This window comes from Nuphar pumila, chromosome 1 (assembly GCF_984573655.1).
Source record: "Nuphar pumila chromosome 1, dmNupPumi1.hap1.1, whole genome shotgun sequence".
NCBI lineage: Eukaryota > Viridiplantae > Streptophyta > Magnoliopsida > Nymphaeales > Nymphaeaceae > Nuphar > Nuphar pumila.
In genome coordinates this window covers 24441559-24513647 of record NC_143249.1, presented here as the reverse complement: position 1 = coordinate 24513647, position 72089 = coordinate 24441559, and the positions used below count along the sequence as shown (strand labels likewise).

Sequence of the window (72089 nt, the reverse complement as noted above, 5' to 3'; positions counted from 1 at the left end):
GTTATTTTATGAAAGAATTGCACGATTTTCAAGTTATCTTTGCATATTCAATAGTCTATTACACTTTTTCGTTGATTAAATCATTTGTGTGTGAGTGTTCATTTGTCTGACTAGTTTCTTAACGATTTGTATGTCTTTATCCTCCGGTTTGGTTGTTTGGTTATTTATATATTGTATATATTGTATTATAAGCATGATTAGGAAGCATTGTTTATTTGTTTGTTTTTCCTTAATGATTCAAGTTTTTGCATTGTAAATAGGCTATTTTGTTCATTTTTTTAATGTTTTTTCAATAGCCTATGTCATGTCTTTGTTGTTTGCTTGTTTACCTATATTCTTCATTTTGTTATTATAGAAAATTTTGAATTTGTTTGTTACAATATGGCAATTAAGAAGACTATCTTGGATGGGTCCACACCTATATCATATGCTAGTGTTGAAACATAGCAAAAAATGCTAATGAAGAAAAATGACAACCTGAATGATGCATCCTACTATGAAGTATGGAGTAGGGTTGACATGTGGGCAGAGGGATTATGCTATGTGGTCAAAAGCCTGGGTGTCCGACATTTACCATAGAAAATACACTGTCACTATTTGGAACCCAGAAATCTGCGCTCAAACAAGAAGCAACAACTAACACATTCAATGTTTGGCAAACAACATCTAACAATTTTATCATGGCCCAAATCTAAGACAAAATTTGTAAAAAATATTGATGAGTTTGTAATTGTATTCATGTCTCTCATCTCGAAAGCATTTGAGGAGGAGGACTCGATGATAAAAAAGTTTGACTCATTGACTCACTGTGAAGTTGTTGCTAATCTTAATGCCTAGAATTGTAATTGCAGGATATGCAACAAGACAATTTAGATGATCTATCAAGCCACATTCACCGGTTCTATTGGTTTCAAGCACACGAGTGGTTCTTAAAACCAATGTTGTTAGTATCGATGCATATCGACCAATATGTATTGTATTTATAAAAAATTGATGCGCTTCACCCCTAAATCGGTTATTTTTTAATAAATATAAAAAATACTTTAAAATTTTTTAATATTATTTTAATGGCTTTAACATGTGTCAAACATTCTAATTAACGTAATATTTTTTAATTATTTTTTGACTGATTCAGAACGATTCACGTGAGTATTGGTATCGGTCGATTCACCTAAATTATTGGTCAAACAATACAGAGCTCATATTGATACTAACATTGCCTAAAACTATTTGAGGAAGCAAAGGATATGCTGAATCAAATGCATTTTCAAAAATTCTTGAAGATCACACCATAGAACATCGATCACAATCTCCTAGAGGTCGTTGTGCAATTCTAGAATCCGGCAACCAACACATTCTAATTTGGAGATATTTAGATGATCATCATGTTGGAGAACGTGACACAAATCACTGAATTTAAGTATCATGGGGAGATAGTGCACATTGATGGAGAAATTTTAAACACTCTTTAGGTGTTTATCTACAAACGGGTAATGATATGTTAAAAGGTAAAATGTTCAAGTTATCATGGTTGAAGAAGCACTATGATCTCAACATAGCGAGAAGAATAAAGGGTAAGTTACTATGTATTAGAATCAAGGGTGTTCATAAGGTAGAGAAGGAGGTCACAACATTCTTGTTGTACTTCTTTAGCGCATGCTTGTTCATTGACACTGGTGGGAAGTTGATCCTTGGATCGTACATTGAACTATTGCAAGACATAGATCGTGTCGATAAATACCCGTGGGGTTTTCTCATATAAGGATGCATCATCCATGTCATAATTTTTCGACTTTGGCATTTTTTATTGTATTCCAACAGTAGCAGATGATGTAGGTGTAGACCCATCTGAGACAGTCTTCTCAATCGTCATATTATAACAAACAAATTCAGAATTTTCTATAATAACAAAAAAAAATATTGGTAAACAAATGGGCAATAGAGACGAGACATAAGTTATAAAAAAATGCATTACAAAAAATAAATAAAACAGTCTATTTATAATGCAGAAACTCGAATCATTAAGAAAATAACTAAAAAAATAAATAATGTTTCTTAATCATGTTTATAATACAAGATACACAATATATAAACAACCAAATTGCAAGATAGAGACATGAATCATTAAGGAACTAGTTAGACAAACGAACACTCACACGCAAATTATTTAATCAACAAAAAAAATGTGATAAGCTATTAAACATGTAAAGATAACTTGAAAATCATGCAATTCTTTTACAAAATAACTAACTCATGTTAATGTTTCAAAAAAATAACTGATTCAATTTGTTATTTTAAAAAACTAACTGCTTCAATCGTTACAGTTGTGCTTCCAAAAAAACTTGTTGCCTCTATTGTTGATTCTGAAAGGCTCATCAATGACTCATCAAAATTAGTGGCCAGAAATTATTACCAGCAAGAAGCACGTTGGAGAAAAAAAAATCTTAGTTTATGCAAAAATAGCCCTAAGTTGCGGATAATCAATTTTTAAACAATTGAAGGGTCGTATTTAGTAATCGTACAAAAATCCACAAACAAGCAAAAAATTCATATTTTTTTAAACATTGGCATGGCCTTATTTGTGATGTTTGAAAAAATCCTCATGTAAAGAACATATTCACAATACTTTATTTGTGAAGTTAGTACCTTATTTGTGAGTCGTTTCAGAGTGAAAACTTTGCAAAAATTTGCAACATATATGCATAGATTGAGGATCAATTACTAAAGGAGGTTTGCACAGTATTTCGCAAATGTCATACTATATATGTGAATTTAGTATGATATTTGTGAAGTAATACAGGTTTCAGTGAGGCTCACAAATTTGTTTTTGAGAAGTTCACAACATATTATATGTGCAGTCACCATATATTTGCATATCATCTTGAGGATCAGTTACTAAAGCAGGTTTGCATGGTATTTTGCGAATATCATACTATATATATGCGAATTTAGTAAAGTTTCAGTTACATGAGATTCAAAAATTTGGTGAGGTTCACAAAAAAAATGTGTGAATCTACTTTTAGTGAGAATTTATGATATTAAGAGAGTACTCATATATCGTCCGAACCTTAGGAAGTTTGCTCGTGTGAAGGGTAAAAAGGTCTTAATGAATTTAGACATTTGTGAATTTAAACATGGGGCAAATTTCAAAAATTATGAAGCATTCCAGAAAATGTCATTTTCTTTTATTTATTATACTATAGGATCAGCAACACCGTAAGTTGCGAGTTCTTGTCTTTCCTAAATAGTGAAACACCATTGGCTATTTCATGAAAATAAGTATGGTATATGGTTCTATTCCAACCAAGAGTGAACCACTACGGAATCATCACCACAAGAAAGTTCATACATGTTTGGTTCATATTTGATACTGGTTGAACTATGTAGGCTTTACTTAGATCCTTCTCAACTTAAGTTGGTTCCATCAGCACCGGTTCAACCGGTCCATTTAGAAATTTCTCAACTTAAATTGGGACTCTTCATTCTTGGGCAACATTTATCTTTGTTGTTCGTTCGAGTCCAAGAGATACTTGTGTGTTGTCATAGTTGTTAGGTACTTCATGAAAGACAACTCGCCCTCTTGTGAGTGAAGACCTAAAAAGTTTAGGACGCTTGTCCTTGATCATATAGTCGTTTCCAGTGCATCTGTGCATGAGTCCAATAGAACAGTGTTGTCACAATTGTCTTGTCCATTCATGAAAGACCAATCCTCTCTCTCTCTCTCTCTCTCTCTCTCTCTCTCTCTCTCTCTCTCTCTCATGCAAACTGGTCAGATTTGTTTTGATGTAACGTTTAATGTGCATTGGAGAGCCTCGGGACTCAATATCTTAAAATCTCACCACCATAGAGATTTGAAATTCAAGGATCTCATGTATCTGGATCTATGGTTGGACCTGGACCTCTCATTGAACTAGAGATTCATGTTAGATGTATAAATTTTTTAGTTGTTGGTCAATGTCAAGTATTAAAATTGATATGTAATCGAGTGTCTGAGTATTTTGAAAAAGGTATCATGTGCATATATTTGAAGGGCAATGTTGGTATGTACAAAATATTGCCTGGGCGAGAAAAGAAGGTTAAAAATGTAGTGGCTATGCAAATATAATGGGTCAAATAGTAGTATATGTCGAGTCAATATAATGGTTATGAGAATTATTAGCATCTCTCGAGTCTCTTTTTTTCTGATGACCAAGGAAAATCCTCACCGAGAACAAGGTCATTTAGGTGGGGCCTTGGCTGCTAGACGGGCAGTCAAGGTTCGATTCCCATGGGTATTGCCCCTCTGCGCAAGCCAACATATACCATAGGACCCGGGGGCAGGAGTCTTAGCCTCAGAGTTTTATGCTGCCAGTACGAAGGCCCTAGGTATGACAGCTGAGCAAGCGCGACCAGGTCTTTGTGCCAAGTGTGGTTTCTTTGGATTGTAAATCCAAAAAGCAGCAGTCAGATGCTGACAGCGGGATTTGATCCTGGGCCTTCAGCTTGACACATGACCCTGATGATCACATTGGTAACCAGTGCGGTGGTATTGCTAGTCATGTATAGAACTGATCGTCTCGTCTCTGTATGGTTATGGAGTGTCATGCATATCTTTAATGGGTTATTAATCTTTGGTTAATGAAAACAAAAAACATGTTTAGAAAGAAGGTAAAAAATCAACATAAGTGATCTATGTGTCTGCAGATCTTTAGGTGAGATTCGTTTCATTCGAAAACGCGTTTTACTGAATCTGACCTAATTCAATATGACATAATCAGATTCATATTGGGATATGGATTTGAATGGAAGCAGCCATTAACAATTCTTGATCTAATCAGCTTAAACAATTAATCACATATGCTTTCTACGTGAAGTCAGACTAGGATGTAAAACTTAATCAGATGTTATTTACTTCATCAAAATCGACTAAAAAAAGTTGGATCCAATCAGGTATTCAGCCCAAATCCGAACCTACTAGTCATGGATGACCCATTCTATTCTTACAAGAGAAAATGACCATTCTAGGAGCAGGATTTGCAGAGAGAGAGAGAGAGAGAGATGTAATAGTTGTAAGACCACACCATAAAACCAAAGCTTGGCTCTTCTTGACCAATAATTTAATGCCACGTGGTGTATTCCAAAAGTTGGTTGGGCAGTCTTATCTGTGCCTCCACAACTAAGCTGGCATGTGTGGGGGCCACAGCGTCCATCCCTAAGCGGGGCCCTCCTTCCATCGACCATACAAGTCTTTTTTTTTTGTTTTGATAGGCCTTCTTTTACAAGACATAATGACCACCCAAGTCACTTTTGGTCCCCTTAAAAAGTCCCTTTCAATTAACAAAACCAGCCCTGTTTTACACCCTAGTTGGGCTTGCATTCCTTGTAGCGTGCATTGGCAAGCTATGTCCACATAGTGCCTGCCACTGTAATCTATGGATATGGTTTTTGGTTTGTGGATCCAACTAGTTTCCTCTTTACACGTCCAACCTCGCCCCCTCTTTTGCTCTCTCCTTTTTTGTGCCTTCTACCTTTGAATCTACCCCTGCTGCAATGCCTTGTGAGGTCATCCCTCTCTTGCCTGACCTTCTCTCACCTTTCACGGCCTCCCTCCACCTCCGGTTGTCCCTTCACCCTTGACTCTTCCTTTCTCCCTTAACTTTTCATTGGGTCACCACTGATTGTATCCTTGGCATTGACTTCATGAATCCTCTTGGCATGTCGGCCTTCATCTTTCAGCTCCTCTCATCTCATCTCATCTCATCAATCAATTGTGAGCTTGCTTTTCGCTTCTCTTTGACTATCTCTTCTTTAAGAAACTTAAGAGAAGTTAATCAGCTTGCACATGTTGGATCTTGGTATTGGATCTAGTGTGACCATACTATTCATGCCGCCAACGTGAATATACTTAGATCTACAGGTAATGGATCTCTCAAGAGAATCTAATGACTAACTTAGTGGGCTCTTGAAATGTGAGTCACATAAAGAGTGGTGAGCCTACAACTCATTTGAGAATCCAAAGTGACAGTTTGGTGTACCAAGGCTTTTAAGTGCTCAACAATTGTGTGGAGGAAATTAAGGGAGAATCCCAAGTGTGGGTATCTCCTTGACACAGACTCCATTCTTCTCTCCTGTCTCTTTGGTTCTTCAGTTTTCCCCTCAAACTGTGTCGCCTTCCACTAAGGAATAATCATATACTGTAAAAGGTGATGAAAAGTTTTCTCATATAAAGGCCATTTTCTTCCTCTCTCACCTTAGACCAAGGGAAAAAAAAAATTTGAGATAAAATAAAAAATGGCTACAATTATTAATAAAATCTATTTCATATGGACAAATCAAACTATTTGCTGCAGTCAGGGCTGGGCTAGGACTGGGCTTTTAAAAAAAAATTAACTGTTTCGGGAGGCAGGACTGGGCTACAGCCCAGTGCTGCCCCCCCCCCCTAGCTACGCCTTTGGGTATGGTATAGGTTTCGGACGCGGGTTTAATCAGGTCTACTATAAGAGAAACCATACCCAGACCCGATGAGAAACTATATAAACTAGACCTGGATCATACCTATTAAAATAATATTTTTTATCATTTTTACATTGAAAATTTGTAGGTCTTAATCAGAACTCAGGTCAGACCCGGGTCTGGTTTAACTTTTGGGTCTGAACCTGCAGGGTATTAATCAGGTCTTCTTATTTGTCACCATACCTGGACCCTATAGGGTTTGGTCTGGGTAAACCTGACCCATTGACAATCTTGATGGACATGAGCTAGTGTATTTGAAATCTGACCTGCATCACATATATCACCGATATTTTGAAAATATCATGATTTTTTCTCAATGTTTTCAAAAGCTGATATATACTAATGAAAAAATGCAATCTTTTGAATATTGCCTATTTTTAATTATCACATTCATTTTTATCCCGATACCAATGCGATAAAAACAGTTTTTGTAATACTTTTATTTTATTTTATGTTGTTATATTACATGTGTTAATATTTTTTCGAGGGTTGAGAGAAACTAGATTATCTAAATATTGTGAGATTTTTCCTTGCAAGAGCTTTTCTTGTGAAAAAAATTGATGGGATGTCAGTGTGCAAGCTGGTCAGATTCGGGCTGGATCTTGTTAGATTCAAATGGAATCTGAAATATAAATAGTAGATTCAAATCCACATCCGAATCAGATTGGATAAGGTAAAGTTGAATCCCAACCTAAAATAAATGTGCTAATAACGGATCAAAAAAATTTGAACAAAGACAAATAATTTACATGTAAAAAATGCAATTGGGTTGGATTTTGATTTGGATCAATTGAATATCTGACTTAAAATACTGATCAACTGAATTCGGCCCGAACCCAAAAATAATCCAATCCTATTAAACATATCCTAATCCCATCAAAATGCACATTTGGATTTTACTTAAAGAACCAGAGATAACATGTCAGGAGTAGATATACGATCATATTTGATCCGTTTGCATCCCTACTGACATGGACCGAATCTAGATCTTCCTTGGTCAAACTACACGAGCCGGATCCAATCTGTTCATGGATTTGTCATTATCGTACCAGTCCATGAGGGTTGTACATCACGGACTGGCTTGCACGGAATTTATTTGAGGTTTTCAAATGGATCTCAGCATGTCATGTCTGTTTGTAAAACAGGGGGAAAGTGTCCATATTGAGTGAACTTTTCTCTCTTTCACTACCTAATAATCCAAATAATGATACAGTTTTATGTCAGAAATACAAGTATTGACGCCCCCACAAGGGGCCTAGCCATCTGGTAGAGACGATTTGTGAATGTCACCAAGTTAATGAGACATCACGAGTTCGAAACCCATACTATCTAGATAAAATAATATGTGCAATGCTGGGGCCGCTCCGCGAGGTTGGTAGGAGCTGTCAGGGGAACGTCTCCTTGTGGTGGGACATTGCCGGTTCAAAACCCAGTGGTACTTTGAATAGTAACTGGTGGGGTCTGCCTAACCCCACCCTTGCCTTTCAAAAACTAATAATAATATGTGCAAGCCTTCTCTAGTCAATCTTTTAAATGCGTCAGCACAGTTTATTTGTTAAGGATTGTCATTTCAAGGTTAAACATGTTGTGAGTTTTGAAAATTTAGGGTATTGTGAAACTAGCTACTTACATGGCAGAATTAAGTGATCCAAAATATGTTTTTCTCTAAACAACCTACCAATGTAGATAATACATTTATAAGGTTATATTTATTAAAAAAAAAGTGAAAAAATGTGATATTTTTTTATTGGATTGTACATACTTATAATAAACATGGGGTTGTCCTACTACCCCTTTTTTCTTTAGGCCCCACAAGGACTCCCCAAAATTTATACTTTCAAGTATTTTTTGCTTGGTCTAAACTGATAGATATATTTATCATTGTTTACTCAATAGAGAACATGTATTTGATTAAGAATTTTTATGCTCAAATATGTATTTTAAAATGATTAAAAAAATCAATGGTGGGTATTACACTAAAATTGGATGATACAATATTTGCATTTATACATCAAATAGATTTCAAAAAAAAATTGTTTCTTAGTAAATAAATAAAAAGTAATACACATACATTTATGACAACAAAACCCTGTTGGGGTATGAACTTGCCACAGCCAAACGTCACATCTAAATCATACATGTATGAATTCACATTTTTTGTTTACTATGTTCGAAGATTTAATCATTGCTATGTTTAATAATATTCAATTTTCAATGGCTAACAATTTATAAAGGTATGGATAATTTTAGAGTTTAGAATAACCACTAAGTGTCAAGGAAGGGTTTCAACATTGCCAAAATAAGATAGATGTGTGGACGTAAAATATCTGAGCAGCACATGATTATGAATCCATACGAGATCCAATCTGATAAGTGATCAAATCCTGCAACAGTTCTTCAAACTTAAACTTGAAATAGACCCAAATACAATAGAGCCAACTCCAATAAGGACAGACCCAGCTCCCGTTGGGTGTTTTCCCCAGTTGAGTTCAAGAACCTGGATCCTATTAGGTTATACTGGATCTGGACCAAGTTCCAACCCAATCCAACCACTATCATATCCCCAAATTCAGAAAAGTCCACATGTGCCATGACATTATTGCAGATCCAGAATACCAAATTAATCTTCTTTTTTTGCCAAAATTCCCTCCCCTGCTGCCTCCAAATTAATGACAACATCGCAATAAATACTCAAAATAGTGGCTATCATTTGAGGTACCGTAGGGCTTCCTAGTGCCAACTGGTTGGATAATTGAACTGGACACGTTAGTGGAGTTGAAACCGGATTTGAGTTTTAAATGATAATACTAGATCCAACTAAAAAGAAATTGAAAAATGAGGGTTTTGCATTTGAAAAATGCAAACTAATTGATTTTATCAGGTCCGAGTGTAGACCCGACATAAGTTACCAATATGAATGTGAAAAATGTTTGACCATGTAAGCTTGAATCCAATCCAAAGGCATATTCAAATCTTATTTTAAGGTCCATATCCAAAGATAACGTGTTGGATTTGGATGAAAGGCCCTACTGAATGCAATCCATTGACAGCCCTTGATCCTATTACGTAGAGTTGTATATGACATCTGATTGTATATTATTAAGGCCAAGGGCATCTTAATCAATAGTATGTTTTTTTTTTGGATAATTCAAAAAAAAAAATCCATCACAGACCGCACCTTGGATGGCCTCCGGTTGGTAAAACCCTTAAGGTCTTCCTGCCCACCGGGGAGTACACCCAGCTTCGACCTTGTGGCAAGCAACGCTACCCACGGGTTTCGAACTTATGATGTATCAACTTGGTGACATTTACAAGTCGACGCTAACAGATGAGCCGAGCCCTTGTGGGCTTAATCAATAGGTATTTGAAAGCAAAACAGTAGTGTGGCTTGAACTTACTCGGTGAAAAGGGAAGAATTGTAAGGTCAAGTTCATAAGAGTTGTCCTTTGGACATCATAGGCATAAATCTGACTTTGCGAAACTGTTTTTTTTTTTCTTTTGGTAAATCTAAACGGTAGATGTGATCTACATACGTTTTTAGTAGGAATCGGTTTTTGGATCACTGGAATTCAACGTGTATAGATATTTCTGATGATGCAAAAATCAACCGCTGTGACTGCACCGGCCCGTTCTTTTTCAATTAAAACAAATATATATTTTCATTTAAAAACATGATCCAAATTACAATTCATATTAAATCAGCCATGCTAAACACATAAATGAGGTTAGATTGAGTCAAAATGACTTTCAGAGATCTCAATTAGATTATAGGCGTAATCAACTGTAGCAAATATAGAGTAATGGGTAGGTGCTAAATGGAATACGTTAAATGATACATGCTAAATGGGTTTTTATGTTCTTTTAGTATTTTTTCGCAGTTCCAGCCCTATAAATGTGTTGGGCATGGTCTATTATGAGAAATACACACCTGAATCATGTGTTTTCGATGAAAAAATGACATTTGAACCCTCAAAATTTTACAAAGATTTTTGGACTGCTGATTTTTTGAACCTTATGTGTGAAGGAGTAGTAACCAATGCCAACGGTTGGGTTACATCAAGGATCTGTAGGTTGTTTGTTGATGATATTATTTTAATTGATGAGTCTAGAGTTGAGGTTAATGCTAAGTTAGAATTATGAAAACAGACATTGGAAGCAAGGAGTTTTAAGTTGAGTAAAAGTAAGACAGAATATATGGAATGTCAATTTAGTAAGCAACGAAGTAGTGATGGGAGTGTAGTGAAGCTTGGTGAGCAAGAAATACCGGTGGATGACTGTTTCAAATATTTGGGATCTATCATTCAAAAGTACAAAGAAATTGATGAAATGTAAATCATAGGATAAAGGTTGGGTGGATATGAAATGGAAAAATACAACTTGAGTGTTGTGCGATCATAGAATGCCATTGCGGTTGAAGAACAAGTTTTATAGGATGACAATTAGGCCGGCTTTACTATATGGTACGAACTGTTGGCCTGTCAAGAGACATTATATTAAAAAAATGAGTGTAGCTGAGATGCATATGCTTAGATGGATGTGTGAAAATACAATAAAAGATAAGATTCGAAACGAGAAGGTAGGCGTTGCAACCATTGAAAATAAGATGAGAGAGAATCATTTACGATGGTTTGGACATATTCGGCGAAGGTCTTATGATGCTCCAGTTAGAAAGATGGAGAAATGAGAAAATATATTAGTTAAAAGAGGTCGGGGTAGGCCTAAGAAGACTTGGATGAAGATGATAGGAAAGGATATGAATGCTTTGAACCTCACCAAGGACATGGCATTGGATAGAAATGATTGGAGGAGAAAGATTCATGTGGAAGACCCATAATGATTTTCTTTTTTGGTTCATATCGCCGACCCCAATTGTTTTAGGATGAAGGCGTTGTTGTTGTTGTTGTTTGTTGTTGATTTTTTGAACCTTATAAAAACCCACCCATGTGTCAGAATCTAACACTTCAAGAGTTGATCCATATAAAATCAAGTACACAGATCGCATCTATACGATCAAAATTTAAAAATAAAACATAAAAACCTAATTAGCACGTATCACTTAGCACCTACCAATTACTCTATATTTTCCTCTTTAGGATATAAAACTTTTGTTAAACAAACATTTCCCTTAGCATTAATGTCTTGTGTTAATATATCACGACATCAGGCATGACATTAGACACATATATGATAATTCGTGGATAGTGTTAGCACCATGCCTTTTATTTTATTTATTTTTTATGGTTAATTATTTATGTTATATTCTTTTATGTGTTTTTGTTGCATGAGCGAAACAACACATATCTTGGTCCATATGGCTCATTGGATGATTTGAGATTCATATTATTTTAATTTGAATACTTTTTTATTTTGGGTTATTATAATAGATATTGAATCTCAATAATTGATCTATATCTCATTTTAGTAGTTTAGTATAATTAAGATTTGTTTCTTAATTGATGCTTATAAAAAATGATAGTTTAAGTCTATTAGGATTAAAATTCTCTCCTTGTAAGAAAATGAGAGATATAGGATATTAGGAAAAGACTTGAGTTGGATTCTAAAAATTATTATTTTTATTTTATTCTATTATTATTATTTTTCTACAAATTTTCTTTATTTCTTATTTTTACTAAATAGTTTGTAGTTGATTAGGTTTTCCTCATAAATTGAGCTTCCAATTTACATAAACCTTTTTTCTCTTTAAATGTATCATTGATTAATATAATTATTTTTGCTATATTTATTAATGATTTTGAATCATAATAAGTTAAAATTGTTGCTCAAATTAAGATTTGTACTAAGCATTCCCTTTTCAATTTGCTACAATCTTTTGTACGTAGCAAAACCATCTTTATTTTGTTTGGTAAATCTGACCATGTAGATATGATCTAATTGGTCAGTTTTGTGATCATCGACATTTAGAATGTCAGATTCTTACGTCTTTCTTGCAAATTAAATCGACAGCATAAATGCTTAAAAATTTTAAAATCGATAAAAAATATTTTATAACCGTAAAAACACAATTCAATGATTAATTCTTAAATAGTCAAGCATGTAAAACACAATTACAATGTCAGATTTAGGGATGGCAGTGGGGCGGGGCAGGGGACAAGGTCTCCACCCCCGCCCCGCCTCAAGATTTTATCCTCCACCCCCGTTTCATGTCCTCCATCCCCGGTTCAAACGGGGATGAGGCGGGGCGGGGTGGGGTGGGGATATTGCAGGGAAAAGTGGTTGGGGCGGGGACGGGACGGGGCGGGGAAAAGTGCACGTCCATCCCCGCCTTCATCCCCGGACGGCTATGGATTTTAACCTTCGTCCCCGCCTCCATCCCCGTTTCACACCCCAAACGGGGCAGGGCCCCGCTTTCTCCCGGTCCACTGCCATCCCTAGTCAGATTGAGTCAAAATGACTTGCCACTCATCTGTCTAGACGCCACTGGACGCGTGCATGATAGATAGTGTGTGAGCTAAACGTTCTTTTTGCGACGTGGTGCTATATATATATATATATATATATATATATATATATATATATATATATATATATATATATATAGGAAAAGGCTAGGTGTATGACACTTTGTGCCTACTGAACTTGGATAGGGGTTTTTAGGTTGCTTTTTTTAAAATCTGACCCTACAAATGTGATTTTCATGATCGATTTACTAAGAAATCATACTTGGATCATGTTTTTTTTAACATAAATATTTTTTTAAGCATTGATTATTTTTTTAAATTATAGACAGTTGATTTTTTAATCTTATAAAAACCCTAATTAACTTGGTGTTGGAATCGGTATATCCAAAAGTTGATTCTCACATAATCAAGCATCTAGATCACATGTATGGTCAGATATTAGAAAAATGAAAACAATCTTTCCGCGTAGGCAGGCAGTAGGGCACAAAAACAGCACCTACCCTTTTCTCTCTCTCTCTCCCTCTCTCTCTCTCTGTATATATATAAACTAATCATATTAGGCCCTTTTTTTCATTCTGACCCCTTAAGCCCCATAGTTTGAAGTGTTTTATGATATATCTGAACCGTTAGATGTGTTTATCATGTAGATTTAGTGAGAATAGACCCTTTATCATGTTTTTTAATAAAAAAATATATTTTTATGAGCCAAAAAAAATTGATGCTCTCATAGCCACTGATTTTGGATCACCTAAAAAACTTGTATAAGAGTCAGATTCTCATCTAAAAGCTAACTTTCACTAAACAAAACCTATAGAGCACATCTATGGTGTTAGATGTGAGAAAAATACCAAAAATTATGACTTTGAATGGTTCTAAAAGGATAGAACGAGCACATTACTCATATATAAGTGAATGAAACCCTCTCAAACCTCTCCAATATAATTTTTTTTAGGGTTTTTTTCAAAATCATAACAGTACAGATGTATTCATCATGATTTATTTACTATAATCGACGTTTGAATCATGATTTTTGGATAGAAAAAATGGTATTTAGAGCTTCAAAATTTTATGAAAATTGTACACCGTTGATTTTGAAACTTATAAAAACCTATCATTGCATTGGAATAAAATTCTCCAAGAATTCATTCCTATAAAAATGAACATATAGATCACATCTTTGTCATCTGAATTTTGAAAAAAAAAATCAAAAATCTAATAAAACATTCATTAAAGAGGTTTGAGAGGGTTTTTCATCGAAGAGGTTTTCATTTTTTCTCATATATATATATATATATATATATATATATATATATATATATAGAGAGAGAGAGAGAGAGAGAGAGAGAGGTTTACGTGTCTTGGTTTCACAAAACTCTTGTATCATATTAAATGTGTTCATATCGTGTTTGTCATGTTTGTATGGCATATTATAAAACCCATAATATCATGAAGATAATTCACATAAAATCCATTATTTTTCAACTCAACTATTCACTATCCTGTAAAGAATACATTTTAAGGTTACTTTCAAGTAGGGGTGGCAATGGGGTCGGGTTGGCGGGTCAGCATACCTCAACCCGAAGCCGACCCGTTTATTAAGCGGGTAAGTTGTGGTAAACACGAACCCGACCCGTTTATTAAACGAGTAACCCGACACGACCTGCCAACCCGTTTAATAAACGGGTTGGGTCGGGTAAACGGGTTGGCGGGTTAGCGGGCGGGTTGGTGGGTAGGTTGGCGGGTTGGGTTGGCGGACGGGTTGGCGGGTCGGGTTGGCATACTCCTAACATGAACCCAACCCATTTAATAAACGGGTTAGGCAGGTTAACCCGTTTATTAAACGGGTTAGTTTAAGCCCAACCCGAACCCGCCTGCCTAAGAGGCGGGTTGGCGGGTCGGGTCAGGTTTTGCCACCCCTACATTCAAGTACCCGTTATTTTTTTTTATCAAAATTAATACACCCTCAGAGTTTTTTCACTTTTCAAATTAGGCTCACACTTTTGTCACCTTTAAACACAAACCCCCCTTTTTCCCTACCACCTTTAGCTTAGTCAGAGAGTCAAGGTTGATTTTATGTTTAAAATTATCACGTTCTCCCGTGAAAACTTTTATACATTTTTTCTTTATGCTCAATATGTATTTAAACTTTTTTCTTACTTATGAAAATGCCCAATTTGCATCTAGTTTTTATGATTGATTTATGAATATATTTTATAGATTAAAATAAAACTCTTCTACCACTGCGGTGGTTACCCATTTGGTCCTGTGTCAAGTTCAAGGCCCAGGATCAAATCTTGTTGGTGCATGGGCCTCTTAAGTAGCCCGGTTCTCGATGAGGGTTTTCCTTTGTTATAAAAAAATAAAAATAAAAAATCTTCTAAACATTAATTAGTTTTAGGAAGGTACACTGATTATTTCACTTAAGGCTGTTAGCGGGTCAGACCTACACCAAACCCAGTGGATTTAGACCCATATCCAACCTTCAGCAGTTAGTAGCAGGTATGAGTGGACCTAGCTTACGTGCAACCAGAACTAGGTCCAAATAGCACATGCTATGCCCAATCACATTTTCTATAGTTTTTACACGGAAAAAAATATAACTTAATCGAAACTTGGATCGAGCTGGTTTTGGATATGCAAGTTTCTAAACCATATATTTGGACCATATAGTACTTGAATCTCTTGTGCCCGAACCGATCAGCTATTCAAACCTATAGCACAAAGTTTGGACCCGGATCTTATCAGATCCAATCAGGGTTAGAATCATAAACGTGTTTGTCATTTGCTTAACCAATATTGAAAGATTGGGGTGTTTTTTAAAAATAAGAAGTCTAGTAGTTATATTAATCAAGACCAAAAGTTTGTGGGTTATTTTTGTAAATTTAGCCTCCGTTTTTAAAGTTTGTGGGTTATTTTTGTAAATTTAATCCACGTTTTTAAAGTTTGTGGTCAGTCATAGATATGGCACTAGCGTAATTAAGAGATAGAATGGGGCATTTAACAATTTTTGGAAATGCAAATAATCGTCGCGAAGCTGACGCGTGGGGGCGTCGAAAGGGCGTCAAAGTCTCTTCTTCTCTGTGCGTCAATCGTTGACACGAAAATTTGTGATAAAAAACAAGAAAAAGGAAAAGCAGAGAGAGAGAGAGAGAAGGAAAGAGGGTTCGGAAGCCAGAAACGTAAATCTGGAAGCAGTGACCAGTGAAGCGTCTCTCTTCACTCCACCAGGGAGAGGAACTCGCTCTCTCTATCTCTTCTTACACTCCCTCCCTTTTGCCGTAGAAGGATCGGGATGCGCGAGTTCGCCGCTCGCTCTTCTTCAGGTCAGTGGAAATCTCCCCAATCCCGCGCTCGATTTTCCGGGTTTTCGCTCCCGATCTGTGTTTGCCCGTGGTTTACGCCGGTTAGCTTCGAGAATTGGAGGAAATCGCGGGATCTTGAGGTGACCGGGTGGATTTTTTTGAGTGGAAATCGTCTTTTATGAGTCAACACTTGAGCTTCTGGATTTCGGTTTTCCAAAAGCCGAGTTTTTCGTGACATTTGTCTTGGAAAATTGAGGAGATGAAACTTTTTTGCTGTATTTCTTTTTTTCTTTAGGTGATCGGAGGAGCGTTTGGAGTAGAAACCGAACTAGTTTGCGGGCTTTTTTGTCTGGACCCGAGTTTTTCGTGATATTTGCATCGGAAATTCGAGAAAATTAAGCGTGTTGTTGTATTCTGTCGTTCTTTAGGTGATCGGTGGAGCGTTTGGAGTAGAAACCGAACGAATACGGGCTTTCTTTGTCTGAACCCGGGTTTTTCGTGATATTTTCATCGGAATTTCGAGAAAATGAAGCGTTTCGCTGTATTCCGTCGTTCTTTAGGCGATCGGAGGTGCGTTTGGAGTAGGAGCCGAAGTAGTGTTAGTTTGCGGGCTTTCTTTGTCTGAACCCGAGTTTTTCGTGATATTTTCATCGGAAATTCGAGAAAATGAAGCGTTTTGCTGTATTCCGTCGTTCTTTAGGTGATCGGAGGTGCGTTTGGAGTGGAAATCGCACGAGTGTTAGGTTTCTGAGCTTCATTTCTCGATCCGGATTTTTGAGTGGAAATGAAGAAATTTGAGCTGCGCAGAAGAGGATATTTTCACTCTTTTTTTTCGCCTTTCGCTTTGAGTAATGATATGACTATCTTTACCGGAATTTCCTGTGAAAGATTTTAGAGAAGAGCTTGTTTTTCTATTTATATGACGGTTTTTTAAAATGCGAGTATTTTTCTAGAGTGATCGTTTCTTGGATTCTCTTTTTTTTTTAGTGTGGGGAATTTCTTTTTCAGACACTGGTTTTTCTTTGTTCTTTATGTAAAAATTCTGTCATTTCCTCGGAATCATCATTTTGTTTTACTTTCTTTGGGCTAAATACTGATGGTTGTTTAGTAAGATTTCCTTGAAAAAATTGTCGAATTCATTCTATTTCTTTTTAGTTTTCAGTTTCATTTGTTTTCTTTCCGTTTTTGGAAATTTCTTCGATTTCTTTCGATCGTTAAATCTCTTTCTTTTTAATAATTACCAATATCTTTTGAAAAAAAAAACTAGATCATTGTCGTGGAAAATGAGGAAAATAATATCTTTTCTTTTTATTCTCATAATTCCACAGGAGTCGTTAAGAATGTCGACATTTTTACGTCAGTTGCATTTTGCGAGTTTCAGTGCCGCACTGGTTATGTGATGTGTCGTTGTCTTCTTCCACTTTCTTTCATTGAAGTTAGTTTTTTTTTTTTCGGTTGTGATTGGAACAACGCCCTTTCAATGTGTTGAGGTTGTTACACTGCCCGTTCTAGAAAGAACTTCTTTAATTTTTCTCTTCTACAATATGATAATGCCTCGGAGTTCTTTTCGGTTGTTGCGTTCTATGCTGTGCTACTCTCCAGATGGGTTTTGGTTCCTTTGGAGAGCCTCGCTGTAATTTTGCACTTGCTATGATCCCTGAAATTTAATTTTTTTTTGGCTTTTTTTCCCGGGGTTCTATATTAAATGGACAGTATTTGTTGCCGATTGTTTACACACCCAGTCACCATTGGTTCTCCTTGTATAGTTCCAAATTGTAGCTTTGATCGGACTTTCTATACCTTTTTGCTTAGCCTTAGTACTATACCTTTTTTGCTTAGCCTTAGTACTTAGATGCTTTAATGAACTGATTGTGTTTTTCGAGAGATTTTTCCATATAATTGTTTCTTCTTGTGAGAAAAAAAAAACTTAAACAAGTTACGTGTTCCAGTCTTGCATGGATTTATAATGAATCTCGTCTTAGGTTCACCCGGGTTGGTGATTGGTATGGGATCACGCAGTTCTATTATTGGCGCAATCAACAAGGCTTTGTTCCTGGCTCTGAATATGGTCGTAGGTTTCAGTTTCTTAACCATGATCCAATCTGCACTACAAAACTCTTTAATTTTCTCTTTTTTTTCCTCGAAGAAATGTGGTTTTGAAGGGTTCAATGACTTCATGCTAATGGTAGAGTAATATTGCGACCTGTTTTTGGCAGTTTTCCTCTTGTCCTATTTAAGGGGTTGGTGGCTTGAAGCCTTGAACTTGAAATCAGTTGATTCAGAGTTTTCCTATTTAAAATGTCGTTTTTTCATTTTATTGTGCACGCTCATATTTGAATACCTGTTCTGACTTTTTTTTAAGGTCTTCTCGAGAAACTTTCCTTTGTCGAAAATATCCATGCAGACAATAACTTGAAATCAGTATATAATCTGCTAGTAGTTATGTGGCATCCGTTAAGATGAAAATATATAGTTTATATGCACGAGTTGTGTAAAGAAATTGTTATTATCTTTTCTACCTTCCTTTTTTCTTGTTACGATCATTATATACTCCAGGTTTTGTACCATGTGATGTCACACTTAAAGTTCTGGTCCTTAAATATTTCCAGGGTTTCTGAAGTTATTTTAGTGTTTTCTGATCACAGAAGTGTCACTACATTGATCTTTTCATATTATGTTTTTCAATTATGAATCGATTCATTACTTTTCCCTTTTGGTGGTTCTGTAATAAATATATGTGGCTATTGTTTCAGTAGGAGGTCAGCTTCCTAGATGAGGTGAAGAGAGAACTGCTAACGAGATAGGCTCCGGGCTTCACCAGCATTTGTGCTGCTGACTGGACACATTTATGGCATCTGCCAGCTTGGGACATGGGGGTGTAGGGAGCTCTAGGACAATTAGTAGTTCCAAGGGATCGTCTCATGCGGTTGATAGGCTTGGGAGAGAAATGCTTGAAATGAGAATTAGGGACCATAAGCTTGATCACGATGATGACAGGGTAAGCTGTTTTTCTGTTGACGGCTTTGTGACCTGGGAATGGTTCTATAATGCATCACAATTCTGGTATGATAGGATATGGAGCCAGATGTAATTGATGGCATGGGTGCTGAGGCAGGACACATAATAGCTACAACTATTGGTGGTAGAAATGGCCAGCCGAAGCAGGTCCTTGGAAAATCAATCTCATAATGTTTTTTTCTTTATGTTACAATGAAATGAAAAGGCAGTGTGCTTTTGTAAGTGTATTCCTGACTTGTTTATTGCCATCTTTTAACCTTTTTTCTTTTGTGAATCATCAGACAATCAGCTACATTGCAGAACATGTGGTTGGCACAGGTTCTTTTGGTGTTGTGTATCAGGTACAGTGGTGGTTAATCTTTTTTCATTCTTGATGGCATCGTTCAGGGTTCTCCTTTTTCTCTGTTGGTATTCTTGGATCAATTTTGTGCATCTTTTCTTTCAGACAAAATGCAGAGAAACTGGAGAAATTGTGGCCATAAAGAAGGTTCTCCAAGATAAACGTTACAAGAACAGGGAGTTACAGATTATGCACATGCTGGATCATCCAAATATTGTTGCCCTCAAGCACTGTTTTTTCTCTACAACAGACAAAGAGGAGCTATATCTAAATCTTGTTCTTGAGTTTGTACCTGAAACTGTTAACCGTATGGCAAAGCACTATAACAGAATTAACCAGAGAATGCCACTTATATATGTGAAGCTGTACACCTATCAGGTTTGTATAATCTCATCATTGTGACTATGTCACCTGGGTACGGGTGCAGGTATGGGTCCAGAGGGTATGACACGGCAATTCCAAAAAATGTGGGTACGGGAACACGGCTATATATATATATATATCACATAAATACAAAATAAATTTAAAATAAGCGTGTCCAAGTGTCGACATGGGTACAGAGGAAAAAATGGAGTGTCAAGGACATCATAATGTAATTGCGCTAGTTATCTTGTTTCTCAGTCACTGCCTCCCATTCTGTAGTTAGATGGTTCTGTGATTGAATGCATCAAATTGCAAATGTAGACCTTGTGCACGTGAATGCCAAACTATGTAACACGGACTCTTCTAACAGGGCACCGCACCTGTGTTGCACCTGCACTCATGTGGGTGTGACACTTGGACACGGCTTCCTTTGTCAGTTGAAGTCAACCACACTGAGGTCCATTTCTGTCTAAAAGTAGATTCAGTTAACCCTAACCAAGTCCGGTTTTATCCATATTATATAAATAAATACATAAATGCACACACATACACATAGTGTTAACTTAAAAATGTTAAAATATATATATACCCTTCCTGCACCCCCGCACCCAAGTTTTTTTAAAGTGCCACATCGCCACATTCGCACCCGTATCCGCACCCGCACCCACACCTATGTGACATAGATGCCAAATTACTTATCTTCTTATTGCAGGGTTGCATCAGACTTGCAGGTGGAGTATCATTAGATGTTTGCATGTCTAGTGGATTCTTTTGATGTAATTCAGCCATATTCTTCACTAGAACTTTCATAATCTTGTGTTAGATGTAAATTAAGTGAATATTATGGAAGGATATTTTTCACTTCAGTGTGGAGGTGGTTGAAATATAATTCCACTTTTCTTTTCCCCTTCTGTTATTGTCTGGGAAGCTGTCGAGCCTTGTTTTTTTTTTAAAAACCTACACTTTATCTTTTGAATAATGGAAAATCTTCCACTAACGTCCTTAAAATGAGAGGTTAATGGCATTTTGCATCTGGGGTATTCATAGGTAGTACTCCAGTTTTGTGAACAATTTCATTTCTTAAAATTCCGATTCATTTGCTTTTCAATGCAGATATGCAGGGCTTTGGCGTACATTCATAACTGTGTTGGCATATGCCATCGTGATATCAAGCCCCAGAACTTGCTGGTAAACAACTACATAAAATGATCTTTACCTGGGTGGGTTTATTATGTATTGGCTTTTGGATATTAAATTCTTACTTTTTTAAGGCTATCGTTCCCAAGGCCACATAAGCAAGGGCTATTTAAAGTATAAATTTCTGCAATTTTGGTTTTAGAGATAATCTGATGTATTATAGCATATAGGACTTTGTTTCCTTTTCTGTTTCTAGCTTTTCTGAATAATGTCAGTATATCTTTTAATGTTTGTGAGCATTACTTACACAATATGTAATTTTTTAGCATATCTTAACCAAGTTTTTATGCGGATATGCCCCCTCTTTGTGAATCCTGAAAAGTGCTAATAATTTCAATGTGAATCATCTTTGATGATGATCTATTGGGAATTTTTGCTGATGAAAGCTTATAACTTCTCCAAATTTTGCATCAGTTGTATAACCACTTTTCTGAATGATAATGATGCCAATGTCTGATGAACTATCATTGCATTTCCATTGTGTTTATCTAGTGGCCTTTTCCTTAAACATTGATGTAAATTCTGTTGAAAGATTTATCAGTTCTTTGTGTTCCTTGCACTTTTTAATGGGTTTGCATGTGTTATTGCAGGTGAACCCCCATACACACCAGCTGAAATTGTGTGATTTTGGTAGCGCAAAAGTTTTGGTGAGTTGTAATGCGCATGTTATGTTGTATCTAGTTTACATTTTGTTTATCACTGTTACTGATTCTTCCTCTTAATCCAGGTTAAAGGAGAGCCCAATATTTCTTACATTTGTTCAAGATACTATCGTGCTCCTGAGCTAATATTTGGTGCAACTGAATACACAACTGCAATTGATATGTGGTCCACTGGCTGTGTGATGGCTGAACTACTCCTTGGGCAGGTTACTCATTGCTTCAGAAACAACCATAATTCATGTTCTCTTGGACTTTTAAAACCTTTAGATGCATGTCTGATGCCTGCTGAATTTCTCTTTGAAATTTCCTGTGTTGTCTATGCAGCCCTTATTTCCAGGAGAAAGTGGAGTTGATCAATTGGTTGAGATCATTAAGGTTGCAGAGGAAGTCTTATATTATAAATTCAACCAGTTTAAATTTGGCTTTTTTGCCTTTAGAAAAGCCCAAGAGCTTGAACATTGTTTTATGGTGGAAAATTGTTGCAGGTTCTAGGAACACCCACAAGAGAGGAAATTAAATGCATGAATCCAAATTATACAGAGTTTAAATTCCCACAGATAAAAGCTCATCCATGGCACAAGGTAGGGTGAACTATTAATGTCATCTTCTATGTTGGTATTCATTTGTTCATTTCCTTCTGTTTCTTTCAGTTTAATTCAAAATTCTGCCTCTGTGATTATGATTGTTACCTTTTGGGTTTTTTCTTCTTTCCCATAATTTGTGCTTCACTACCATGCCCGAGTGCTCCCCAGAATTACATTACTAAAGATGTATGAAGTGTGATGTGCCTCCTTGTGCTGCGAGTGGCCTAACTTAGCATTTCAACTGGCAGTATTAAGGTCACTTCTGTGAAACTACCACTGGATTTGGACTTACATCATCATCATCTCTCTCTCTCTCTCTCTCTCTCATGCAAACACTGCCCACTCTCAGACACATAACGCCACTTATCCATTTATTGATCAGATTGCTTTCTATATGTCTACGAGGAAAATTAGATCTAGATCAGGTCACAGTCTGAAGCAGTCACTACTGGCAGCTCTGGTTTTGCTTCTAGTGAAAAGTTGGATAAAACCCATTCCATTGATGGGATATCCTAGGCCTGGTTTTGGGCTGGCATGGGCTCCAAATATCTGGTCCAGGCTCGGCCAAACCAGCTGGGTAGCTTGCGGCCCACGAGCTGCTCGACTAGTTGCCCACCACCCCTGCTTGTTTCCAATATTCATAAGTTGCATAACAAGCTTGATTAGTCACACTGGACATTGTGTTCACGTGCAATCCTCTCTAGTCTTTTGTTCCCTTGGAATCTTACGTTCTCTCAGACCTATACCAGCATGAAAAGTTTACATTCCCTCAGACCTATACCAGCATGAAAATTTTGTTCGTTGTGTAGGATTTTTTCTGGGAGATTTATCCTTTATTTTCCTTCCAGGTTTTACCTGCATCATTTCACTTGTTCTTCATGCTTATGTCATCAACTAATAATGTTCCTTTTTACCATCTAAATAACTTTAAGTCCTAAATTTTGCTGTCAAAAAGAAAAAGTTGTCAGATGGCAAACTGCCTCTGTTTCCACTCATATGTTCCTATCCTATCATTGTGTTTCTACATTGATTGCTTATTTCAAGCTGCAAGCATGGTTTTTTTTTCAACTTAGATTTGAAAAGGCTATACTGTCAGCTGATGCAAGCTGCTGCTTAGGACAGCTTAGAATGATGGGTTGGTTTAAGTCATGAGACCCTACCAACGAGATACTATAATCTCAGTTCATAGGTCAGTTTGGCCCCACTAAGTCATTTCACACCGCAGGTTCAGTTTAGTGTTTAAACTTTAAACCAAACACAGTTTAAAGAAAACAACCAAACCTGGTTTAGAGCAGTTTGCCTTTGCTTGTCAACATGGCGATGGAAAATCAGACTGTGGGGAGAGAGAATTCTAAAAATTAGTGAAATCTATTTAAATCAAAATAAACTGAGTAAAATTCTTGATGAATTTGTGTGCTGGCCCTCTTGACCTTTGTGCTGTTTTATGTACATAACTGATGTCAGTTTCACCGTGGAGCAGGTTTTCCAGAAAAGGCTTCCACCAGAAGCAGTTGACTTGGTCTCCAGATTTTTACAATACTCACCAAATCTTCGATGCGCAGCTGTAAGCATAATCATGCGGTTTGTTTTTCCATATTTTGCTGTTTCCTTAAATATCTTCCTGACTCTTGTGGCCTCCTACAGTTGGACGCTTGTATCCATCCTTTCTTTGATGAGTTGCGGGACCCAAACACTCGCCTTCCTAATGGTCGCCCTCTCCCGCCGCTCTTCAATTTCAAACCTCAAGGTGAAGATAGCCATTGTCTTTTTTCTTGTTTTCAGGATTTTTTTTTCATAGCTGAGCTTTAGTGTTGAACATAAAAATTTTAGATGGCTCTGTGGGCGACCTAAACAATTTCTTATAAGATGGAGTTCTCATTCCAGTCTAGAATATGAGAATTGTATTGTCATGTGGGTTCCACACCTTTTACATTTTTCCAGGACTTGTACCATCGAAAGAGGTATTCCTTCTGATAAGTTTTTTCTTACATTTCTTCTTCTATGGACAGAACTAACCGGCATTCCTTCAGACATCCTCGAGCGGCTTATCCCGGAGCATGCAAGAAAACAAAATTTGTTTATGGCCTTGCACACCTAGCAGCTATGTCACATGGATATGACCGAGGATACAGGGTTACAGCCATTTTTATGAAGTTTCAATCATGTCTAATATATAAGGGGACGGAACAGGAGTCAAAATGGAGTGTCCGTTTGCCATAGCCTAGCAACAAGTACAACTTTGGTATGTGAGATCTGTAAAGTTTCTTTTTTCACTTTGTTTTTCCCGCTGCCATTAACGAGGTCCCAAAAAAACTGGTAATGGGTGCACTTGGAAGCAGAATTTGAGATCCTTGATGCTTGAGGTTTGTTGTATCTCCTTTGTGCTTTTGTTGTATTTGCCTTTGCTTGTCAACAGAGGAACCACTCTATTTTGAATGCTTGTGATGAGTACAGCTGAAAACCCTCTCTTTTACATTTATGATAAAACCATGCCCATTTAAGATCAACAGTCCAAGTGTTGCATGCTACAATCCTGATCAACTCAACACTGATGGGTGGTTTCATGTTTACATGAAGAGAATGGCCTTCGATGTTCAATGGTTGAATGCTATTTCTCAATTTTGCTTCTGTTAAAACTTCAATCTTGCATGTACGAGTGGTGAATGCATTGGACTAGCTAATCTCAGAATGCGCTGCTGGAAGGAGGCCGGGATGCTACCCTTGCTTCTGAAACCAACTGGATCGACGGGTTGAACAACTGGAACTGTTTATTGCTCTCCAATCGGAAGTTATGCTGCAGCATTCACTTCACTCAACCAGAGCCTATTCTTCTTCAATTCCTAACAAGGCATTCTTTCACACGTGGGCTAGGGCAAGAAGTGAGATAGGAATGTTGGTTGCCGTATAAAAGATATACAACGAGTGAAAGCATTTGAACACTGTTAGATATATGCAACACTTAAGTGAATTAAAGTTTGATGGGTCTTATGCTCCGCTTCAACTTAGCCTTGATAGATTATCATGAATTATTGCAGATATATGAAACAGTGCCATATTCTAAGTATTATGATGTTGCCATTTTGCTTCTACACTGACATGATACTTTGAAATACCCTGATATGATAAGGTGGTAATCTCGTGGATGCTTTGAAGTGTCAATTGTCATGCATTACATTTTACTACCTTGTTTCTTATAATTTTGGACAAAGGGACAAGGAATTTTCAAGATGGGAATTGCTATTCAAACTAAAGTAAATTCTACTAGTTATTTTGAAATTATATTCGAAATAATTTATGGAGAGGGAACAGGTATCCGTTTTCTGGTGAATTCCTTTTTGAAGAGTTTGCGTAATGCATGATGCGCATCAAGCATTCGAATCCTGTATGGGAGCCCTCTTGATCATCAAAACATGCTGCTTTGGACCAATCCAAGAGGTCATCCATGGTGCGTCGTTGGACGCAACCCTGTATCCTTCCTTCGAATATAGTTTCCCGTGCACCCATGTCATCCTCATACGGTCGAAGGACCAGATAGTCAAACTTCCAGAGTGTGGCGATCAAGTCAGAGGCTTTGAGCAGCCTTTTTTCTTCTGTTCAGTTTCAGTTTGCATTTTCAGTGGCGGTGAAGGCTTGATGGAGCTCTTGTTTTTTGTGGGTGTGGAGGAAACAAGCAACTACCTCAACTCTGTGAGCACTGCTATGCCTGAAACATAGAGATATTCATATGCACCTTGGAGGAACCAAAGAACAGCTTCATCTGGTAAAACTGTGACATCCACCACACCACAAAGCCTAGGATGTGATTCCTCCTGTGAATTGGGTTCACTGACTGTTTCAGCAACCAAACATGCTTACCCGCAATCATGGGATAGCTTTTCAATGGGTCATTTTAGCTCTGTTGGCCAGGAAACTGAAACAATGGTGCTGGTTGCTAGCAGTATGTGAGACTATAGGAAACTATTAGGCTCTGTTTGGGAACCATATTTGAGATGGAGATGGGTGTGGAGAAGGAGATTTGATGAATCCCCTACCTGTCTGCTGTTTGGTAGGCTGGATTTTTCTTTTATATTTACACGAAGAAACCACCCCGAGGATCAGAGACCTAACTGCACTGGCTTTGCCTGCCGGACTTATGGTCAGTGTCCTAGCAGCATAAAACTTTTTGGGCTTACCCTTTGCCCCTAGGGAGTAGTCACGCTTCGGCTTGCACAAGGGGTGTTGGGAATGGAGATGACAGAGGACATAACCTCCCATATCCCCATTTCAACTCCATCCTAAAAAGGCACAAAGGTTCCTAATTTTGTGATACCTTCCAAAATCCAAACCTAGTAAACCAAAGTTAGCTAAATATTTTAGCTAATCTCCACCCTGACTTCATTTCAAACAACAAAACCAGCAATGGCTAAAAGCCTTTTCTTGTTACAGTATGTTTGACCTTGCCCTGTTCTGGCTCCCTTGGTGTAAAATTCTGTGGGTACTCCCACCTGCCCATAGGAAAGGTTTTTCCTTGTGTTTCAGCTTGCGCACAAGATGCATCTTGGGGTTTCAACTTTCAAACTATTGGTGTTAGGGATCATTTGAAAACTGGGAAAGTTTTGTTTGGTGTTTGAAAATCACAATTATAAAACTTTTGATATTAAACTTTGCTGTATAGCAATAATGTAAGTCATCGTAGTTCAAGCCATGTACAGACTTGTTCCTTGGTTCCGCAACTTGGCTGTGTAATTCTTTCTTGCAGCCTTACCTTAGGTTACACACATTGCACAACACAACAGGGTGCTTGAGTAATCATCTGTCAAGTAGCTTTCATCTGCTGTTACAAAGATATACAGGTATGACCCCGATCAGCGACACGAGTTCAACATGCAAGTTTGATCTTTTTTTTTTAAAATAGGATACAAGAATATAGCTTTTTAAGTGTTTAATAAATAAAATATTAGTTTTAATGTTTTAATATTTTAATATATATAAATGTTTTATTATTAAAATGCATATAATTCTTACCTGTTTGGTGCTGAAGACAACTTCAGACTGAATACATGAGAGAGAGAGAGGCGTTTAAATTCCAGGTTCACGTAGTTTAAGTAATGTCAGTATGTCACCAAGGAGGAAAATTTGTCTGCCAGTGTCAGTATCTGTTAGGGTAATTTCCTGATATGAACCCACCTTTTACCTGATATTCCATGTCAGAAACCAACTTTTCTGAAATTCCTGATACAGACTTAAGTTTTCTTGACAATTGTCAAATAAGGACCTTCGGGTAACCCCGTCCCACAAAACGTTTTCAAAATGCAATAAAATTTCTATTTTATAAGTACTTGGTTGCAAAGGAATACAAAGGACTAATCGTCCACCCAACCTTACATGTTAAAGAACTTTACGAATGACCAAAATGGATTAGAGTTTGGACTCAAATTTATCTGACCCAGATTTTTGGTTTTGGATAATGTAGATCTGTTTTTGGTTCAGATCTAGGATAAACATATTAAGGATTATTAGGATCTAGGATGGAACCAAATAAGCATTGTGACTGATTTGGGACAAATTCAGGCTAACCTAACAGTTTTTAACTCGTTGTAGCGGGTCTCATGAGTATCATACAGGGTCTCATTTTTTCAACCAAATTCAAAACTTTATTATGAGACCTGAGTTGCACCCAGGTCTAAAACTATAACCGATCTTTAAAGAACTAATCAAAAACTGGACCTGTCCCATATTTTCATACTGGATAGCAAAGTAATGGGTTGGTGCTATACTAAATGGGTTTTTCAGGCTTTTTTCATCTTATTTTTAAATTCTGGCCGAACAGATGTGATCTATTTACTTGATTTTTTAGGGATCAGCTCTTGAAGCGTTTGATTCCAACACATGGGTGAGTTTTGATAAAGTTCGAAAAAATCAATGGTCCAAAATCTTTGTAAATTTTCGAAGCTCCAAACATCATTTTTTTCAATCTAAAACACATGATCCAAGTGTGGATTCTTAGTAAATTGACCATGCCCAACACATTTATAGGGCCGAAACGGGCGTAAAAAGCACCGGAGAAGCTGAAAAACCCATTCAGCATGTTGTTTAGCACCAAATGGGTTTAGCAGGGACCCATTTTCGCTGGATAGCATATATATGAATTTTGGGTTTGATCATTAACGAATATATTTGGGTTTGTTCCCATCCTATTACCAGTTGAAGTTGGGTTTCGACCAGAATTGGGTTTAGTGCGACCCATTTTTTTACTTGAAAATTTATTGGTTCAACTCATTTTCGGTGGATCAAATATTACTGAGGTCTCATTCCCTAAGGGAGCGTTTGATTCATGGAACAATCATGTGCGGCGGGACACTACGACCCCCGGATTGTTCTGTGTTTGAAACATGGGAAAAAGCAGTCCCCCTTCGTTCTCTAGAGTTGAATTTTAGGGCACGCGCATTCTAAACAAATGCCACCTGGCTTGTCCAGACATCATTTGTTCAGCGAGTCAAACACACCCTAAGAGGACTTCCAAACTTTATTGTGAGACCCGAATGTCTGATTTAAAAGTAGAATTAAAATTCAAAATCGAATCTAGAACCAGATCCGAAACATAATTTTATAATGGATAGCTTATGTAGAAATTTCAGCTAGGTACATAACAAATATATTTAGTTCATTCTGATCCAACTTGGAACCGAAAAACTATTGTACTAGAGTTTGGGTCAAATTCGGGCCTAACATGAACCCTTCTTTTCTTGAAAATCAAGAGGTTTTTTTATATATATTTACACTGAGTAACCGCCCTCAGGATCGGAAACCTAGCCGCACTTATAAACACTGTCCCGGCAGAGTAAAACTTAGTAGGCTTACCCTTGTCCTTGCACAAGGGGTGACACCCATGAGATTTGAACCTAGACTGCCTGCCTATCGGCCTAGGATCCATCCCACTGCGTCAAACCCCTTTGGGGCCATATCAAGAGGTTTACTTGAAAGTTGAAAGTAGGTGGGCACCATTCATCCAATGCCTAATGATGCCCTAATTGTAGAGCCCGTTAGAAGATGTCAACATTTTGAACTCAAACATCAGTTTGCAACAATAAGAAAAATCACGTAAACGCAAAACCGTACTATACAAATTAATTATACAGAATAAATCAAAACCAGAACACATACAAAAAAGAGAATGAACAAACAAATCAAGTTATCAAACACAACCTAGAGCAGATCACCACAAAAAAGGGGGGAAAAAGACAAGTGGCCACAAAAGGTTTGGATGTGAGCTTGTCCCAGACAGTCTAGAATGGGGATGGGGAAAGAAAAGGGGAGGGATATTTTTGGTATTTCAAAATATTTAAGTCTGGTTTATTAAGGTAGGTTACAACTAGGGATGACAGTGGACCGGGGCGGGGGAAAAGGTCTCCACCCCCGCCCCGTCTCCAAACCCAAACATCCATCCCCTAATGGGGATGGATTTTAACCTCTACCCCTGCCTCCATCCCCGTTTCATGTCATCCATCCCCGGTCCAAAAGGGGGCGAGGCCCCATTTTCCCTTAGTCTATAGTCATTCCTTGAAGGATTGGGGAGGGGGCAGGGCGGGGAAAAGCGTAAGTCCATCCCCGCATGGAGATAGATTTTAACCTTCATCCCCGCCTCCATCCCCGTTTCATGCCCTTCATCCCTGGTCCAAACTGGGCGGAGCCCCATTGTCTCTCGATCCACTGCCATCCCTAGTTACAACATGTTCATATTTGACAGGGGAAAACTTATGACTATATCAGGAATTTCAGAAAAGATGATACCTGACCTGAAACATAATCGGCCCTTTTAGAAATTGGTGTTGCCGAATCGGCCGATTCAGACCTATTTTAATAACATTGCCCAATACCTCCTTACCCTTGTATTATTTATATACAAAAACCTTCTTATTTTGTACAACTGGCAATATGTCATGAAGCGACTTGATATTTGGATTCTAACTGGGTGAAAAACTTAGAAGGAAAAGATAAGGATAGAGAAATGATCCTTTGGTTGGTCCTGGGTGAAATGGACCAGATGCAGTCAGGCCTTCGATCCAAATTCCGCGACCTTACTTTTGTATATGAACCTTAAAATAGAACCCAAATGTGCCCTTGTATTGGATCTCAATTTATATGGTCAGGCACCTTTCAGATTTCGACTCGGATTCAGATCTAAATCTTAAAATTTGGATTTAGATCAACCATGATACATTTGCAACCGGTACTTTTCAGGAATGATAACAGGTTGGGTCAGATTCATTGGACCCAATTCCACCTGATTTAGACTGCTCTAGATCTTGATCTGAATATTCTGATCTCGCTAGAATTGATCCAACTGGAATATTGTGCAAGCTGGATCTGGATTTTGATGGGCATAGATCTGATTCACACAAGGTCCTAATTTTTAAAATATTCCGACCACGTGTCTAAATGTGTTTTGCTAATGTGCCAAGCAAACTCAACTAATCCCAGGCTGGGTTCAATCTGGGCAATTGGATCAACGATCTGGTTTTAGGATATAAATGGGTCAGGCTCGAACCGAATGCAGGCATTACCCTATCTGAGAAAATCAGATATGGTCCAATCGGATCGGGCATTTGATACAAAGAAAGATAGGCAAAACCTTTCAAAACAGGATCCGATTAGCTATTTTCCCTAATAAGATGTACCTTTTATATGTGAAAATTTTCAGATTCTAGTTGGGTTTGAAGTCAGATCTAGATTCAGATGTATGAACCTGATATTGTATCTGATACATGTAAGGAATCGGATCCTATGATGCTTACTAGTTCCAATCAGACGGATTTAGGTCAGTCGGATATCCAGACAAAAAACACATATAGTATGGCATCCCTAGCATAGTGACAAAAGTTAAAAACGGCAAAATCTCTGCAGGAAAAAAACTCGGGAGATTTTGAATTTTTTTATAATTTTTTTTGGGATTAAAAAATAAATTAAAATTTTAAAAATATATATAAGAAAATATAAATAAAACACATTTAAAAATAAAATTCTTGGGGGTTTTCATGATAAATATCTTTTAAAAATATAAATATTGTGATATTAATTTGTCAGGGTTTGAAAATCTCGCGAGAAATTGACATTTTAAAATTTTAGGCAATTTCTCAAGATGTATCGGTGAGATTTTTATAAATTTCGTGATATTTGTCACATAGATCCCTAGCAGTGATGGACTTAGAATGACATGGACCAGGTGGAAGCTGACCCGATACCATGGTCTGATCCAGGTGAGGTCCTACTATTTATCTCAAGAAAGAAAAGTAACCATTTTCAGGTCCCAGAACTGATCTGGGATGGATGCCTGGGCCAAAATGGCAATATTGGTCATAGACTTGGTTAAATCGTATTGGGTTGGACATTATATATATCTGAACCATTTATGGTCTTATAAGTAGGAGTGGATCCATCGGGTCAGGTTTGGGTTGACTTGTGGAGCCTGAAGCTATATAAAATGGCATGCCCATCTAGGGTTTTTCGCAGAAACTATTTTCCACCATTTGTGTTGTCACTGTGGGCCTCGTGGAAAATGCACACCTGTCAATGTGTTTCCACGGAAACATATACAGTGCACTTTCCGTGACATGTAAACATGCACACCCTTTAACACTCGCTTCCCTGGTTTTGCTCATAGTGACAAATATCGCAAGATTTATGAAAATCTCACGATAATATCGCGACAAATTGCTTGAAAGTTTAAAACGGCAATTTCTAGTGAGATTTTCAAAATATCATGAGATTTATGAAAAAAACATAAATACCATGATTTAAACTCGATATTTTATATTTTAAACATCTATTTATCGCAAAAAAATCATGTATTTTTATTTTTAAATAATTTTTATTAATATTTTCTTATAAAAAATAAATTTTATATTTTTAAATTTAATTTTTTATTGCCAAGATTTAAATCAGGGCCTGTTGTGAAATTTTGTATTGTATGCCATTGATTTTTTAAATTACTTAAAAAAACTGTTTATTTTCACTAAAATGATTATGAAAATTAGATTGGCACCATAAAACATGCAATGCATGCATGAAAAATAAAGGGACAACATTTGGTAAAGGTGCCATTACATACAAAATCTTCTCGATCTCATATGCCCAGGTTGTTTTGATCCAATCAGACCTCATGGATATTCAAAATAATGGGAACTGGCTTTTGGATCATGTTTTTTTTTTTAAATAAAAAAATTGTGATTTTATAAGCTGAAAAGTATTGCACGTTGTAGCCCGTCCACTTTTGAAGCCTTATAAAAATCAGACTAGGCTTGACAATGTGTTTAACATTGAATTGCATCCATGGGGATGGAGGGCAGAAGTTTGAGATGGGGAGACCTTACCGTTCCCGCCCCGGTCCACTGACATCCTTACTCTCAGTATCATTGCAATAGTGTGTGGTCTGACCCAACCTTGTTACCAGATATTATGTTTCTTATTAGACAAACCATAGCAAATACATGAACATAGCTGTTTTGCAAAATAATAAGCCTACAACCATGACTATCTTTTTTTTTTTTTTATAACCCGAAGAAACCACACCTGGTCGTGCTAACTCAGACTGCCATACCTACGGCCGGCAGTGTAAAACTCCAAGGCTAAGACTAGGGGTGGCAATCGGGTCGGGTTGGCGGGTCAGCATACCTCAACCAGAACCCGACCCATTTATTAAACGGGTCGGCTGTGGCAAACACTAACCCGACCCATTTAATAAACGGGTAACCCGGCATGACCCGCCAACCCGTTTAATAAATGGGTTGGGTCGGGAAAACGGGTTGGCGGGTAGCGGGCGGGTCGGGTTGGTGAACGGGTTGGCGGGTCAGCGGGTTGATCCACCCGCCTAACCCGTTTATTAAACGGGTCGGGTTCGGGTTAGGGTTGGCAGGTTGGCATAACCCGAACCCGACCCGTTTAATAAACGGGTTAGGCAGGTCGACCCGTTTATTAAACGGGTTGGCTTAAGCCCAACCCCAACCCGCCTAAGAGGCGGGTTGGCGGGTCGGGTTGGCAGGTCGTGTCAGGTTTTGCCACCCCTAGCTAAGACTCTTGCCCTGAGGTGAGGCCTATGCTACGCATTCACCACAACCATGCATGATAGAAAACACTAGCACTCACAAATCACATTTTACTCCACAAGGAACCAGGGATGACTCAAGAGAAGTTGAGGCCCCTAAATGAAGTCTCCAAATGAGGCCCTAAGCTTCTTCTTTTCCAAATTTCACTAATATTTTGAATATTACACAAAAAAATATAATATAAACAATATTAAATGATATATTAAACATTTTTTCATGAGATATTAAAAAACTCGCTTAAACTAACATCTCATGTTTTTGTTTTGCAAAATCCTAAAAAATACAATAATCACCTGTTGTTGTCATAGTTTTGATGGTGCAAGTTTTTTTTTTTTTAACATAAATAGCATTCATTACCTAGCATGTATGTATTGAATGTTGCATAACTGTAAAGCAGCAAAAGCTGCAGGGCGGTTTAAAAAACTCAATGCCACATGACAGGTATCATTGATTCTGAAAAATGGCATGTTAGGTTGACGTATGAAAAAGGAGAGCTCACCTCCAGACGTGGAAGAACCTCTCCCACACCCTCTTAGATATGAAACTATTTCAGGTATTACAGAGATTTTTTTAAATTTGAAGGCCCCTCTAAAATAAGAGGCTCTAGGCGATGGCCTCAAAACTCAAAGAGGCCTTCGAGGAACCTCCTATTCTCTTTGATGATTTGAGAGGAGGCAGAGGACACAAGCAAGACTTAATTTCTAACCTCCTCTTGCTAAAATTATGGCTAGATGAGTTGGGCAACCTCCTTGGCTTGAAACACTTGTTTCCTTTGAAATCTTCTTCTTTTAGGTTATCCCAACATAGTTAACCTCTTTTAGCTTTAGATGACTTCCTTAATTCTCTAACCATATTCCTTTCCTTATCTCTCTTAATCTCAACAACTTTATCTAATGAACTGTTCTTGCCTTAGGAAGCTGGCATTCTTTCATTCATCCTAAAGGTCTCATAGGATGCACATGTGATGTGTGGTACTCTAACATCTACTAGATATAGATACATAGACTAAGTCATAAATCCAGATTAGGGTGGGCACAAATGTGTTTGTGTGGTTCACACGCATATATATTCCTGGCAGCCTGTCAGATGAAGGAAAGGACTTTGTGATTGGAAAAAAAAATGATGCACCATTGGCTTGGCTTGATTTTAATGGGGGAGCCTATGATATCAAGGCCGGCATAAATTATAGAATTGGAACCCGAATATAAAATCAACACATACTGGTAGATGCCATGGTCGATGTGACGTGTGGGTGATCGGCATTCTCTTCAACCTATCGATGCCCACGATGAGCCCAGGCCTTCAAGTCGATTGTGAGCATGATCCTGAACCCAAATGAGAATTACGAGGTCACAAGCTATAGGCTTCAGATGCACTCATCATGTAGCCAAGCCTCATATTTATAGTGGAGGATAAAGGGGTTACAGAATGTGAACCCCTTTACTTTCACGTAACCCCTACCCTACTAAAACCCACTAATTACCTCATTAGTGTTAAATCGGGTCACACTATGGGTTGGATCCAAACACAAATGTTCAACACTCTCTAACTTGACTCATTAACACTAAAACGGTATTAAATTTAGGTTTATATCGTTATCTCGACTTAATTCTTCATGTGGGTTCACATGCTATCCTGTATCACAAGAATGAATCATATGAGTCATGGAGATAATCACATCTTTATGAAATATCATATTTTCATGTACTACAATATAATTCATTTTTAGTGTTTTAACATGTTAAGATTACCTTTATGAATAAGTTGGTCTCTAACTCATTCTATTGGTCCTCTTAATATTGTTATTTTGTTATTCTCTCTAACCAAATGAGAGATCCTTTAGGCCGAATTGACACTGGGTTTAGGAAAAAAATAAAACAAGTTATTCTCAATTGGTGTCTCGTTAGATACCTATTTTGGAACGAGTCAACTCGATGACTCAATAAGTTTGCCAACCTTTGTAGTGGTGGTGGTGGTGACGACAATAGTGATGGTAATGACGATGGTGGTGGTGGTAATGATGGTGATAACAGTAGTGATGGATGATGATGGTGGTGGTTGTAATGTTGGTAATGGTAAAGACACGGGTAATGGGGGTGGAGTGAAAGAAAAGTAATTGTAAGTAAGAAACAAAAGTCTCACAATTTCAGCTAGTTTACACTATTTGGATTTGTTTTCACTACCGGAGGGTGTTGGAGGTTTTCAGGTAGTTTAATAATTTTTAATATTTTTTTGTATCTTTGGCTTAAGTTTTTATTTCAGCCATGTTGGATCCAAACGAGGCTGAGAGTAGGGGGTACCACTTTAAGTTTTTGGCTTAGGTTTTTATTTCAGCCAAACCGGCCTGATGGGTGATCAGGTACATCAGCATACTTAAAGTTTAAAATCATTGCATCAAATTAAAAAAGCAGTAGTTTTACGTGATGCCCAAAAGTCAAAGCTGCACCACAGTTTTTCAACAAAGTTTTGTCCTGTTTTATGTCGAGGCAGGGCGGGGCTCCCGTTTTCCCTCAGTCCACTGCCATCCCTAAAGAAGGATTGGGGATGGGAAGGGGCAGGGCAGGGTGGGGCAAGGCGGGGAGCAGGATAGGGACTGAGCGGGGTGGGGGAAAGCGTAAGTTCATCTCCGCCTCCATCCCTGCACGGGTTTTGATTTTAACCTCCATTCTCGATTCATGTTCTCAATCCCCGGTTCAAATGGGACAAGACAAGGTGGCCCCCGTTTCCTCCTGGTCCACTACCATCCCTATTCTTAACTTAATGGCATCAATCCTTGAAATGGATGGTAGAAATTCGTTGAACCAAGAAGCTTTTAGTATGTTTGGGTGCCACTCATATTTTTGATGAACCAAGGCTCTTAAGACAACAGTTTTCTGTCCAAAGCTCCTTGGACCTGATCTGCTCTCTCTAGCGCAATGGAGGTGGCAGATTTGGACCTCTCACCCCACCTTTTAGTTGTTTTTTCTTTCAATTGTATTTTAACTGCCTGAGCCGAGCCAAGCTAGCCTGGCTCCAATTCGAGTTGATATATATATATATATATAATTCATGTACTACAATATAATTCATTTTTAGTGTTTTAACATGTTAAGATTACCTTTATGAATAAGTTGGTCTCTAACTCATTCTATTGGTCCTCTTAATATTGTTATTTTGTTATTCTCTCTAACCAAATGAGAGATCCTTTATATAAAATCAACAATGCATTGAGAGATCCTTTATGCAAAATAAAAAATACACGAATACATATAGAATTAATTCATTTTCACAAATGAATTGTCATACATTAGAAGGAATCAAACAAACCCATCTCATTTATATGTTGAGAATACAATTTCGATGTTAGACCTTTAGTAAGAGGATCCACAATCATTTCTTTCATACCAATTGTATCAATACATACCAGATGATTCTCAGTATTTTTTTTAACAACAAAGTACTTTAACTCTATGTGTTGACACAAGATTGAACTCTTGTTGTTATTCAAGAAAGACATGACAGCTTCATTATCATATAAGATCTTTAGTGGCCTCTCAATAGAGTTTATTATACCAAGATCCATAATGAACATTCTAATCCATATAGCCTGAGATAAAATCTCGTATAAAATCAATAATTTCTGCCTCAATGAATTTTAAAAATTCCTTCAGTGTCCTGTAGTGAGAGATGACACCTCAAATATTCTGAGTCACTTGCGATTACAAAAGCAACATGCTAAAAATATTCGAACACTCACACTTCTTATAGACAACCTTTAGAACGGTTGTTTTATTCTTCATATAAGTGAGAGATTAATTGCTCTATACGAGATTTATATTAAAAAGGTAAAAGTGAGACCATTTATTATTCACTTTTTCTGCGATAAGCATAATTGAGTCATTATTGTTCTACTTTTCTTGAAACGATAATACTCATAGTTTCTTCGTCTCCTCAATTAACAAGGAATTGACTTCAGTTGGTAAAACTAGCAGATTATGTAGCCAAAGGCAATTCAGTATTGTACTTTTGGGTATAAAGATGCTTCATGGGTTGGAATACACATCTACTATTACATTGTGTGTGAATTTGAAACATAACAACCAACCTTTAGGTAGAATCATTGTTTCATAAAGTCACACACAATCATAATATTGAATCTTAACATGTTCAATGAATCATCAATCAACACAACTCTGATCACTTTGGTAACTGCATGAGTCAATCAATCAAGATCTTTTATCTAAATCATATTCTTATTATCGAGCATGTCCATGCGCACATGATAATGCATGTATATTCATGATGAAATATGCATTATATCGTTAAAATACAAGTTCATGTTGAAACTTATATGCATAAACTAATTTTGATGATAACACAATAAAAATATGATGAATTTAGTCATAATTCATACTTAAAAATATTATGCATAACTTTAAATAACATAAAACATATGTATTAAACATGCAAAAGTCATGCTTCCTTAACAATAAACACTTATAAAGCATGAAAAATAATAAAAACACACTCTTATAGGTAAAATCCAGGGTTTTCAAGCTGAAACTGGTTTTAAAGCACACTGAATCAGTTTGAAACAGCCTCGAATCAGTCATATAAGGGTTTGAACCGGTTTTAAAACTAATGAACCGATATAAAACATGAACAAAAGCTCATAAAACCTTATAACTGAATAAGAAAATCCCTATCCTTTCACATATTCATGAAAACAGGGTCTCTACATCTCAAAATTGGTGAAAACTGATAAGAACGAGTAAAAAATGGATATGAACCTAGCCTAAAAAGTATCGTATCAGTCACAAAACCGGTTTAGGTGTAAATAGTAAACAAACCTCTTATTTGGATCTGATCTGATCCAATCTAGATCCAGATTCAGTTTTAATGGATCTCAGGTTGGATGCCCCCCGTCCGGATCCAATATGGATCTAAACCCATAATGATCGGATCCCGAATTGAATGTAATGATCCAAACCCGATCTGAATCTAGTTATGATTGGATCAGCTTCTTGACCTGGTCTAACTGGATCAGACCAGGCCCGAATCCAGTTGAATCTGGATCACAACCCAAACTATCTGAATCAGACCAGACTCGAGACCCAAATGGGTCTGGATCCGATCAAGTCAGGTCAGATCTGATCATCGACCTGCTGTTCAGATCATACCCAGACCTGGAACCCAAATGGGTTCGGTTCGGATCCAGAGGTTCAGAACTAACCCAGACTCGGGATCCCAAATGGATTCGAGTCTGGTTCAAACCCTCATGTCAGGTCTGGTCCAGTCTCTTGAATCGGGTCCAAACGTCGGGTCTAGATCTAAGCCCGATCCGCCTAGACCAGAGGGCGATAAAAAATGCCTTTCGATTTCTGAGAAAACCGAATCCATTTTGGTTTCTCAGAAACTAAAATGGCACCCGACGGTGCCCTAATTCTTGTAAAGGAATGTTGTCGCTCTTCCATCATAGAGGATGACTCCGGTGAGGCTGCCTGTGGAATGCCACCACCGGCGAAGGCCCCCCGGCGTGAGGTAAGGGTTTACATTTTTTTTATAGTCATAGGTGTTGCTCACTCCATCGGCGGTCGATCAAAGTTGTCGGTCGCCGGCCTCGACGGTCGGTCGATGGCGACGGTGACTGCCGTCACCACCATCGACCTTCTGGTGAAATCCAAAAAGGGGAAGAAATCCATGTCGATGCGGCGACGAACCACCCTTTGGCCACTGGCTCAAGAGGCCGGCCGAAACACCGCTGGTGATAGCAGTGCTCCTGAGACCATCCACCTCTGCCAGCGCCTTTGGTTTTTTCGAAACCAAAAAGGGCAAAAGCCCTTTCGCCCTCTCTGAAGTCGAGCATGGAAGTACTGATCGATCACTACCCTCCCGTTACTGTTGATGGCACCAGCGAGGTTGCCGATGGTGCGATCGTCTGCCCCTCACCTCCCCGATGAATGCCAGTTATGTGAAGGGCATCTGACGGTGATCGGATGACCACGACGCCCCTCCCCCTTTTGCGTTTCAGCAAAGGACAAACTTTTTTTTTATGTACACTGCCACCGGGGCAGCTGTCACCACCGGCGACCTGCCGTCGCCTGCCCTGCCGAGGCGGATAGCAGACAGAGATTTCACATGCCTCCCCCCCCTCCCTACTACTCGCCATCACCGACACCGGCCACTGGCACGATATGCCACCGGTGACAGTGACTCCCTGTCGTCGGTCTCCCTCAATCAGTGTCACAGGACTCTTCTGCCGGCGAGTCCTGTCCGCTAGCCCAAGCCAGTTACCCGACTAGGCTACAGCATATAGACGTTATGATCAACATTTATTATAGAATTGAAACTGAAATGCAAAATCAACATATAGACGCTATGATCGATGCGATGTATGAGTATTCGGCATTTTTCTCAGCTTATCGATGCTCATGATGAACCCAGACCTTAAGTCGATGGTGAGCAATTACGAGGATACTAGCTATAAATTTCAATTGTCCTCATATTTATAGTGGAGAATAGGAGGATTAGTCCTTCAAATTCACGTGACTCTTACCTCCACTAAATCTCACTAATTGCCTTATTAGTGTCAAACCTATGGGTTGGATCCAAACCCAAATGTCCAACAATCAAAAAGCTTGTAAATGTCTATTTGTTGGCTTTGAATTTTACTCTAAGTTTGATGTGTTTCTAGACAGCACTAACCTTCTTATTATGTCAATTGTCAGGCTGCTATATGTATAAAAGAAATGACACACATGCAAAGAAGGAGATGATCTCCATTTAGACCATTTCTTGACAAACTGTAATCTATTTAACAAATATAATGAAAAAATCTTAGCACTGCAAAACATGAAACTTAGAACACATTAAGCAAAAAAAGTACGAAAACCCTTGAGCTTAGCTTATTACATAAGTGCTCTACACGTTTTTCCCTCAGTGAGGATCTACTTAGTTTGGAGTTCATTCACAACAACAAAAAACAAATAAAATGTTCTAAATAGCTTGTTTGGTTAATTGATAGAGTCTTTGAAATCAAATCATCTTGAAAACCAGAAACTCGGAAGACATTTGATAAAAGAAGAGGACCAAAATTTCTCAAAACTACAACAGTCCTACATAAATTATTGGGTGGTGTTTGCCATCACCCATGATTATATTACCACAACCGTAATAAGGCTTTACATTCAACTCACTTGAATCACCCATATCATATCATGATATGAAACTTCCAAAACCAACTACCACATGCTTTTAGGCACTGAAGGTTGCATTTATTTTTAGAGGAATCATGAAGAATTTTATCCAAGAAAGGTGACAAGTGGTCACTGTCAGATATAAGAGACAAGTAATTCAGACATTAGCAAACAAGGCACCATTAGGTCACTTTGACATTGTGCATGTACCAATATCCCTATAAATGTCAGTCTGAATTAGGCTAAGAGACCATTTCCAAATGGTTCTCCATTTTGTTTTTAATGGTTAGAATGTATGCCAAGTAGATGTTGGAAGGAACAAGGCACACATTAACTTACTGAAATATAGACAATGTTTCAAAATGTGTTTATCTTCTTTCATGATATTTATAGACTCAAAAAAATGAAATATCATATATATATATTATTTTTTCTTGATCAAGGATAAATTCGTTCTCTTCAACAAGAGACACCCTAAGACTGGTTCACGCTCCACAATTCAGTCCAAATTCGCAATTCGAGCTGTGTGGATGCATCACCATACATATTCTAGAAATATGAACGGCCCTTGAGTACCTACCTCGATAATCGTAGGAATACCGGAATCCGAATCCAAAACCGTGCAAGGGTTCGATTGCGATTTGGGATCGCTGGACTGGTTCTCCTTCAAGTTGTGGTTGCACCAGCAGCTACAACAACTCTTCTGATGGGATTCTTTGAAGGAGAATGAAATAGAAAGGAAGAAGAGAAGAAGAGAAAAGGAGAAAAAAAAAGGAATTGAAATTTGAGAAGGAGAGGTATGGGCGTATAAGAGCACTCTATATAGTTGAGTTGACCCACACCCAAGGGAAAATAGAAACTTCCTTAATACCTTGGGCTTGCTGCCTTGGCAAACCCATTTTATTTCAATTCTTTCCTTAATAACATTGGAAAGAGGGAGAGAAGAAATTTGACTTCTTTAAATTCTTTCTCTAACTCCTCTCCAAAAATGTTAGAGAGGGAGAGAGGAAATCTACAAGATATATATATATTCTTAATTTAGCTAGGATCCTTAACTAACTTCTTTACTTAAATTACCTAATTAAGTAATTGAATTAATTAATTTTACAGAGAAGCAAGGTGGGGCATCTCACCTTGGCTTGGGCATGGTGGGGGGCGTCTCACCTTGGCTTGGGCATGAGCCCCACCTAGGGCGCCCCACCCCCAAGGGTCCAACTTCTCAAATTTGTTCTAACTTAAGGTCTAATAAAAATCCAAATCCACATTAACCTTGAAATATTTCACTTTTAAATTTAAATTACATTTCTAAATTATATCCAAATTAACGCCAATTCCAAATGCATATTTAATTCACTTCAAATATACACTTAATCAAATTCAAATGCACATTTATTCTGGATTTCAATGTACATTTATTCACACATAAATATTCAAACCAATATGAGACATAAAACTTTATTTATATTTATGAGAAATTTATGAAAAAATTAACAGGTGTTACAGCTTGCAAGTACAATGAAAATAGATGATTTTAAAGCTTTTATGATGCAAGAAGATTCAACTAATTGTACCTTTGTTTAGTCAAACTAAGTATCTCAATAGCCTTCATGGCTGATCTGTTTAACAAATGAGCATAAGATGAGTTATTTTATTTTATATGGAAGGACAAACGTATCGTTTTATACCTCAAAGCAATTAAAAAGTATATGTATTTGAAATGTAAATGTTGGACGGCTTTTTGTAAATAGCTAATAAGATGAGCAACCTTTTTGTAAATTATTTTAGAAGTGACATGGTTTGCTTGTCAATTTCACCGACCAAATTTGGGATGTCATCATGTCAACAGATCGGACCAAGTTCGACTTTTTTTAGTTGGATTTAGTAAGCCAAAATAATATTTGATTATAATTGCATGTATAAATGATTTTGATTTTTTGCTATTGAATCTGACAAATATTCAGATTTCATGGATGTCAAAATCCAATTACTTGTAAAAAAAACAGAAGAATGTGGTATGAGCTCTTCACCATCTGATTTTGAATGTGGATTTGAATCTGTTAAGCCAATATCATATTAGTCAGATCAGGTATTGGCCACATCCGATCTAAATCCAAACCATTTATATCTGCAGACCAGATGTAAAACTTAATTTGAAAATCTGAATGAGACCCAAGTTCAAGACCAACTGATATACTAAAATGGACCTAGTTTTAGGTCATGGACCAGACCCACATCCAACCCATTTGCAAAGAAATTCAATGTTGGTATGAGAATAAAAACCACTAACAATCGTATGGCAAATGTCTTGCTGTCTAAGACAGTCAATATATTGACCCAAGGAGTTTGGCGTAGTGGGATGAGGCCTAGACTGTTAGACGGGCAGTCTAGGTTCAAATCCCATGGACGTCATCCCCCTATAAGCTTCAGCTTGGTGTTGGAGTCTAGGGTTTAACCCTTGGAGTTTCACGCAGGCATAGACAGAGACTGTAGTACAGCAGGCTGAGCCAGCACCAGCACAGCTAGGTCTATGCACTTGAGGCGGTTTCTCCGGGTCAAACTTACAAAAAAAAAAGACTGTCAATATATTATGATATTTTCCAAATGTTATGATATTATACTTACACAAATAAGCTTATATTGAAGTAAAATTGGTAAAGTATCAATTAATGTACTTTTTTTTCTCTCGAAAAGCATCAACTTATGAACTTTTTCTTGAACTACATAGTAATTATTTTTCCAATACAATCTTTCTATATTTAGTTATAACATAGGGTAAATATCTACGATATTTTGAATCCAACCCATGACCCACTTGGACCCGATCCAGGTCCGGCTCATTCATCCCCATGAGGTTTTAGCTTACTAATCCGAGCATCCGCTTAAACCCGACTCTGCTCTCTCTCTCTCTCTCTCTCTCTCTCTCTCTCTCTCGTGGAATCCCTAACACTATAAAAGGGCGCACCGCGTCTCTCTTTCTCTCTCCAATTTTCCTCTCCTCTCGAGAAGAGCGTAGCTTCTTCTTCTTCTCTCTCTTTCTCTCTCTCTCTCTGACGATCGTCGATGGCGCCGACGGATCCCGAGAAGAACGAGCCCGAGGAAAGGGCCGCCGGAGACGACGAGGACACTGGAGCAGTCGTGGCGCCGATCGTCAAGCTCGAAGAAGTCGCCGTCACCACCGGCGAGGAGGAGGAAGACGTCCTGCTCGATCTGTAAGTAACGAGAGGGAGAGAGGGAACTCTCCGATCCGATCCTTGTTTTTTGCTTGATTCCTTCTTCAGAGTGGGGTTTTTAGGGTTTAGGGTTTTGGTCCGATGTGATTGCTTTCTCAGGAAGGCGAAGCTTTATCGGTTCGACAAGGAAGGGAACCAATGGAAGGAGCGGGGCGTCGGGAACGTGAAGATCCTGAAGCATAAGGAGAGCGGGAAGGTCCGGCTTGTTATGCGGCAGTCGAAGACCCTGAAGATTTGCGCCAATCATCTCGGTACCGTTCGATTTGCTTGTTCAGGCCCTGGCTTTGATCTCGGTTTCGTTAGATCTGGTACAATTTAGGGTTGGGTTTCTATGGCGTAATTTGTTGATGATGGAAGTTTTCGGTTTGCAGTTCTGCCGTCTATTTCGATCCAAGAGCACGCCGCGAACGATAAGTCTTGCGTGTGGCACGCAACTGACTTTGCCGATGGTGAATTGAAGGATGAGCTCTTCTGCATCCGATTTGGAAGTGTTGAGAGTGAGTGTCGTTTTTAGAGTACCTTTTTCTTTTACTTTTTTAGTTTGTTTGGTTATCCTTTTGGTTTCCGTTGCTTGTTTTTGTATCCCTGTTGTTCTTTTCTTGATGTAGTTCGCAATGATAAAACATTTTCTAAAACGTGGTTCTGTATTTTGGTGGAAATTTTACATTACATGCTGAATTCTGATTTTGGGGAGTTCATTAACTTGTTTCTTCGAGTTTTCTTTTGCTTACATGTGGTTTTGCTTCTTTGGAGTCTTTACCGGCTTGTTCAGTATGGGTGATTACTATCGTTCTTTGGAGATCATAAAGGGAGTAATGATTTCTGTTAACTTGTGGCTATGCGCCATTTCCAATAATCATACTTGCTGGGTGCTTCTAACCATGGCATTTCAGGTCTTGTCTTGTTTCACATTACCTTATTTGGGATCAAAGCCTCAGGCCTGTTTTTTTATTTCCTCTCTCTTTCTTCTTCAGTGGGCTTTTGGCCTAGTCTTTCTAGCACTTCCAGGCTTATCTATACCCATTCCCTGACTGCATAAAGAAAAAAAGAATGAATAAATGAAAGAAAAAAAAGAAAATGAACCATAATACTCACTCATACTTAAAATATTCTCGTTTAAGCAATCCTGTTACCTACATTTATGTATGTGCCCATTTATATTGTGGATAATTGCGTAAAGACTAGGTTAAATAATAAGTTGTAGCTAAACTATTAGGAGCTCTTTTGAACTGAATCCTGCTTCCAATTAGTCAGGGAAATTCTGCCTAAAAGACAAAATCAGCCAGTTCATCCATCTAATTAGAATCATCCAGTTTAAGCATAATTCATCCTATAAATTTTTTTCATGGTTGTAATCATATTTGTGAAGAAATCCTTCTGCTCTGTAACAAAACCCTTTACTGGGGTTTGCTCACAAATTCCCTATGGCTCATGGTTGCATAAAAGCAATCACTTTCATTCTTTGATTGAAGTTTCTTCAAATCTGCTGAACTAAGTGTCTCTAGGGGATGAGAACGGAAATAGTCGAAGCATTTGCTTAAATTTGTTAGAATTTGTTCTTCTCTTTATTGGTTTCTTACTTAGTTATCCATTTATTATTTTTGTTATTTAAACTCTAAAGGTTTCCCTTAAACCTTCATGACTATATGCTGTTTAACTTTATGATTTTATTTCCATGTAATACTGTTAATATTGAATTAAACGATATAAGTGGAATATTTATGGGACAAAAATATCTATAATGGGAGTGACTCAAAATCATCTGTGCTATGAAAGGAAATGAGTGTGAAGTTTACTGATTCATCTGAATTTGTTCAGATGTATGTTCATCTAGGGAGGAATCTTGGGGATATTTTCTTGCTGTCATTATTTTGAATCACTTGGTCTAGTGCATAGAAGAAAAAAAATGTAAAGATAATTGAGGTGTGAAATTGCATATTCAGATCTGTGATGACATCGTGGAATTCTATCTAATTGACCTAGGAGTGGTGCAAGATAAAAATTAGTAGCTTTGATGATGATAATGAGACAGGCTCAAAAAATGGTAAAGTACTATATCCTAGCTGTCTATCAATTTTGTCATAGGGGTGGCCCCACATCATCAGACTCATAATCCTGTCACGCTTTTGTGAACGGTTTTGGTTGGCAACTTCTCACTCCATGCATCGCTTTCGCTACAAGTTTTTCATTTTGGTCTTCAAAATGGGAAGCAAACATTATGAGTATGAGCTACATTCTTTCTTTGCAGTGTGGATCTGGAGCAATAAATGCAAAACTACAGGCTTCATAGGAGTGTATTTTAGTGTCCTATGCTGAAAAAAAAAGTTGTTACAGCATTCAAGATCTCATAATCTTGTGTTAGTCTATTTCCATAGGAAAACCTGGATGATCAGATTGAATTGTCTGGACATCAACAGTCCCACAAGCCAGTCTTAAAAGCTGGTTTTAGTGTCTAAATAAAAGGCAAGAACAAAGAGACATGCACACTTAGGTAAGTGGAAAAAAACAAACTAATGTGCATGGCTTTTAGTGGATGCCTATGTCACAGGGATTCGGCAAGCAGGGTGCCGCACCCGCGTCGACGCGGGTGCGGTCAACCCGATGCACCCAGGGTCATTTTTGTCCTTTTTGGATTTTTTAAAAAAAATCGCCCTATGAAATAGGCTGCGGAATTTAAAAAAAAATTCTTTGGGGGGGTGGGGGTGGGGGGATGCCCCCCTATGGACCCCCGCCTGCTGACCGCGCTGGGGGGAGCCCCCGGACCCCCCTTCCTGCAAGGGCAAAAACAATGAATCAGGCTCCACAACTCATCACTTTCATCTTTGGGGACAACCATATAAGATAAAAAAATGGTAAAAAGTAAGTTGGGCATAAATGTCATGGACCTTAACAGCTACCATACATTATATATATATATATATATATATATATATATATATATATATATATATATATATATATATATATATATATATATATATTTGCCCCTGCCGCACCCCCGCACCCGGGTTTTTTGGAAGTGCCGAATCCCCGCACCCGCACCCATGTGACATAGGTGGATGCTAACATAGGGCTGGTAAACGAGCTGAACGAACCGAGCTAAAGCTTGGCTCGTTTTGTGGCACCTTGATTCCAGTTCAAGCTGATAATGATCCCAAGCTTGAGCTGAAGTAATAGGATTATGGAAAATAAATTGTTTGAGAGCATGTAACAGTAAGATTTATCTCTAGACCTATTGCTTGCAAACCAAATGCTTCAATCATTTGTTCTACACTATATTATATGATGCATAGTATATCTAAAATATATTTATTACTACTTAATGAACTTATATGAGTAGATTCGAGACAAATGCCTATTGTTCATTTTTGGCTTGCTGAGCCTATTTTACAAGTTTGAATGAGCTCTTTATAAGCCAAACGAGAAAAAACACGAGCGGCTCGGTTTGTTTCCTGCCCAAATGGTAACAAGTTGACATCAGTTTTTTGCTCTGAACAAGTTTTGACCACATGAGAGTTTGTTGCATTAATTGTCAGCATGACGAACAATTTAATTAACTAAAGAAAATGCAAGGTTCATCTATCAGTTGTGCTTTGAGAACACGATGCATCTTTTTGAAGCTTGGCTCCACTCATTGCAAGGCTATTACTGCAAAGAGAGCCTGCACAATATGTGTAATCGAGCGTGATCTGTGATTAATGAAAATTCATGTGCAGCATTTAAATGGTAAACAGGCTCTTCAGCTTTGATGGCAATCACTGCATATTTTTGTCATCTTTTCTTCAAGGGCCGCTCATTTTCTTTGTTAATTTAGTCTCATGCAGTTATCTTAAATTATCAAATGGAGGATGCAATCAGTATATGTGCTTGAGGCCTTAATTCATTTTCCATTGAAGAGCAAAACCCCTGACTTCATTTTGAATTTTTCTTTTTCCTTAGATAAATATAGAATCATTTTGACAAATGGTTTCTTTCTTTTCTTACCCTTGTGTAGACTGCAAGAAGTTCATGGAAATGATTCAAGATATCGCTGAATCCCTGGGTAAAGAGGGGGTAGAGAACAAGGACGCTGCAGCGACTGCTGATCTTCTTGATAAATTGACTGTTGGAGGTGAAAAGGATGGAGAATCCAGCAGTACCATTACACAAGAAAGCAAGCGCAAACCGGTTGAACCAGTTGAGGAAAAGAAAGCTGATACAGAGAGACCAACTAAGGAGTGAGTAAACTAGGGAAGGTAGTCCGTTGATTGATGTGGCTTGATGGCCTGCATATTTTTATCTTTGTGAATGCTGGCATTACCGAATTGGACTGGAATCCGTTGAACGAAGTCGTGGTGCGTCCCTCAGGTCAGTCCAAGGCCAATCTTTGTATTGGTGCTTTGTTGCATTGTGGCGCGGTGCGTCCATCAGGTCAGTACAAGGACAGAGTCTTTATATTGCATCGTGGATTGAGGTTTGTGTGGCTTTTTAGTGTGTGAGTTTCTAGGATCTCTCTGGTTGCTTTATGTTTTGCAGGAATTGTAGTCGTGGTATACTTTCCTGTCGAGATTGAGTTTGTGGTGTTGCTATACTTGTCAATATGTTTTATTATTTTACAAGGTCATTGGTTCAAAAGGAAAATTCCGTTTGGATTGGTTGCCTCCTATGCTTGGAGTTGCTTGTTTTTGTGGTTAGGCATCTTTCAACATATCTGATGTTCAGGTGCCTCTGAGTGAGCTTTACTCTGTTTGATGTAAATCTTGCATTGGTTGATGGGGTGTGAGCCAGCCTTGATTGACGACTTGAGCCGTGGGGATTAAAAGACCGGAAACCAATCTACAAATAGATCTTCATTTGAACTCTGTCCACCATGTTACCTGCTTGAGCAACCTGATCAGCGGTCCATCTCAAGGTAGAAGCCCTTGGATTTTCGGTCTCGTAGGGCACGTCAATCCTTTGACATTCATCTTGAGATTCCCTTTTGATCATGTTAATTTCTTTTTGCACATGCATGCACGACTTGGTTGTGTTTCCTAGGCATTCATGTGTTTTAAGTTATGTTTGGGAGCCTTGAATCGGAGGTTGTGTTGTGTTTTCCACCATGCTCTCATTCTCTTGCTGTTTGGGAGCAGCGGTGTTGAAAGATGTTTTTAGCAACTCCATCTCTCAACATCACTTTGGTGACACGCTGGAAACGGAAGCAGTTCAGGTCATGCTGAACATGAGTGTTTTTGCTCATGGCGCCGTCTGTTTGCATTTTGGATGAATGCCACGTGCTTTTGTTGACTTTTGAGCTTTTTAAAATGCAAATCGGATGGCCACGATGTCCGCATGAGCAAAAACACTCATGTTCAGCATGACCTGATCTGCTTCCCACTGAAACCATGTTTCCATCCCATTTCAAGGCTCCCAAGCATAGATAGTTGCTAAACGTGGCCTTGGCTCTCTGAGTCGTTTGGTGGAACAGGTTTTAAGCTTTTGTTAGAGCGTGAAAAGCAGCTTTGTCGGTACCAACGGGGCTCTGTGTGGTTGGTAGCAAGGTTGTTAAATGCGATGAGGCGAAGCGAGGCGTGCGCTTCGCCTCTCACAACTGGACTGGAAGTGAAGCGGTGGGAGGGGAGGCAGTAGGAGAAGGACCACGCATCCAACTGGTACGGAAGCGAGGGGGGGCACGTCCGGTGGTCGGAGAAGACTGAGCAGCCAACGGCGAAGTTCACCACCGGGGAATTTGTAACCGGGAACTGTGATGAGAGGCAATTTGCGCATCACAGCAACGCCTCAGTACCTTGAGCGTGTGCCTCGCCTCTGAGGCGCTTCAGGTACTGAGGCGCCTCTCACAACACTGGTTGGTAGGAGCTGTCTGTGCACGTCTCCTTGTGGTGGGATGTTGCAGGTTCAAAACCGCTGGTGGGGGTCTCCCTAACCCCAGTTTGCGTTGAAAAAAAAACAGCTTTGTAGGTGGGCCAAACATTAACTTTGTGGGCGTGTGGACCTTAGATGTGGACGTTTAGGTGATATGGTAAAACAAATCTCTGATGTTCTTTGGGGGAATGCTAGAAATCGCACTATGAAACAGTGACAAAGAGTTCTAGTGGTATTTCAAACTCTCCTGCAAAGGGAAGCCAGAACAATGAGTTCCAAGATTTGCATGAACACTGCTTGTTCCCACGTTTGCTAGTCTGTGAATAATGTGGCTCTTTGCAGAGCTTGAAGTTCTCAAACAGGCGTGCAGGATACTATGAGAAATTAATTCTTTTGCTGGCAAGTGGCCTTGTTTTCAAACCTACCACGCATTCGCAACTAAGCTGTCACCAAACATATACTTTGAATTTGAACATCTTAATCAAACAGATTGTGGGTTATGTGTAGGGGTTTCAACCAGTCGGATCCATTTAAATATATGGGTCCAAACCTTGGTCTGATTAAGTGATGCGGGTGTTGTATCTGGATTTGGGTCAGATCAGATTTTTAGAATATAAACTATACCTGGTCAGGATAAGAATTACATAAACCACTGGTCTGTCCTGTAGAATGATATTTTTTAAATATTTTACGTTAAAAATTGCGAATCTTAATCGGAACTGGGCCTGACCCAGGTTTGGTATAAAATTTTGTAAACCATACCTAACCTATTTAATAATGGGACCTCATGAGTCTGACCCGGATAATTGATTGGACCCCTTTCTTTGTAACCAAATCTAGACCCTATAAGATTCAGTTTGGGACATAACCTGATCGGTTGACAGTCCGAGTTACGTGAATGGGAAATGACAAGGCAAGAAACTGGCATACATGCAGTAGGAACTTAACACACACATTTTTGTGGGTGTGTGGGGCCCACACACCCTTCCATACTAATAGACAAGCCCTATTGGTGGCTGGCTATAAAACTAGACAGTAATTCAACCACCCATATCAGCGTGGTTCAAACTGGCAACGTCCCATCACATGGTGACTTGCACAAACTGCTCCTACCAAACAGTCTCTCTCTCTATCTATCTATATATATATATATATAGAGAGAGAGAGAGAGAGAGAGAGAGAGAGAGAGAGAGAGAGAGAGAGAGAGAGGAACTTGGGACCTTATTTGTATTTTCACTAAGTTCATTAACATCATGTAAGTCAAAAGTTTTGGAGGGCTGTAAAACTTGGATGACCAGCACCTCTTTACTTGCTAATACTAAAAGTTAAAACTTGTGTTTTTAAAGAAATTAACCTCACCCACTTCATTTTTCTTGTTTTTCCACTCCAACAAATATTCATCTCTAAAAAACCTTATAGCTTTGCCTAACTACGTCTCTGCTTCTTTCTGCATGCAAGTTGTGGACATGAAAGAGGAAGATTTGAGCTTCATTTACAATCTACCGTTCTCCACAAGGTCGACATCAAATGTGCTGTCTAGAGGGCTTGGCACACCTGGCTTTCTTGGTCAGCTTATGACATTCTAAGTTGAAGGACATCGTGAATTTGATACCTGAGATGTCATCCCTTGTTACAAGGCTAAAGCGTGGGAGGGTGGCAGGGGTGATTTACTTGATCCCTGAGATTCTCTCCTGTTTTTCATGAGACATTTACCAAAAATCGGCAAATCCCTCAAGCTTGGACATTTCAACTACGATCTTGCAAAGGTAGCTAGCAATCAGCAAATCTTGAAACCAACTCCTATAGAAAGCCTCAAGGAGTGGGTGGGGCATTGGTTGCTAGATGGACAGTCAAGGTTTGTTTCTCTTGGGTGTCGCCTCTGCGCAAGCCAACAAGTAACATAGTTCCTGTGGGCAAGTGTCCTAGCCTCGGAGTTCTATGTTGCCTGCACGACGACCGTAGGTATGGCAGGCTGAGCCAGCGCGACCAGATCTTCGGGTGCGGTTTCATTGGGTTATAAATAATAAAAAAAAAACTCCTCTCCTAAAGCCACCTGACCATTTAAGCATCATGGGTGTGGTGCTGGCGAGCAATGGGATGAACCCGTTCTCATAGATTACAATATAAGATAGAAATTAACTAACTTTTTAGTGATGCAAACTATATTAACAGTATGAAAAACTACACCTTATTTTGTTCATGACCTTGTGGGCTTATGAAGTGACCAACATTTTCATGGATTACACCTATCGCTATTGCAGTCGATGAATTATCCACCTCGATTGCCTAGGTGGTAGGGCCTTGAGTCTGCCATAAAACAATGACAAACACATGTATTTGAAAAATCAAGGCTCCTACAATCTAGTCAATATTAAAAAAGCTAATTCTAGCTTTACCTTAAATATTTAGGAGATATAAGAGGATTTTGATCTGCTGAACATCATCTCTGCATCCTTTTATTTTTTTCAAAATCATCTAAAATATTTATAAGACAATTAATAGAGAACCCAGAAGCTCTATAAATAGATAAAGCCTTGTTACCAACCCACTTGCTAGTAGCATAGTAGTAGTAGTTTAGAAGTATGTTGGTTATGGCTTGTTTGGATCGTATGTGGACTTTGATTTGTATGTGTCATGCTTCTTTGTTATGGTTGTATGGGTTTAGTTATTGTAATTGGGTTGGATCTAGATGGACAAGATCCGATTTGAGTCTGTGTGCTTGTATAGGGTATAAATACTTCTTCCACTGTAAGGAACAATCCAAGTGATGAATCATTTGAAAATTCGGCTGGTTTATTATGGTTGCATGGATAAAAACAAGATTTTAGTGAGCATACACCTAGAGAAGGGATTTTAATGTTGTTAGAGATGGCTTCGGGTCTGGATCGATTTTGAAAATGATTCGGAGAATCAGCCGATTCAATTATTGTGATATAGTTACATGGGCGATACCATCCATATTCAATAAGTTCAAAATGGATATGGTTGAAACGGGTAAGAGATCCACATCCTAATACCCATTTTTTTTTAAGTCCAGTGAGAAAGGAAGCTACTAGAGACTTAGAACGAGCCATGAAGCGGATGGAAGCTCAAGCCCACTGTGGGCAGACCCATCCAACCATCGCGATACCGACACGTGTCCCTCCCTACCCCTCAGAAACCTTCTTATAAACTCTCCGTCTTTCTCTTTATCTCCTAGTCTTCTCTCTGAAAAATAGAGCCAAAAAAGTGAAGTAGATAGAAAATCAACCAAACCCTAAAATTTCCTCCGATTTCGCCCATTCTCATCTGTCTCTCTCAGCATTTCTAGCCCAATTCTCTGCATTCCCATTTCCCAAACCCTTTTTCCCGAGAAAATTTCGTTTTCTGGGGTTTATCTGGTTCAGATTGGGGGTTTTCTGGTTCATATTAGAATTTTTGGTGGTGGTCTAGTGTTTCTGTTTGCTTTTTGCTCTAGTTTCAGTTTGTTCTGTGGAAACCCCAACATAGAAATAAGTGTTTCCCGCTTTTTCCCATTGTATCCCATTTCTGTTTCATCGTTTAAAAAAGCCTTAACCCTAGTTTCCTAGGGCGGTGGAATCTGGTTTTTCCAAGGGTCTAGAGGAAAATGGCTTCTGCTGCGCAGATTCACGTCCTCGGTGGCTCCGTCTTCCCCTCTCGTTCGAAGAAGCCTTCGTCTTCGAACACCGTCTTCTTCGGCCAGAGGCTGTCGACGAAACCCTTCTTAAATTCCTCGCGCCCGGCGTTCCTGAAGCTCCGGCGCAATGGGAGGAACGACCGTGTTGGTCCGGTCAGGGTGGTGAGTGAGAAGGTGGTGGGCATTGACCTCGGGACGACGAACTCGGCCGTAGCCGCGATGGAGGGAGGGAAGCCCACCATCGTGACGAACGCCGAGGGGCAGAGGACGACCCCCTCGGTGGTGGCTTACACCAAGAACGGCGACAGGCTTGTGGGTCAGATTGCAAAGAGGCAGTCCGTCGTGAACCCAGAGAACACGTTCTTCTCGGTGAAGAGGTTTATAGGGAGGAAGATGGCGGAGGTAGACGAGGAATCAAAGCAAGTATCTTACAGGGTTGTTCGGGATGAGAATGGTAACGTCAAGCTCGAGTGCCCGGCAATTGGAAAGCAGTTTGCTGCCGAGGAAATCTCTGCGCAGGTTCGTCTCTCTCAAACTTCTGGAATAATGGTTTTGTTTTTTTCTTTTTTCTCTTTTTCTCTTTAGAGGGGAATGCAGGTTTCAAGTGTTTGTGTGTCTAAATTGCGGTTTGGGAGTTTCTGTGGAGAAATATTTCGTGAATGATTTCAGAGCGAACTCTGTTGGATTGTTGAAATTTTCTATTTATTTGGTCTCCAAAATTTGTTGTTTGTAGACTGATAGAAATGTGTCATAAAGAGCCTCATGCTAATTGTAAGTGATGTTGGAGGATTTTTTCCCTTTTTGCATTTTTGTTGATTGATACTTTTGAGTAGAATTTGTTTTACTGACTTTGTTGTGACCAGTGTTGTGAAAAGCTTTGAGGCGTAGCAATGAGCTCCACCAAAATCTGAGGCAAGGCTAAGCTTCAAAAAAAAATTTGAAAACTTTAAAAAAACTATAAAAAATATCTAAATATACAAATGAATAAAAAATGCTTTATTGATGAAACAACAACCAACAAGAAATAAAAATTCTCAATTAAATACTGAAAAAAATATGAGATTAACGTGTAAAAGTAACATTAATGCAACAACTTAATCTATGCAAGTATCTAAGAAATAAAATATGAGTGTTCATTCAATAAAAAATTAACATTAACAATGAAATGCATATTAGCATTAACATAATGTCATAATTAGAAAATGCATGTTAGCATTAACAACCAAATGTTAATATATTTGTCCAAAGTTTGTTAACATTCACAAGCGCAAATTAAAGACCTTCAAAAATATATTAATGCCCATAGCCCTATGATATGAATTAGGGCCTAGGCTCTTCTTGTGTCTCGTCATCATCAACATCTAAGTTTTCAATGTCATCATATGGTTCTCTTTCATCCTCATTCTCAGACTCTTCGTCATCTGCACTTTCTTCCTCCACATCTTCGGTCACTTCTTTTGCTTTTCTTTTTTCTTTAATAAAAAATCATGTATTAAATACTTATTTTATCTAATTAAAAAAATACATTTATATTCATAGCAAGGTAAAATGAATATAGCTTTACATCGATCTCTTGAAGACCTGTCTTGCCTAGAACCATTTTGTGAATCATGAGGTAAAGTGACTTTTTCAATAGGCACATGCATCTCATTTATGTTGAAGTTAAGATCGAACCATGAATTCTCCAACCAAATGGGATCACTAGGCAATCCACTCATCGTCTGAGTCTATATGATCTAGACATATAGGGTCTTTGGTAGCACTCTTTCTCATATTTTTCTCTTAATTTTATATTATACATTATAAAAACCAATGCATTCATCTTTTCTTGTTCAAGTATATTCCTCTATTTTTTATGCATTTATAATTTCAAATCATTGATAATCAATTATAAGATAATTACACTTATAAAAATGTATTTCAAAAATAAAATACAAAGTCACAAACCAATGAGAAAGTACTCCAATTCTTCTCACAACCCAATGCACTACATGTCGAACTTAGAATTCGAATTGCAAAATTCATCAATTCAGGATTTTCGTGCCCAAATGAACTCTACCAATTAGCTGCATTTAAATAAAACAATAAAAAATTGATAAAAACATTAAGAATGTCACAATTAATAAAAACATAAAGAAAATATTAACAAATAACAATATAATTGCAAACTTACCAGGATTTTTTAATTTTCTTGTTGTAACGGCTGCCTCTCTACCAAACAACCCCTTTGCTTTTTTAATGCATTGAATTGTGTTGTAATTTTCAACCAAACATTTGCATCAGAAACCAATCTTTTGACTCAATTATAAAAGTCACTCATAACTTCTCAATCTGGGTTGAAGTTGTCAGCATAATGAAATTTGGATTTAAATAATAGGTTGTTGCATGCAAAAGCTTATGAAGTTGCAAGTCCCATCGTCTGTCAATGATATCTCAAATAGGTTTATATTTTTTTTTAACATTGTAAATGTTTGAAGCATTTCCTCCTTTGCTCTATCCATTGCCTCATACAAAAATCCCATAGCAGTTTCATTTGCATCCACTAATTGCAACACTTTCATGAGAGGCGGTTAAGCTTTAATTGCACATGATTATGAGATTTTGTATGGGTGTATGTGTGGTTCAGCTTGCACAGGAAAGGAGAGAGAGAGAAGGAGATGCACAATGGTTGGGGCGGCGCACGCAGGCTCGACCTCCAAACCCTAAGCTTTATAAAAAACAACAGATATACAATGAGTCTTTTAATTTCAGAGGTATTACAAGAATGCCATTAATGAAACTGTATTGTGCATGTGTTTCATTTAACATGCGTATGGATCTGGATCCAGATCCATACACAAACTATATTTTAACACCCTCCCTCAAGTTGTACGTGATTTTGGAGCATGTACAACTTGCTCTTCAATAGCCAAAATTGACGTCCTGTTAACCCCTTGGTAAACAGGTCTGCCACTTAATCTTCTGTTCTAACATGACGTAGTTCTATCTCCTTCGTCTCGACTTTCTGTCGTATAAAATGTTGATCAATCTCAATGTGCTTTATTCTGCTATGCTGGATAGGATTACATGCAATGTTTATTGCACTTTGATTGTCACATAGAAGAAATGATCGAATAATTGTCTCCCTAAGATCACTCAATAAGTGTCTAATCCATGTAGCTTTTGTCGTGCCTGCAGCCATCAATTTGTATTCAGTCTCTGTACTCGATCGTGCCACTGCCTTTTGTTTTCTGTTGCTCCAGGACACTAAATTGTGTCCAATATATACACAATATCCAGAGACAGGTCGTCTCTCGTCTGGATCCCCTGCCCAATTTGTGTCTGTATAAGTGATGAGTTCATGTCCTCTATGCAGATTATCGTTCTTGCGATAAACAAGTCTGTCTCCTATAGTTCTTTTTAAATAGCGTAGAATGCGCTTCACAACTTCTATATGACCCTCCATTGGAGCATGCATAAACTAGGATACCTGATTGACAGCATAAACTATATCAGGTCTGGTAAAGGTCAAGTATTGTAACATCCCCACGAGACTTCTATACGTTGTAGGGTTGACACAAAGATGACCATTTTCAGAGCTCAACCTTTGATGTAATACACTAGGAGTGCTGACTGGTTTGCAATTCGTCATTCCGGCTCTTTCCAGAAGGTCAATAGTGTATTTTTGTTGCATGAATGTCAATGTGTCTTGTTGTCTGTCAACTTCCACACCAAGAAAGTACCTCAACTCCCCTAAATCTTTCATCTTGAAAGTTTTCATTAAAAACTGTTTCAGGTCTTGCACATGATTATCTGAGCTCCCAGTGATCACAATGTCATCAACATATATAAGAAGAACTTTTAAGTATGACAATGTCTGCCTTTTGGTAAATAAAGAGTGAGTGATCCAGAGTGCATCTTCTAAAACCATAACTTTGAATTTGCATAGAGAAACTTTCAAACCAAGAACGAGATGCCTGTTTCAACCCATACAGAGATTTTCTTAGTTTGCACACCCAGGCAGTAGGATTCTTCTCGGCATAACCAGGAGGTTGCTCCATATACACTTCTTCCTTTAAAGTTTCATGCAAAAATGCATTTTTAACATTCATCTGGTTAAGGCTCCATCGATCGACTGCTAGGGATATGATGATACGAATAATACCCATTTTGACTACCGGACTAAAAGTTTCATCGCAGTCTTCACCATATTGTTGTGTGAATCCTCGAGCAACAAGTCGCGCCTTATATCTGTCAATACTTCCTTCAGGCTTATACTTTGTTTTATAAACCCATTTTGAGCCAACTACATTCTTTCCTTCTGGCCGAGAAACTATTTCCCAGGTCTGGCATTCATGAAGTGCTTCTATTTCTTCATTCATAGCTTCGGTCCCATGACGGGATTGAAGAGCTTGATTAAAACAAGTGGGTTCATCCTGTTTTGTGAGCTGAGACATAAACAATTGGAAATCAAGGGAAAAGGTCTCATAACTCACCCATCGTTGAATAGGACGCCTAATGCGTGACGGCTTTTGAGCCGGATCATTGGCGATGCTTTCCACATTCCTCGGCTCTGTATTTTTATCCCGTCTAGTGTATATCTGTTCAGAGAAGTGTTCTACTGGGGGTGGCTCAACTGAAGATAATTCAACATGCATCTGTGAGTCATTCAACTCCCTACTCAAGCCGAAGGAAGGACAATTTGTCTGACATGTTTCTCCTGTATTAGCAAAAAGATATGTGCTCATCCATGGATCTTATACCTCTAATTCTCGAGATGGCAACGCTGCAGAGTCATTGACCTGAAAATTCCGTTCGTCAAAAACAACATTTCTGGAGGTCCTAATACGTTTTGTAGTAAGGTCATAGCATCGATAACCTTTGTATTCATCCGCATACCCAACAAATCTGCACTTGACGGCCTTGTCCTGAAACTTATTTCGCAGAGATGAATCAATATGTACATAACATACACAACAAAAAACACGCAGCTCATCGTAAGAGGGATGTTGCCCAAATAAAATATAATAGGGAGATTTCCGATCCAAAAGTGCCATAGGAAGACGATTTATGATATGAACAGATGTGTGAAAAACTTCTGTCCAGAGACTAACAGGCACATTGCTATCATGTAACATGCTCATCGCGCTCTCGACAATATGCATGTGTTTCCTCTCCGCAACCCCATTTTGTTGAGGAGTATGAGGGCAAGAAACATGTTGACTTATTCCTTTATCCCGAAGAAAGGCAATAAACTCGTTTGATGAATACTCTCCTCCACCATCACATTGTAAATGTACAATATTACAAGCAAACTTTGTTTTGACCATCGAATGGAATTCCCGAAATATTTGAAAAACTTCATGCTTGTATTTTAAGAAATATATCCAAGTATAACGGGAATAAGAATAAATAAAGACAACATAGTAACGACTGCCAGAAAGAGAAAGAATAGGTGTGGGTCCCCAAACATCGGAACAAATAATCTCAAATGGCTTTGAAGCCCTTTTATTTATAATATGAAACGGAAGAACATGGCTTTTGCAGAGTTGGCATGAAGAACATTTATTATTATTATCAAAAAATGAACATAAACTAGACTCTGGAAGAAGACCATCATATACAAGATTTTCAACGAAACCCCGACTATAATGTCCCAGACGACTATGCCAAATATCTGGCTTATTACAATGAGATGAATTAAAAACTTCCAATGAAGGGAAAAACAAAGACTCTGAAGGCGAAGACACTGAAGAATGCTTGGACGACTTCAACTGGAGGACTGAGACTGAAGGCGAAGACACTGAAGGAATCTCCTTGAATACGTACATGTTTCATTGTCGCTCTCCCTTAGCGAACGTCTCCTTCATTCGTAGATCATTAACATAAACAGAAGATGGAGTAAATTCGACGGAAGAATTCATATCGTCAACAAGTTTAGCTGCAAAAACAATGTTCTTTTTAATATTAGGAGCAAGAAGGACATTGGACAAGTGAAGTGAGGACTTTGACATAGGGATATGTGCACTGCCAGTATGACTAATGGAGTGGTAAGTTTCATCTCCTGTAACTATACTACCTTTTTCAAAATAAGGCAATAAGTGAGATAACTTACCCGCCTGTAACATGTGTGGCGGCACCTGAATCAACATATCATTCGCCTTGTTCATTTTGCTTGATCGGCATATGTGACAATGATTATAACAAAAGTTGCACATCTGTGGATGGCACTTTCGTGTCCACAGTAGTAGCTGATTTATTCTCAATTTTGTTTATTTTTTCTCTATTCTGTAGATTGAACCAACAATCAGCTTTCACATGTCCTCTTTTGTTACATAAGAAACAAGTGGGCACTCTCCTCTGATTCTCTGTATTAAAAGCTCCTGAAATATTAGGTGTAGGCAAGATACCACGTCCTCCCTGCCCAAAAACGTCTGCGGCCTCTGCCTTCTTGATGCCCTCCATTTCCTCGTCCAAAACCTACAGAAGTGTCCATGGCCAAAACTGAATGAGGACGAGCTGATTTATTTCCGTCTGCCCTTTGTTTCATAATCATCTTATGCTGGAGAAGTTTTGCTTGAAGGTCGTCAAAGGTGGGCAAGTGAGGAAGGCATGATAAAGCTGTGGTAAATATGTCAAAATCAGGACTCAATCCATTGAGAAGTTGTTGAACCTTATATTTATCTGCAATAGCATTTCCAATAACCGCCAATTGGTCAGTAATACTCTTCAAGCGGCCTATGTATTCCATGACTGTCATGGAGCCTTTCTTCAAACTTTGAAATTCATTTTTTAAGTACATGACTCGGGCTTCTGATATCTGAGAGTATGTCTGAGACAACTTACTCCATAGATCCGCCGAAGTGCAATCATCTGAAAGAGTAACCAACACTTCTTGAGAGAGTGTTGACGTAATATAAGCAACCAAAGACTGATCCCGCTTCCTCCAAGCTGTATACTCTGGATTCTTAATAGAAATGGTAATTGTGTCACCCTTCTCATTCTTGGTTTCCTGCAAAATAAGTCATGGTGGTATAGGAACTAAAACATCCAGATGTTCATCGAGATCCTGACTTCGTATAAAAGGAAGGATTTGCCTCTTCCAGGTCAAAAAATTAGAATGAGTAAGTTTTTCTGTAACGAGGTGACTCAAGAAATTTGCAGAGGGACCGGATGACGAGGAGTAATCCATATCAATGGGACAATGAATAAGCAAACAAAACGAATGGAAAGAAACAAACAAGGTTGAGATCACTTAGTCAAAAAATAGCAGAAAAGAACGAGTTGCATAGAAGGGTTCGTGGAAGAGAATAAAAAAAGGGGGAAAGATGAACCAAAACTTGTTTCTTCAGATCTCGTTGAACACGCCTCTGATAGGATTCCACAACATCAAGCTCTGATACCATATGAGATTTTGTATGGGTGTATGTGTGGTTCGGCTTGCACAGGAAAGGAGATAGAGAGGGAGAAGGAGATGCACAATGGCTGGGGCGGCGCACGCAGGCTCGACCTCCAAACCCTAAGCTTTATAAAAAACAACAGATATACAATGAGTCTTTTAATTTCAGAGGTATTACAAGAATGCCATTAATGAAACTGTACTGTGCATGTGTTTCATTTAACATGCGTATGGATTTGGATCCAGATCCATACACAAACTATATTTTAACAATGATATGGCAGCCCAAAACTTATGATCATTAAGAACAATATAAGAAATATTCTTAGCATCAGATTTCTTATAGTAATTAGATGATCTAAAATTTGAAGACAAGAACGTCAACTTTAACTCTTTTTTATAACATTCAATACTATTAAGTGTGAGATATGTTGTGGCAAAACGAGTGATGGCTAGACGTAAATATTCTTTCTTCTTTGTGAACTTTCTCGTCAAATTTAATACTCATGCATGACTATAGATATATCTTGTAAATTTTTTTGCCATTTTCACTGTATCTTTAAAAATTGATATATTTTCAATATCTTTTAACATCATATCCAAGCAATGCATCACACATGGTGTCCAAAAACATATTTTTTCTGCTATTAACTTATTCTCAGCTGCCACATAATTTGATGCATTATCTGCAATGAATTGCACCACATTACTTTCACCAACTTTTTTAACAACTTCTTTAAACAACTTACACAAATTTGCAAAAGTTTTTTCCATGTCGTTGATGTCAACAGACTTCAAAAATACTGTCATAAATGAGCTATTCACAATGTATTTATCATTTATGTCTTCCTCAATACATATGCTCTATTTCTCCAACTTCTGTCATTATAATATATCAGTTGCAGAACACCTTGGGGTTAGCAAACTCGGCGAGTTTAGTCCCTAACTAAGATACTGTTTTTTAACTCGGGCAAGTCACGAGCTGACTCGCCGAGTTTGCTAACCATGCTGCAAAGAGCTTGAATCAACCTTTATCTATTGAAATCTCGTTGAAATCTATGAGCTGTAACTTTTTTCTATTGAAATCTTGTTGAAAACCGTCAGCAAAAAAAAAACAGATACATCTCAATGAAAAGATGGACAAGACTTTGTGTGCCCTTTCTTGTAGTTCTTCTTCTTCTTCCGAAAGGCGAGTGAGAAACGAGAGAGAGACAAGAGAGAGAGAGATTGTGTGTGTGTGTGAGAGAGAGAGAGAGATAAAACATTAGGGACCCCGACCTTAATTAGGGTTGGGGGCCCTTTTTTTTAAACTCTATTTTTTTGTCAAATGGGAGCTTTGACCCTCATTGGACCAAAAATCTGAGGCGTATACGCCTCCCCCATTTGACCAAAAATCCAAGGCTTATATGCCTCACCTTGAGGTGCGCCTCAAGGCGTATGAGGCGCACGTCGCCTTGAGGCAAGACATGCTTTTTACTCCTTGAGGCGCGTTTTTAATAACACTGGTTGTAACCATATCTGTTCTAATGTTCTTTTTTTTTCATGAAATAGTTAGCAGTATAATTAAGTAGAGGTGTTTATGAATTATTTTCTGTAAAGGTGTGAAGATGGAGATGCTTCACTCTCAACTGTCGTATGTTATTAAGAAGAAAATCGTATTCTCGGCATTCATGATTAATGTTCTGAGAAGTAGTGCATTCTTTATTATATGGCATGTAGTCTTCTTGATTTTTCCAACTGCTGTCTACTTATGTAGTTGAAATATTCTGTTTCTTTAGGTTTTGAGAAAGCTTGTAGACGATGCATCAAAGTTCTTAAATGATAAAGTCCAGAAAGCAGTGGTTACTGTGCCTGCTTACTTCAATGACTCCCAAAGGACTGCAACCAAGGATGCTGGGCGGATTGCTGGATTAGAAGTTCTTCGTATCATTAATGAACCAACTGCTGCTTCCTTGGCATATGGGTTTGAGAAGAAGAACAACGAGACCATTCTAGTTTTTGATCTTGGTGGAGGGACCTTTGATGTCTCAGGTAGTCCCACTTGCCCCTCTGATCATTCCTTACTGTTATATTCAGTTCATTCGTTGTGCGATCTTTCTAAAAGTGGGTTTCCCCTGATTGTAAAGAAAAAACACCAATTTGTTTCTTTGTTTGTGTGGTTTATTGGTTCATGATGTATCAAAGGGGAAAGTCTCACTTTTCTTTGACTGGGGCATCTTTTTGGTGTTGCCTTGATTTCTGGGTCAACTACCCTCCCTCTTCTGTGTGGTATTCTCAGCATAGTTGGTCAAATTATAGGATGACAAATTTTTTTTGTTCCTTTATCAGTCATCAAGTTATTTTCCATGGTTCAGATTATCATGGATTATTGCTTTGAATTATCATTGATCTTTATATTCTCCTTACTTTTTTCTTTTATGTATGTTGGCTTTGTATTAATTATGCTTATCTCAATATACATGTAGTTCTTGAGGTTGGAGATGGTGTCTTTGAGGTGCTTTCCACATCTGGGGATACTCATTTGGGCGGGGATGACTTTGATAAGGTTCTCTCATCCTCTACATTATATGAGATAAAAAAATTTGTTGTATGCAGCAATTGCATGTTGTGTATATATTTTTGTTGTTATTGATACTTTTCTAACATTTAATGAAACAGAGAATTGTGGATTGGCTTGCCGGTAACTTTAAGAGGGATGAGGGTATAGAGCTATTAAAGGATAAGCAAGCTCTACAGCGTCTGACTGAAACAGCAGAGAAGGCCAAGATGGAGCTCTCATCATTGACTCAGACAAACATAAGGTTTTAGCATATTTTAAATTTCATGATTCTGATTCTTTTTTATTCTCTCAATTGACCATCAACTGGTTTCTTCTGCAGCTTGCCTTTTATTACTGCAACAGCTGAAGGCCCAAAACATATTGAGACAACTCTGACAAGGGCCAAGTTTGAAGAGCTGTGCTCAGATTTGCTTGATCGGTAAGTATTTTCATTGTATGCCTGAAGCTACTATATCGATTTCCATTAATGAAAACATCAGATGGAGTTTGATGGAATGATTTCTCTCGTGGTTGCTGGAGTCGGAATACTTCTAGTAACATATATGTGATGGGGAAGACTTCACTGGGTCTGTTTTATTTTTTTTTTTTCAAGTTACTCCAAGTTTTGTGGAACCTTCTTTATCCTGGATATGTATTGCCTTTGCTCAATTCCATACGTCATTTGCGAGCCACTTATAATGTGGATTGGTTGCACTGACTTGAAATAAAAGAGAAACGATGTCAATTGATATTCCAATTTTCCTTTGTGGATTACTTGAAAGAAAAAGGGTTTCTGAAGTTTTTTTTTATTCAGAAATTGTACCATTATTGTTTCATTGTCTGACTAATCTGGTTTCACCTCTTAGGTTGAGAAAACCTGTGGAAAATTCACTCAGGGATGCAAAACTCTCGTTCAAGGATTTGGATGAGGTGATTCTTGTTGGTGGATCGACAAGGATTCCAGCTGTGCAGGAGATCGTGAAGAAGATGACTGGAAAAGAGCCTAATGTTTCTGTCAATCCAGATGAAGTCGTTGCTCTCGGAGCAGCAGTACAGGTAAAGTTTTTCCATGCATTTCTCCTATGATATCTTTCAGCACCATGTGCCATATTCTCCTGTTTTATGAAATGAAGTTCTTTCAGAGGGAACCCTATCTTGAAATTTGGGTACTTGTTTCAGAATGCTTGCAGTGAAGTTTTTTTGCGATCAGTTTCACAGATTGAGCTGAATTTACTTGAGCAAGTATGCAGCCCCTCTGTTTCTAGGATATTTGGGCATTTCTGATGCTCTAGATGACAAAATTGTTGCTCTCCATATGCATGTTCTGTTGTGGGGAAACTCTCAGTCCATCTATTAGATGCATTGAGAACCACAATGTTTTATGATATCTCTTGTTTGGAAAATCAATATCCTTAGTTCATTACACCTACACCGGCATTTAGTTCACACACTGGTACCAAGTTATATATAACGTCGACCTGACTACATACACGTTTTGTGTTACTGTTCATATCTCTTGCCTGTGCTTCTTTCTCACCTCTTTAAGATTAACCCGAATTCAACTCCCTTGTGGAGAAAGTAGTCCTTTTGCCAGTTTTATTTTGTAAGCTTTTGCCCAAATAACCTTTCATATATAAAGTGAGTCTACCAAGTGAAAGGATTTTAGTCATGGCTGCAAGCTTGTTATTAGCTGAGTTAGTACGACCATTGATATTGGTGTGAAGTTAACCAAGGCATTCCAGATGTTCTACTGTGCTGAGTTAGACCGGGATGAGAAAGTATGCCTTGTGTCCAGATTACTGATGTTAAATGCATGCGTTGACTGTTAAAGGTGTTCTAGATAATGTGCCTTCATTCTGACAATGCACCGAGAAGACTTTGAGGGAAACTTCACACTTGCATATTGGCTGTTCTTTCAGGCTGGTGTTTTGGCTGGTGATGTCAGTGACATTGTTCTGTTGGACGTGACCCCCTTGTCCCTTGGTCTGGAAACACTTGGTGGTGTGATGACCAAGATCATCCCTCGAAACACCACACTTCCAACCTCAAAGTCTGAAGTCTTCTCCACAGCGGCTGACTCACAGACTAGTGTGGAGATCAATGTTTTGCAGGGAGAGAGAGAGTTTGTGAGGGACAACAAGTCCCTTGGTAGCTTCCGACTTGATGGTATACCCCCAGCACCACGTGGAGTTCCCCAGATAGAAGTCAAGTTCGACATTGATGCCAATGGTATCCTTTCTGTTGCTGCCGTCGATAAGGGCACAGGGAAGAAGCAGGATATTACCATCACTGGTGCTAGTACCTTGCCTGGCGATGAGGTATGTATGCAGCACCGATTCTTATATTTTGATCATTTGTTTATATTTATACCTATTATCTTTGGACTTTATCTAAACCTTCAAGTTTTGCAGCTTTGTGGTTGGGCTGCTTATGTATGTTTCATACTTTTAGTTATCTATCGGGATTCTGATTGCTGTCCTGTTTACAGAGTTTTGTGATAGCATGGTCTTGCATTTTTATTCACTTTGATTGTGAAGCTCTTCTGAGGGATTTTCCTAGTTTATGACACGATCATACGAGTCCCCTTTATAAGGCCTTAATTGCCTTTCTCCTCTTTGGTCTCTGCTGTTTCTTTTGTGGGTCCGTGCTATTCTTTCATCTCTATATCAACCCCGTTTTGGTTGATCGTGTGTGCTGTGAATTGGACTCCATTTCTCTGTTTGTTTTCTTTCCCTGTTGCTGCCTGCTATCCTTGGGAATGTGTATGAGGAAGATTTGAACATTGTGGTGGCCAAATTTTCTTGGTTGAGTTTGGGTATTGTCAAACGGTTCCATGATCTTTGCAAACGCTGGTATGGTTGCAGGTGGAGAGGATGGTTAAGGAGGCTGAGAAGTTCGCCAAGGAAGACAAGGAGAAGAGGGATTCAATCGACACAAAGAACCAAGCCGAGTCTGTTGTCTACCAGACGGAAAAGCAGCTCAAGGAGCTAGGGGACAAGGTGCCTGCTCAGGTGAAGGAGAAGGTGGAAGCCAAGCTGGAGGAGCTCAAGAGTGCGATATCTGGCGGTTCGACGCAGGCCATGAAGGACAGCATGGCAGCACTGAACCAGGAGGTCATGCAGCTAGGTCAGTCCCTCTACAACCAGCCGGGTGCAGCAGCAGGCGGGCCAGCCGCAGGTGGTGATGCCGGGCCTACCAGCAAGGGCCCAGCAGACGGTGGGGATGTCATTGATGCAGATTTCACCGACAGTAAGTGAGAGCTAATAAGTTTTTTGCCAACCACATCTTAAACAATTTTTTTTTCTTATTTTGGTCTCTATAATATCTCATTTTTGGTACTGTAACATATGGTTCTGCCTGGGAATGTTAAACCGATTTTGGTTGGCGGGTCTAGAATGGAGGGTGGAATGATTTTGAGAGGTGTTTGTGTATGTGTGCGTCGATAGTCGACCTTTGGAAATTCCAAAATTCCCAGTTTTATAATTTCGTGGTCTATTAAAATGACGATTCGATGGGTCGTTAACCGGAGAATTAGCGGAAGGCAGACGAGACCGCATCTATCAACCGATTCATCGCTTTTCAAACAAGCATGAAAAGCAATATAGTAAATTATGAGAGCTTCTATCGGTATATATCACACTATATTATACATAAAATACAGGACCCACAGAAAGGTTAAAGGGTGCAACTTTCATTTGCTCGCCCCAATGTTTGGATACGCCCAACGCGTCCTATAGACTCCAGTCGCTGTACAAGAACCCATCACTGCGTTCTCTACGATGATAGCATTCCTTCTGCATGGGAGTGTAGAACCGGCCGGAACCGTTCCTCTGCATTGCCTGACCTATCTGACCTTTAGCAGGCCCCACCCAGCCCGTGGTATCAGGCAACTTCCCTTCCCTTTGGCCATAGAACCTCGAGTGGGATGCGCTGCTGCTGAGCAGATTGGGTGAGCTGAACACCCTCTGCAGCGGGCCTGTGATGATGTCCTTGGTGATGGTGGTGGCCGGTTGCTCTGTGGCTCGGAGGGAGCACTCGCTAGAGGAAGGAAAGAGATGGTGATGGTGGTGGTGGTGGCCAGTGAAGGAGATGGAAGCGGTACGGATTCCATTGATGGCATCGATGTAGTGCTGCTCAAGGGTGTCGGTGGCAGCATCAAGCAGGACAAGAGGAGGGTGGGCGGGAAATAGGAAGGCACGGAGGCGGACAGCACCGGTGCTTGCTGATGGGGTGGCGAGGGACTGCTGGCGGTCGTATTCATTGATCATGTTGAGTAGGTCCTCATCGCAGGTGACGGAGATGAGAGAGTCCAGGTCCTCTGAGAAGAGCTGGTACTTGAGCACCACGTCCGCATCGATAAGGGTCGTCAATTTCTTCATCAGCTCTGCAATTCCTCTATAATGAGAGAGAGAGAGTCTGGACATGTTCACCCATTCTGGCCTTATTCTCAAATATGGATTCAAACTAAAACATCTATCTTTCCTGGACTCAAACTACGTGATCTATATTCTAGCCTTGGATATAATACCACAAAATTTGGATATAGATTTAGATCAACTATGATCCACTGTATCAGATCCGTTGCACCTCTAAAAGCCATATGAAGCAATCAAGCAATATACAAACCGGAAACTCTCAATAAACAAATCGTCGTACACGTTGATAAACGGCCTTCCCTTTGAGCTAAAAGCCCGTAACTATCCATATCCGTTTCTTCACTCTCATTTTGTTTTGATAGGCTGAAACATAGTTGCATTAAGCTTCTTGCTACATGGATAAGCTGGTTCTTTCAAGAAGCTCGCTTCCTCGATAGTAAGAAAAGCTTTGAGAAACCCCCTTTTGAAATATGAGAAACTTGATTCTCTTTAGAGAAAGTTTCAAATCTATTTCATTTCACTTATCCTTTTCATCACTTGGCACTAGCTTCCCACCCAGTTACGTTTTTTTTATATTAGATCATAATTTTTTTATAACAAACTTACATGTTGATTTTATATCTATTTATAATTATGTTTACATCATTTCTTATTTGCTTCTACGAACACTTTATATTCCCTTATATGTGTTTCTTTTTTATTTTTCATGTACTTGCGTAATCGCTTACCAATCTAATACAGTTTCACGCTTCATACTACCTTTTAATACATGTTTTCGCTTCATGCATCACTTCTCGTATCTATTTTGTTTGCTGGTAACTATTGTCTGATGTTTATAAAATAAGGATGCGAGAAAGCCAGACATTTATTGGATCTTGATTGAATTTGTACTCCGAGTCAAAATTGAACTGGATTCAGATGTAAATTGCTAAATCCAGGTCTAAATCTGATCTATAGGCATCCAGTACGGGTCCTATCAGATATCTGACCAAACCCAAAACTCACTTCCCTCAATGGATCTGAATACTCAAGCCAAGGAACCATAATAAATTCCACCCTCAGGCTGTTTGACCCAAAAGGGATCCAAACTCCAGAACCAAACAGCTCCGATGAGGTGATGTTTCGGTCATTTCCAAAGAAGAATGTGACGTGACGGGCCAGTTAGCCGGGAAAACGAGGGGCTTCTTAACAAAACGGAAAGAAGGGAAAAATAAGACGGCGGCCGGAAAACTTGCCTGAGAAATTGGTGTTCCGGGGAACGGCGACGACGCGCGTCTCGCCGCCGACGTACTTGAGATGACCGTCGGATGGCCTCGGCAGGATCCGCCCCCCGTAGCTGCACAGGAACTTCACCCGATTCCTCGGCGACTCGCTCGACGATCCCGGCGACGCCAGCAACGTCTCCTCACCGAGCGTTGCCATCGCCACCAGCGCGGAAGAAGGAAGATCAGATACAGAGAGATATATATATAGAGAGAGAGAATGGAAGTGATCGCAGAGTTTCCGCCGATCTTTTTGCACCGTCTCCGGAGAGTCGCCGGCGAGGGAAGGACGTTTCGTTAGACGGATCTCTTCGTCCACCGCGTCGATTCTTTATCGATCCAGACGCCGAGTAATCAGGAGGCAAGATTCAGGGGATCGGGAGCGACGGGATTCTTCAGAACTTCTGTAAGGTTCAGAAGGATCGTCCATCGATTTCAGGATATTCCGATCGCCGGATAATTAAAGAAAAATTATCTTTTTTCTTCTCCAGAACAAAAAAAACTTTTTTTTCCTTAGTACTTTGCGTTAAGGAAAATCTTCTTGTTTATTGCAAAGAATTAATTTTCATTTGATCCGCATTTAATTTCCTTAATTCTCTAATGAAAATCGCTTTTTGTTCCATTCTTCTTTACTTCCGAACGATGAATTCAATGCAAATCCTAACAAATAATGAATTTAATGAGAAAACGAAGCCTTTCAGAAGTTACGGAATCGTAGAACTGAAGGAAAATGAAAAATATATTTTTTTCTTCCTTTTTCATATCTTTAGCGCCAAAAAAAATCCGGTTCTCTTAAATTCGTTCTGAGGTTCCGCAAAATCCAACTTTTTTTCAAAACAATGAGTCTCCCGATTAGATATCGAAGAGGAAGGGGCGGAAAGAGGAATAATCGAGAAAACTTCGTGTAATATTTCAAAAACCTTTCTCTGTTTGAAACCTGACGCCAAAAAAAAAAAAACTTCAAAAGATAAAAAGCACTAGAAAGCAAATAAGAACCCTAATTTCACACAAAAGAGCAAAAAAAACGAAGTTTTATCCTTCCTCTTCAGAGAAAAATGACCCTAAATTCATGAAAAGCAGCACTAAAGAGTATCCAGTAAACCTAGTTTTCCCATTCTTCTGGCGTAATACAGCCAGATAATCCAAGAAGAAGAGAATAACAGCATAGCCAACAAATTCTATTGTCCTAACATGAACCTAAAAAAGAGAACCAGAATCAGAGAAAGCAGAAGAAGAAGAAGAAGAAGAAGAAGAAGAAGAAGAAGAAGAAGATAACAGAGAGACAGAGAGAGAGAGGATACTCGGAAAGAAGCGCTTTAGGTGGAAACGACCGACGCGCGAGATCTCCGCCAAACTTCCATAAACGGCCGACGAAAGGAAGACGAAGAGACGGCTAAAGCCGAGATGGCGCTCCAACAGAAGCGAAAATGGCTCTCAGAGAGAGAGAATGACTTTTGTGGAGATGGTAACTCCGTCTCCTAACTCTCCTCTCCTCCTCTCGAGCTCAGCCCTTCTCTCCTCCCTCCCACCACCCCTCTCATGCTTCCATGACCACCCATCTCTCTCTCTCTCCCTTCATATCTTAAATACCCGCCACCGCCTTTTTTTTTCATTTTTCTCCTTTTGATAAATTATAATTTCGTCTTCACCTTCGTTTCAGATTTTTCGGAGACCCCCCTATCATAGTTTTTATTTCGATCCGGCTGTTGAACTTTAATGTATTAGCTTCTAAGGTGTTTTTGTGTTCTAAATATCTTAAGGACCTGTTTGGAATCTGGGCGCTGGGATGGGCGTTTATGCATTTGGGATGAGAAGTGAGGTCCTTTTTCCTTTGTATTTACACTAAAGGATGAATTTGGCAGTAGCTCGCAAAGCAGCTGCCACTTTCTCAAATGCATAAACTCCATAAAGGCCCATCCCAACTACCCGATCTCAAACAAGCCCTAAACACTTTTAGCACCCAGGGGATAGCTTAGTTGGAGCGGGCCTTGGCTATCAGACAGGCGGTCAGGGTTCTACTCCCATTGGTGTTACTATCCTTTCATAAGTCGAAGCCCAGCATAGGCCCTGGGAGTGAGGGACCTAGCCCTAGAGTTTGCCTGCCCTGGATGGCGACCAAGTCTCCAGACCGGCGCGGGGTTTTCGCAGGTTAAATATGAAAAAAAATATATCTTAAACACTTTTGAGAACATAAATGCAGCTGTTAATTTTCCCCTTAATCTAAAACTATAGATGTGCTTATTATTGCTTATTTTATAAAAAACTATGCTTTGAATCCAATCAACTTGATGAAAATTTTGGTTTTTATTTCATCAAGATTTTGTACAATATTGTGTTGATTTTTGTATACTCTGAAAACACATCTAATGATCTAGACATAAAAAATTTGCTCAATTTAAGACATGTTTCTGTGAAGTAATATATATAGAATGCCTATATAAGATCAAACTAAACAAACACCCACTTGGCTCTTGAAAGCCATTCAGGATGACTTAAAGGCATAAAGCTGTTTAAAACTCTTTCAAAGATGTGTTTGAATTTTATTTTGTTTCACTCTAAAACAAAATACTCACTTTACCTTTAAAACTGGGTCTAGAACAGAATACAGATTGTCCAATAAGATCCAATTGAGTGTGGATCAAGGCACATAAATAGGACATGATTGTCCAGAGTTTTACTTGATTCCATAAAAAGCTACTTGGCACCTGTCCTTCAGCCACATGGGAATAGGAATATAAATGGTTCGGATCTAGGCATTGCTGAATCCGATCTAAGTGAATCTAGCCTAATAAGATTCGGATTCGGATTTGGAATTGGATGCGAAAAAAGTTATACCAAATCCAGATCTGATTGTCTAATTGGATATATTTTATTTATAATCGGGCAAGATTGTCCGTCAGATTCCGATGCAAAGCTGCATACTGAATCCAAAATTCAGTTATTAATTGGATCTGGATTCAGTCAGATATCCAACCCAAACCCAATCCATTGACATCCCTAGATGGGAATCAAATTTGCACCATGGAATAATTGAAATGTTTTTTTTTTGTGGGGGTTGGGGGTGAAGTTGGAGTTGTTTCATATGCATTCCTTACAGTAGCAATCTTCCAATTTTTATCTTAAACTGCAAGCAAAATAGAATAAGAATTGCTTGTTGAGTGTCCTTTTGTATCTTGTAATCAAGCAATAAACA

At 38.6% G+C, this 72089-nt stretch overlaps 4 protein-coding genes across 5 annotated transcripts; 3 read left to right on the top strand and 1 right to left on the bottom strand.

The window, feature by feature from the left end:
* The first annotated feature begins 16002 nt into the window (after positions 1-16002).
* On the top strand, positions 16003-24884 carry LOC149848385 (shaggy-related protein kinase kappa-like). 2 transcript variants are annotated; one of them, XM_089994022.1, is made up of 13 exons: positions 16003-16234; positions 18970-19211; positions 19286-19378; positions 19513-19572; positions 19677-19949; positions 21048-21122; positions 21722-21778; positions 21859-21999; positions 22118-22168; positions 22279-22374; positions 23858-23941; positions 24022-24124; positions 24387-24884. In XM_089994022.1, the coding sequence occupies exons 2-13, from the start codon at positions 19062-19064 to the stop codon at positions 24473-24475; spliced, it is 1272 nt and encodes a 423-aa protein (XP_089850148.1). In that variant the 5' UTR covers positions 16003-16234; positions 18970-19061; the 3' UTR covers positions 24476-24884. The 2 variants fall into 2 exon arrangements, with proteins under 2 accessions (XP_089850148.1, XP_089850162.1); XM_089994036.1 differs by having other exon boundaries at positions 16024-16234; positions 18967-19211.
* Positions 24885-43578: 18694 nt separating this feature from the next.
* LOC149848384 (ran-binding protein 1 homolog b-like) lies at positions 43579-48477 on the top strand. Its single transcript, XM_089994002.1, has 4 exons — positions 43579-43842; positions 43963-44114; positions 44235-44360; positions 47858-48477. Exons 1-4 carry the CDS (start codon positions 43694-43696, stop codon positions 48082-48084), a joined length of 654 nt encoding a protein of 217 aa, XP_089850128.1. The 5' UTR covers positions 43579-43693; the 3' UTR covers positions 48085-48477.
* Positions 48478-52900: 4423 nt separating this feature from the next.
* Positions 52901-66677, top strand: LOC149848383 (stromal 70 kDa heat shock-related protein, chloroplastic-like). Its single transcript, XM_089993868.1, has 8 exons — positions 52901-53860; positions 62498-62750; positions 63185-63264; positions 63378-63520; positions 63599-63697; positions 64125-64314; positions 65178-65576; positions 66123-66677. The coding sequence occupies exons 1-8, from the start codon at positions 53312-53314 to the stop codon at positions 66513-66515; spliced, it is 2106 nt and encodes a 701-aa protein (XP_089849994.1). The 5' UTR covers positions 52901-53311; the 3' UTR covers positions 66516-66677.
* A 173-nt stretch (positions 66678-66850) lies between these two features.
* On the bottom strand, positions 66851-70461 carry LOC149848382 (RAF-like serine/threonine-protein kinase 20). Its single transcript, XM_089993964.1, has 3 exons — positions 70198-70461; positions 68870-70093; positions 66851-67642 (listed from the first exon to the last, which is right to left on the bottom strand). The coding sequence occupies exons 2-3, from the start codon at positions 69054-69056 to the stop codon at positions 66990-66992; spliced, it is 840 nt and encodes a 279-aa protein (XP_089850090.1). The 5' UTR covers positions 69057-70093; positions 70198-70461; the 3' UTR covers positions 66851-66989.
* Between the last annotated feature and the right edge of the window lie 1628 nt (positions 70462-72089).

Coding starts and splice junctions, on each gene's coding strand:
- LOC149848385 (XM_089994022.1), top strand. CDS start 19,062: ATGGCATCTGCCAGCTTGGGACATGGGGGTGTAGGGAGCTCTAGGACA. Junction 22,169..22,278: donor AATTGGTTGAGATCATTAAG/GTTGCAGAGGAA, acceptor AAATTGTTGCAG/GTTCTAGGAACACCCACAAG. Junction 22,375..23,857: donor AAGCTCATCCATGGCACAAG/GTAGGGTGAACT, acceptor ACCGTGGAGCAG/GTTTTCCAGAAAAGGCTTCC.
- LOC149848384 (XM_089994002.1), top strand. CDS start 43,694: ATGGCGCCGACGGATCCCGAGAAGAACGAGCCCGAGGAAAGGGCCGCC. Junction 43,843..43,962: donor GAAGACGTCCTGCTCGATCT/GTAAGTAACGAG, acceptor TTGCTTTCTCAG/GAAGGCGAAGCTTTATCGGT. Junction 44,361..47,857: donor CCGATTTGGAAGTGTTGAGA/GTGAGTGTCGTT, acceptor ACCCTTGTGTAG/ACTGCAAGAAGTTCATGGAA.
- LOC149848383 (XM_089993868.1), top strand. CDS start 53,312: ATGGCTTCTGCTGCGCAGATTCACGTCCTCGGTGGCTCCGTCTTCCCC. Junction 63,521..63,598: donor TTGACTCAGACAAACATAAG/GTTTTAGCATAT, acceptor TTTCTTCTGCAG/CTTGCCTTTTATTACTGCAA. Junction 63,698..64,124: donor TGCTCAGATTTGCTTGATCG/GTAAGTATTTTC, acceptor TTCACCTCTTAG/GTTGAGAAAACCTGTGGAAA.
- LOC149848382 (XM_089993964.1), bottom strand. CDS start 69,056: ATGGCAACGCTCGGTGAGGAGACGTTGCTGGCGTCGCCGGGATCGTCG. Junction 67,643..68,869: donor CCGGAACACCAATTTCTCAG/GCAAGTTTTCCG, acceptor GAGGAATTGCAG/AGCTGATGAAGAAATTGACG.